General features: G+C 35.9%; 1 protein-coding gene across 1 annotated transcript; it reads right to left on the minus strand.

Moving 5' to 3' along the window:
• Nucleotides 1-24,962: 24,962 nt before the first annotated feature.
• LOC134806878 (uncharacterized) lies at nt 24,963-57,956 on the minus strand. The gene is made up of 7 exons (XM_063780294.1): nt 57,517-57,956; nt 39,468-39,673; nt 38,788-38,941; nt 29,688-29,805; nt 25,999-26,165; nt 25,485-25,544; nt 24,963-25,081 (listed from the first exon to the last, which is right to left on the minus strand). The coding sequence occupies exons 1-7, from the start codon at nt 57,551-57,553 to the stop codon at nt 25,002-25,004; spliced, it is 822 nt and encodes a 273-aa protein (XP_063636364.1). The 5' UTR covers nt 57,554-57,956; the 3' UTR covers nt 24,963-25,001.
• Nucleotides 57,957-72,089: the final 14,133 nt, after the last annotated feature.

Genomic DNA, 72,089 nt, shown 5'->3' on the forward strand with positions numbered 1-72,089 from the left:
AAACTTTTGAACCATGGGTTAAAAAAAATAGTGAAATATTAATAAATAGGTGCTCTCAATGAAAATTATAGCGAACATGATCGGTCCAGTAGTTTTTGAGTTATTGCAAAAAATCTTCTTTTCTTAGTAAAAAGACGAAGCGCTGCAAAGGTATTAGCGGCAGCCGTACGACCCCAATTTCAAAGACAAACCGCAAATCGATGTACAGGTTAGCCGTTTGGCACACGTATACTAGAAGTTTTGGTTGAGGTTTTAGTTGATTTTTTTTTTTCAATATTACAAAGTGATACACTTCTACTTCAGTACCTATTTTGCGAGACTTATGGAACTGTACTGCAGATACGGTGCACATTAATCATAAAATTATACGTAATATCCATATATCCAACGGGGAATACCTCTTTAACCCTTTTACTGTGCCTTTTCACCAGTTGGTATAGTTTGTTTAGTTTTTCACACAAAATATCAAGTTTGGGGAGCCCAAACTAGAAAGAAGTATTTTAGATACGGTATACCTAACTGATTTTTGTACAATATACCACAAATGATACGTAATATCTTGATATCTAACCCCCAAGAAAGCAATTTTGAAAATAATTTCATTAAGATTTTTTTTTAATTTGTTTTGTGTAATTTTTCAATATTACATATTGATACAGTTCTAATGGACTGTATTGACCTGTGCTATTTGTTTATTATTGGTGTTATCTAAGTGGTACTAACGATCACAGACAAAATGTACAATCCCCGGTGCGATTGTCGGTGCGACACGTGAATGAAGCTGTGAATGAAGGTGTGGATGCAAAATAAGATGCGATACCGACCGATGCTCATGCAAAAAAAATAACCTTCCTTGCACCCCAGCCTGCAAAATTTGTTACAGTGAGTGCTATAACACGAGGTGCGCTATTATTTTGTCAATTTACGGCTGTTATATACATAATTGGATGCATTTATACCTACCTACCGCTTTTTGATTTGCAGGAAAAAGTATATAGAGTCGGACCAAGAAAAGTCTGCAGCGGATTCGATAGCCCACGCAGTGTAAGTGTTATTTATACGTCATAATTTCATAGAAGTTTGACGTTTAAAATAACACGTGCACTGCGTGGGCTATCAAATCCCCTGCAGACTTTTCTTGGTCTGACTCTAGAAGACGGAGAGGAAGAAATATAAAGACAGAAGAAAAATATATTTTATATTATGTAAAAAGCTAAATTAATAGTAAATATTAGATACAAACCAAAGGAATATACATCTTTCATTCAACTTTTAGCCGCTTTTTTTAGTCAGTATCTACCACAAAAACTAAACAAACTATACCAGCTGATGAAAAGGCGCAGTAAAAGGGTTAAAGAGGTATTCCCGGTTGGATATATGGATATTACGTATCATTTTATGATTAATATGCACCGTATCTGCAGTACAGTTCCATAAGTCTCGCAAAATAGGTACTGAATGGTGTATCACTTTGTAATATTGAAAAAAAAATCTAAATGAAATTATTTTCAATATTGCTTTCTTGGGGTTAGATATGAGGATATCACGTATCATTTGTGGTATATTGTACAAAAAAAAAATCAGCCATATAGTATCTGGACGAGCTCAAACTTGGTATGTTTGGATTTTTTTTTGTTTTAATTGAAAAAAAATGGCTGAAATGTAATGATGTGGTATATATTTAGAATCGCCTCAAAAAGCCCTTTCATATACTACCACACACGATAGGTTTCTGAAAAAAAAAATTTACCATACGAAAACAAAAATGTTTCGGCAAGGGAATTTTTTTAGGATCTGCGGGTCAAAAATTTTGTTTTGACCTCTAGTATGCGTGTGCCAAACGGCTAACCTGTACATCAATTTGCGGTTTTTTAAAGTCAACAGGCTACACTAAATGCTTGTAATCTAGGTAGGTACCTACAGTCGCCTGCCAGGCAAGATAAGCGTCCATAGTGCGACGTGCGTGCATCACCTAGTGCAGCGGTCGGCAACCTTTTTTTGCGTAGTTTTAGTAGCGTAGTTAACGATGAGTAAGTTGACGCGGGCCGCACTTTGTTAATATTTTTGACTTTATCAGACATTGTCGTTTCTCAATATTACATAGCCAGAGAGGCTGGCAGGCCGCAAGTGACAGTTTCACGAGCCGCATGCGGCCCGCGGGCCGCAGGTTGCCGACCGCCGACCTAGTGGGAGATATCTGAATGATGGCGCTAAACAAGACTTGGTAAATGGCGCTTTTGGCAATCTGCATCGTTCGCCGCACGCGACTGTAATTGTTTCATAATTGCTGACTTTCCCATCAAGACTGCGGGAGGAAAAGTCCGCGATAATGCTTAGCCTGTCAAAATTTTCTGCAATCAAACATAGTAGTAACGAAAACCCTTTACCGAAGAAAATAGGGTTATCTTTTTATAAAATCATTTCAATTATTTAGATAATAGGTACTATTATAGAATATTATAGGTATAACTTAGAAAGATAAGTTTTCAACTTATTGTTTCTCTTCTCATTGTCTCTTATAGGTACTCTATCTATAATATAGGTACTTACCTACTTAATAATTTTGGGTATCATGACTCTGAAAATCTAAATCAAAGCTTCTACTGGCTATTAAATTAGTCTGTACGGCAAAGTTAGCAATAACTTCTTAACTTCGAAGCTATTTCTCTGTCACGCCGCCGACCAAGTTTCACTTTGTTCAAAATTTTATGTATTTCGCTGTGTTTCACGGGTGTTTTGTTTTGTCTTCGCAAGACAGCAAGAGCTTTAATTATCCCTCTGGGTCTGGTTGAATGAGAAACTAATTGTTGGTTAAACTTACTGTTACAAGCTCGTTTTGTTTAGTCTGAATAAACCTTTCAAGATTTAATAAGCATTTGTAAAGCAAATAATATTAAACAAACGTTAACTACTGTTGAAAACTGTAAATTAACATTATAATTTAGGTATCTATTGGTATCTCATGAAACTTTTTCAAATGTTCGTAATATTTTTTTTAATAAATATACAATATATAAATTTATATTATCAGCCTAAATTGCTGAAATTTGAACACAAATGTATATAATGTTTTTTCCCAGCCTTCATTGTGATGTTACATTGAACATTACTAATGTACAATTCTTTAATTTACACCAAATAAAAATAACTAAAATTTGATGTAAGTACACTGTTATCTTAAATTTAATTCTGTATTTTTGTGATATTTGTGATTTCAATTTAATGAAGAAACATTTATTAATTAACTTTTCTCGAATATTAATCTTCGTTCAATGTACATTTTAACCAGCTCGTTTAAAGATAATGGTGTCTATTTAATACCGGAGTTTCTGATGGAATTTAATTATGACAAGTACAGGAGTTGATTTATAGATAATGTAGCATTAATTAACGTCGACTCTAATGTGGCATTAACTGGTAACAGTCAAGTAGATAACAGTTACTTACTGGAATATTGCAATTATTCGGCGAATAATTTTATATTAAAGTAACAATTTAACATTCAGTATAAATATAAGTGTGATCAAACCCCTTTTGTGGAAAAATTTCGTAAAAGGTCCCGCTGTGGTCCCTAGTTCCTGAGTTTAGTAAAATCTGCCAAATAATTACCCACTACGAGTTAATATACGTTAAAAATTATGCCTAACAGTGTTATACTTTTGAGAAGTAGCCAATTATCCATATAACAGCTAAAATGTACCTACTGAAATATAGATAACTACTGATTCGAACTTTAAGATACCTACGTCAAAAATTTGCGAAAGATACGAAATGGATCGGATATGTCAGTGTCAAAAGTGACGTTTCTTCAAATAAAAACGTCACTTTTGAAAAAAATATAGAGCGCCTTTTTAGCGGTCACAGAACTAAAGATCACTAGTATGATCTATCGAAATCTATGCGAGACTAAAGTTTTGTGGCTATTGCCGTGGAACATCAAATTTTGCAGGATAAAGATGTAATCATTCATATTTTTCAAAATAACAGATCCTCGCAGGAATGAAAACAGACACAATATTTTTGAAGGATTAAAAATATAAAACGGCCCTCATGACAATAAACGTTACGCAGAACCGGACATCCTTTGATATTAAAAAAAACGGATCGTTAAAACATTAACACGGTAGATAGCGTGGAAATATAGGGCGTCGCGGGAATAATTCGCGGTAAGTTGGTCCATTAACTTTTATCTCGGAGAGGCAGGGGACTAGGCCGTGAATAAAGGGGTACAGAACGGACAAACGAGAGAATTTTTCAGGACAAATCATAACTGATAACACTTTGGATAACACTTCTTTGGCTAACACAGCAGTCATTAATGTTGGTAATTTGAGTTAAAATAAATACAATACAAAATCGATTAAAAAAAAAATGGGTCATTCTGAGATTCAAGCATTTTGACACGATGCCGTTTACATGTAGGAATTTTAGTATATGGGTGTAATGAAACCAAAGAAAATTTAATGTAATTGCAGCTACTCGCATTCTACTTTTTCGACATAAAAGTTCAACTCGTCCAGAAACTAAAAATGTATAGTGAATCTCAGCGGACCGACCACTCTGTCCAGATTGATGATGATTGCTCTTACGGGGGAGGGCATAAATGGCACCTCTGCTGGGATTTGACCTATAACGCATGATCCGGCATATTGTGCCACTTCCGTCCGTGGGCACCCGTCAATTACGGAGGTTAATGTGATAAATGATTATTGATATTTGCAGTGTTCGCAAGGGGAAGTGTTGCACACGTCAGGGCAGCGGTGTTTACCTGCCGGTACCTATTTGCTGTTATTTTTGTGATATTGTCTGAAATGGAAACCATCTATCTTGTTATCTTCTTGAGATACACGTTTTTTGTTCGAAAAGATTTAAGTATCGGACTCGGACCCGGAGCTTCCGGTGCTTACTTTTCTATGACATGACAGGCGATCACATGATGCTTTCCATAGAAAATGATGCGCCGGAAGCTCCGGGTCGGACACGGCCCGGTCTAACGTGAGTCATCCTTTAGAGATCATCAAATGAAAACTTCAATAGGTATAACTTATGGTTTCATTGCACCCAAAAACAGCATCGATTGTCGTATTCAAATGGTCGTTGTTGTGCATTATTCCCTCTTAATATTGTGATATATTGAAAAACATACAGTAAGTGTTGTGTGTTGTAATTTTTTGTATAATGTATGAGAAGTAAGTGACAATTTATCACAGTGAATGTTTTTAGTAGAATATTCGTTCCTAAAGTTTGTAGTTCGTATAATATAATATGAGGTCTGTTCATTTGGGACCAAGACAAGTGTGTCCCAAGAGGTAGGTAGGTCCCATTGGTCTCTTGGTAGCAAACGACACTAGTTCGATTCCAGCCCTGGGCCCTGGAGGCATTGGTCACGTTTTCTTCGTATATGACATTTATTTTGGTTTGTATTTTTGTGTTTCTACTCCAAATAACACAAAATTAGATGTTTTAATTTTCTTTTAAAATTATGGCATAAGTAACTCTCATTTTTTAACACCATAAAAGGTGCAACCACAATAAGTACCAGAAACGCTACCACAAAAAAAAACGTTTCAATTTCGTCCCACATTAATTTCACCCTACTCACACATCTAACCAAGCGTTAAGTTTCACGTTAAGGCAATTGTAATTAACGCTAGATGAATGAACGGGCCGAGTGTATCATTTATTAAGCCCGCCTGATTTGTGGGCGACTGTACCTACGTTTCATCAATTACAAAAAGATTAAGTGTAAGAGTGCCATTTGATTGTTTTCTGAATATAAATAGAGTTAGACCAAGATAAGTCTGCAACGATTTTGATAGCACACGCAGTGCAAGTGTTATTTATAGGTTATAATTTCATAGAAGTTTGACGTTTAAAATAACACTTGCACTGCGTGTGCTATCAACATCGTTGCAGAGTTATCTTGGTCTCTAACTCTAGTTGATTTTATACATACCTAAGTGTTAGTCATATACCAAAGCATAATATTAAAATGGTCTATTCCGTTTATCACCATAGAAACAGCATTACGATTCCATACACAACAATTTTGCGATACATAAGCTTGCAATTAAGCAGCAGCAATATCCAAATTATAAATATTCAGAAAAATAATTTAAATCATTCTGCAAAGTCAGAGATCAACAACCGATAATTAGTTCCAAAAGCCTATCATTAAATTACAATTCAGCGAACATTTTAACAACGACGCAGAGCATTCAACTTCAGGGCGGCCATTTTTCTACGCCGACGGACTTCCATTCAGTCGTGCTAAGCATATCTGTAGTAACTACATTTGATAAACCATTCAGTTTCATACCTTATTGTAGTATAATAAGGTGAACAATCGAATGAACTTGCCAATGTTACTTGCAGATTAAATTACAGTCTTTAGAAATAAAGGGCCGATTACTGTGGTTAATGACGAAAGAGTACCGGGAGTAGCGGCACACGATTGTTATTTAGACAAGGTGTTATAGTGCCGTTGGTACAATGTGAGCGTTTTGAATCTAGGTCGCACTTATTATCCTTTTAAACTTCCATTGTGTGTTAAAAGGATTTATGTTGCCAACCTAGTTTAGGTAATGTTACTGAATATTCGTCTCAATGTTTCTGTTTGTGTTTATTGTTTGTTTTAGACGATGTAGGTAACAAATCTTCACATCAAACATGATTCTACGTTTGTGTTTTGAAGCATTTACTGGCAGCGTTTAACAAGTATCGATAGATTGGCGATGTGCCAATGTCCTTCTTGTTATATTGTATCATGCAAGAGTCTAGAAAGAAAAAAAAAGGGTTTAATAAATAAATATTTTTGGACCTTAGAAGTGTCGGCCCAAGTGGCCAAATATTATATCTTATCTATTTGATGCTGCTATGCCTTCAGGAGGAAATATAAATACTACTCCACCACGCATTATTAATAACCTTGTTACTGACATATAGTAACGTAAAGTAGGTAGTAGAAATTAAATAAAATAGAACTAAAAAAAAACCATACTAAATTGTTGCCATGTTTAAGCATTTTACGTCAAAAATGTGACAGTTACGTAGGAAGAGGCTTCCTCGATAATTTTCTACAATTTCTCGTCGGACTATAAGTAGGTATCATTTAACGTCCAATTTTTTTAAAGAAGTAAGTAATACTAGTACCAACCTAATAGGTTGTAGGTATCAAGTATTAAGTTATTAATACCTAATGTATAAATAATACCTTTAATTTCTTTTATGAAAACTGAATTCGTGATAAAAAGTAATTTTCCTCTATGAATACTTATTAACTGTCAGTCACTGAATATTAAAAGTAAACAATACAATTTCATAACGGGTGCACCTTCTGGAAAAGAAATGTAACTTGGAATTTATTAAATTTACTTTCTTCACACTACACATAACTCAACAGTAGGTCGCCCAAGGATATTTTTGTTAAATTGCAAACCTAAGTACTTACCTACCTAAAAGTGTTTATTTTTAAACAAAGCTTCAGATACCTCTTACACTTTTAGGTAGGTAGGTACATATAATTGATTTATACTTATTACATTACCTACCTTGTATAATAAGGGAGTAATGGACAAAATTGTTAATGAGAATCAGTAGAAACAAGTCGTTGAGTCGGTGGTGATATGGTGCCGAGTTGGTATGTGAGCAATGAGCATTACCCTCCCAGATTCGCCCTTCTGTGCCTTACTTTACCGTTAATCCAAGCTACGTGACCGCCCCGAGGTCGCGGGTTTCGAACCCATTAACCTTGTCCTACCATGATTTAGGGGGCGAAATACGAATTTCCCTATATTTCTGCCCCTTCACCTTTTTGTGTGGAACAGATTTTTCATGAATTAAGTATACTGTCTGACACCCGTAGTGAAGAGAGGCGGTTTTTAAATGTTCGAGAGCATTTGGCAACTAATCATGCTAATAAAGATGGCAGGCAATGATTTAAGAGAATTCTCGTGTTACCGTAGTTCTTCGTGACATGGTCAAGCACCCGTAATTATAGAATTTAATTTAATCTTCTCATATTAGCTTAGTTTTCATACTTTTAAAACAGGTAGAAAAAAATCAGGAAAATTCCATATTGTCTTGGGTACTGTCCGTCGATTCTTAATGCATCTCTATATTAACGGTTAGCTGGTTATTCGTAAAATAGTTATTCACGCAAATGATTAAATATATTTGTAAACAAGTACCTAGTAGTAAAGGCCACGCAATACTTCAACAACATGCAACTAATATTATCTAACCCGTAGTGCTGAAATTGTACATTGTTCAGGTTGTTCGAGTGTAGCAGTCGCAGTTCTAACCTAATCTTACCAGCTTACTGGAAGCCTTTAGTTCAAGTTTATCTAAGTAAATTAATAAAGAAATACATTAGGTATTAGAAACAGGTTTCCAAACGCGTGTGTTTTAAATTTTACTTAAATTGTGGGAACATTACTGTATGTACTTGTATAAAATACTTACCCCCTTATTCATAAAACTTTAGGGGCCTGATTTAGTTAAATTATGTTTCATCCCTTTCTTAAAAATACATAAGTCAAAATGACAGATAAGGACAAACGATTTTTAGCTAATTGAGGTTTGTAGCGCGGTTATGAATAAGGGAGTTAATCTTCACGAGTTCTAAATTCTACGTGCTTAATTTCTCAATGTTATAATAATATGTACTAAATATAACTGATGATAATTTTATGTTTAGTATATTAAGAAAGTTTACATTAAAATAGATATGCAATATCGTATACGTTGCCAGGAAACGCAATTGTGAGGTGGCACTGGCAGGCATTCAACTTGCATCTGTTTGTGGCGATATAGACTTCAGTCGCGACTCGCGAGTTGCAGGTTTTGCAGCGGAAACACTCAATTTTCTATTCACAACTGTACCGCTCAGTCTCTGAAATATGTTACCTTTCCTTTTTTTAGGGTTCCGTACCTCAAAAGGAAAAAAACGGAACCCTTATAGGATCACTCGTGCGTCTTTGAAAAACATACACAAAATTTAAAAAAATACACAAAATAGTTCTTTACCTATAGACTGATGACAGGAAAACCTATTAAAAATGTGCAGACAAGCGTGGGTCGGACTTAATTCCTACTAAGTTTTTGATCCGACCCCTACAGGTTTTATAAAGATATTTCACTTAATACGTTTCACTTCAAAAATACATTGTTAAAAATTGTCTAATGTATCCCTTGGAACGCGAGTCCGACTCAGACTTGGCCGGTTTTCCAAACTCACAAATGATCTGTTTTTTTTTTAGTTTTTTTATTTTGAATATTTTATCTAGAACATAAATCGGATCTCATTCCATCCGTCGTGATCTTTAAAAGCTTATGATTAGCAGTTGATGTAAATATCCAAATATACGCCCAGATGGATATCACACTAAGCAACACTTTTCACAAAGCAACCGACAGGGAGAAGTGGAGAGCTACCATAAGGAAAATTAGTATGCGGAGTCACGATCCTCAACAGTGAGGGACCGACTTAGAAGAAGAGAGAGCAGTGGATGTGATATATATGATGATGATGATGACAATCAATAATGGACGACTGCAAGAGATCCATCGAATTTATTCGAAAGTGCCACTGTGGCTACTTTGCTTTGCTTTTTTGCTTTGCTTTGTAATTTGCATACCTACCGCAAACAGTTGGGTGGTCGCTTGTTAACTCATTCGACAAGATGTTTTACTAACATACCTAAGCCTAACAGTTAATATGTAGTAAGATACTTTTAATAGGCCGCAGTTTCATTTTTGGTTTGGAAGGGATGGAGGTTGCTTTCACCCTTTCACTAAAACTGTAAGTTCTCACTGTAATCTAAGCACTGTAATATTTAATTATTGGTATGGTAGCCAGGCGGAACCAGTGATTCTAGAGAATGCGAATGGAAAGCGGTTAAATAAGGAATAGGATTTAAGTTCGTGTGTTGTCACCGCCAGCCGGCAAAGGCAGAAGTTTTGTTTGTGTCATCTACTGAGAAATATTATAAATTGAGACTCAGTTATTGCTCTAGCTTAGCCCAAGTGAGACGCTTTGTTTATTTATAATTAACAACTAATATTGGCCCAACACATACACATAACAATATAGTAATAATAACTAGCGTACGGACAGGTGGTGGCATTATGGATAGGGAGGACAATTGAGTCGTCTAGGTACCTACTTAGGTACCTATATATTATGATTAAGTAAATAACGATTGTCTCTCTTATAATAAATGTACTTACCGTACTTGTGTACTTAGAATAGAAGCTTGACCTTTTGAATTAAAACATAAATTAGGCAAATACATTTGAGCGGTAGTGTAAGTACACACTATACATATAAATCATCCCTAACTACAAATATAGCTCATCAGTATCGACTAGACTACTATAAACTGCTGCTAATTTATAATCATGACCATGACCCCTAGCCGTCCAGAGGCCTACAAAAAGGCCTCCCATTCTATTATATTTTGAATCTTAATTTTGACATACAATTAATTCTCTTGGAAAGTTTTTACATGTGGGCAGTTAGAGGGTAAAGCCGGAACCCCACTGCTCCGCACGCAACGCACGCATACGCTAGGCACTTGTCCCACCAAGAGCGAGTAAGCGATTAACTATCGGCGATTTTCTCGCCCAAGAAACGAACAAAAGATTAGGATCCTGTGTTAGTAAAAGAAACACATATATTAATAGTTCATCGCTGGCTGTTCACACTGCCGGCGAGAACACTCGCTCTACTAGTTTGTCGCCGCGATAAGATAAAACTAGCTCAGCGGTACTCGCTCGGCGATGCTCGCTTCGTAGTTAGAACTCAAGCTGCGAGACCAATCAGTCTGCGTGTTCGGCTACGCTGCACCGCCCGAGCGAGTGACGCGAGTAATAGCCCGTCGCACTCGAACACTCGCCTATAGCCGAGCGACAAAACTATTGGAGCTAACACTCGCTTCTCGCCGCTCGCCCACTCGTTTCTAGTTTATCGTTCTACTCGCTTATCGCTCATCGTCGGCGGTGGGACAAGTGCCTAACACGTCACCCACGTGAGCCCATTGGTCTAGCTGCGTGTTAATTTGTTGACCGGCTATCTCATTCAACTCTTGTACAGTCAGCAGCAGAAGTTGCTAAGCAGGCGAGGAGTTCAAAATTACCTTGACATGCTTATTTCGCTTAACAATAAAGTCGCGTCAAGATGATTTTGAACACATGGCCCGCTTAGAAACTTCTACTGCGGACTAAATAATAATAATAAAAAAATAAAAAGCCTCTTTATTTCCTTAAAATCAGTTAATACAATCTTGGTAACGTTTTGGTACATACGATTATTTCTTAATTTATTTAATCTTTTTTCAGTTTTTTTTTCTTAATATTTAAACTTAATTTTATATTTGTGTATTAAACTAAAACTTGATAGGAACCCCATATTGGGTAAAGGCCTCCTCCAATTTGTTTCATTCGTGTCTGTCTTTACATACTGTTTGTGTCTCTTTTTTTTTAATTGGAGGGTTATGGTCGCTGTCGCGACGGTGACCAGCCGGCTTAGGGAACTTTAATGTTTATTTTTTTTTATGGTTTATTCGTTTTGGAGTGCCTTTTGGAGGGGCGCTGCTCATTGCTATCGGGCGGAGTTTGTTACTTATTTAAACTGACTAAATATTTATAGTTTATTTATTTTTACACTCCTATTTGTTCAACTTTCACTTTTTTTTTGAAGGAATGTTTTTTTTAACAATAAGTAGTTCTTACTACGAGTATAATATCTCAGTTCTCTTAGCAATAAATGTCACGCTTATTTCTTTTCTTTTATCCCGCTCCAGATTTAGTGGCAGAAAACCCGTATTTCCTGGACTGCCCGGGGCATCACTTCACCCGCTTTAAAAGCTTGTTCTCCATTCGACACGTTTCCTTCCTTTTTATCGGTTCAGAAACAGCTTACTGTTGTAAATCTTAGTTTTCTTATACTTGACGAGTTTGCTGAAGATTGCTTACCAGATTTAGTTCAGGAAAGCTAAGTGATATTTATAAAAAAAAATCTCTGTTGTCGGTCATTTAATGCAATTTCAACGCTTCTAAAACATAGAGCTGGGATATCTTTAGTAGACATCTTTTTCTACAAGTAGGTATGATTTATATTGGAATCGAGCGCGTCGGTATGTTTGACGTAGTGACAATATGGGTCGATATATTGTGTTATTCGTCCTTTCCAGCATAAGTGAATCTTATATATTGTTCACCTAGAATCGCTGTAAATAATAAATCCATCAATAAATATTCAGAACTCATAATAATACAGTAAAAAAAAATTGCGGTTTATTCGATTTTTGACAAAGTTGCGTTCGGCGCTCGAAGTCACAAACTTGGATTATTCATTGGGCCAACATCATAAACAAGTCTGCAAAAAATCAGAACTACCGGATTTGACGCAAAAGAGCCAGGTTACAAAATTCGACAAAGTTACTGGATTAATAAGGCGTGCATGACAAACAAAATATCTCATGGAAAGCAGACATAAGAATATAATAATAAACGTCAGTAGGTAAATAAAAATGCATATTGTTACAGATATTTTTTTTTTTTAAAACAAATACATACAATTATGATAACCGGCAAACATTTTAATCATGTAAAATAGTGTTCAGAAGAACAACAACGCATGGTCTCAAGTGAGTGGGTTGACGAATCATTGTATACATTTTCTTGAACAGTTTTTTCAGCTGGCTGTGACTGTGTGTATTTTCGAGGGATCTTAAAAAATAAAATTGGTTGATACATAGGTATGTGCATATAACTTTGGACACATGTTTGAATTTAGAAATACGGCGAAAATCAATATTTAAGTCAAAAGATAGAAATGTACGCGATAAACATGGCCCTTGTTGCAACTTCGCGTAGAGCCACGGGTACAGCTTGTATGTAATAAAAATGTTAAGCCCCGTTCGTTTCAATCTGTATTCGGTATCGAGGCTCGAGGCAGATTTACATGCATATAGAGCCGGCTTTGACTTTATTTGCTTTATTCCAATATCCCATCGCGTGCAGTTGGCCGTGCATGTGTGCCCTTTGAGTCTTTGTCACTGCAGTCAACGGTCAGATTTTAATCTTCTGATATGATTAAAGTGATACGTACATAGGACTTCGAAAAAAATTGCAGGAATTTTAAATGCAAAATAAAATATAAGTTTATTAAAGGAAAAACTACTGCATGAAGCCGGTTTCGTATTAATTCCCCTGTAGGAATTAGAAGCGCAGGCCAATTCGAACGTCCACTGACATCAGAATATAATGTAATTTAGTTATCATCCAGTACTTGTCATTACATGTATTGGCGCAAGCGAGACGCACGATAACCAAATGCCATCATTTACATATCATTTTGGCGTCAGTGTACGTTAGAATTGGCCTAGTAGTAGTAGTAAACTGTAGGTAATGAACCTTAGTTTAGTTACAGGTTTTCAAACTGCGACGCGCCGGGAGTCTCAGGGGCGCCGCCTTTCTTTCAGGGGCGTAGAAAAGTCATGTTAAAGGCCTGTGCACACCGGCTGCGTGTGCGTGACGTGCACGTGCGCGTGCGGCGTTGTAGTATACAGATCCTTATGAGAAACGGCACACCGCATGCGTGACGTGTGCGTGCTCGGCTCCAACATTTTAGCGCACGCGCACGTGCACGTCACGCACACACAAGCCGATGTGCACATGCCTTAAATGTAAAGGCAGTCGCGCTACAAACTACCCACCATATTATTATGAGTGCTACGTATTTATTGTATAAATTTGTTACATAACATTTTAGTTTATAGTCATATTGAAACAATTTCCATAATACAAAGAGCCATATTTAGTAAAATCCCTGCCACTCAAGCAATTTGTTTATTTACTCGTACAGTAACTGGCATCCGTTTGAAAATATTTACCTAGTAGGATTGTTTTCGTACGAGTAGAAATAAAAACAAAAGAGGTAAACAATGAATATAAACGTAAGTAATCAATTGTTTTAAAAACCGGCTTCAGTGAGATATTTGTATGTTTGTTATTATTATTTGTTTGTTTTAACCTTTGAAAAGACTAAAAGAAAAAGGCAAACTATACTAATTTATTTATCTATTACTAAACGAGAAAACGAGAGGAGTCCTTTGCCCAGCAGTGGGAGACTAAATAAGGCTAATAAAAAAAACTTATTGGAAGTACTATAACTCGCATAACTATGGAAGGATCACCGTTCTATACAATTTTAATTTATTTTTCTGTCGTAGCTGCAAAATAAATACACCTCCTGGGCAAATGACACCTTTTGTGTCTATGTTATGTTATGAGACACAGCACGCTTATAGACAGACGGATAGAGTAATATAGTCACTTTTCTGTTTATCATATGGATAACTCCTTCCATCACACGTCCTTGCGCAAAAATTGTAAATATACCTACTTAGAAGAAATCCCAACAAAATATGTTCGAGTTTTTCGTACAAGCTCCATAATGGCAGCTCCAAACGACAGCAGTTATTTGAATAATGAATTTGATTCTTACGAGAGTATCTTCTTGACCACTGGTCAATGTTGTTTGTGCAAAATTATTTTGTAGCACAAATGTGTGCACAGTGTTTCTTTATTTCAGCGCGTAACATTGAATACTTATTCAAAAATAATAACTGAATAATAACATCTTATATGTGGCGCTCCATGCCTAAAGGGTCCATGTGCTCCGTGTCACAATATTATCTACTCATTCACGTCACATTTTCTACTTAATTCGCTGCATAAAACCCAAAAAGTAGAACAAAATAAAGAATCAGATAACAAAACAAACCCAGAGTATACCTAATGGATACCTAAAATATTTCTTCCCACAAAATTTGGCAAAACGCAGACGGGTCCAAGAGAATGCATTAGCCTTATTCGGACGGTGCATTAGAGAAGCCCGCAAAATAGAACACAATTCTATTATAAGAGTTTTTGACGGGGAAAATGTACGGTTCTTTGTGTTTTCTTAGAATATAATGCTTGCGGCATATAATGTAACTTTATATTTATCTGCTTTGCCTTTTGTTTGCAAGGATATAAAAGGAGAGTTCTGTTTGGTTGTATGGTACATAAGTAGCTAATAATACGAGGCTTTAGCAAATAAATATTTCTCTATTTTATCCCTGTATATAATAAAAGGAGATAACCTTTTTTTACTAAGACTATACACTTTGAACAGAGCTCGAGGTAGTTAGATGAACTGAACACCTACGACGAGTCTACATGTATCATAATTCATAATGCCGACGTAAACACGCTATACTAGTACGAAAATCGTTTTAGTTTCGTACCTACTTGTAATGCCGGCTGTACACACTCGTCGAGACACCCCAAGACAGGCCGAGAACGAGTGTCTAGGTACTGCTCCCTTCTCGTCTCGATCTTACTCGTCTCGTCTCGCGCTTCTCCGATTGGATTGGAGCGGTGCCGAGACTCTTAGCGAGAGGCTCTCAACGAGTGTGTACAGCCGACATAATGTGCGCTACACCATTTATGTGAGTATGTTTTCTTTTCATTTCGCTTTTACTTAGTTTTCGCTGTTCAGCCGATAGCGACCGACCGAGCCGATACCGAGTCGAGGTGAATAATATAAGATCCCTCAAATTCTCAGAAATCGTATCATTAAAACTCAAAATTGCCAAAAATAAAAAATATTAGAATCAAAATTATTTTTCATTCAATTTGAATGCCGGTTTAAAATAATAAATTGCCTGAAATATTAAAATATAGTCGCTACTGTCCACACTCTATGACATTCCCTTCTGGTAGCAGTATGCTTCTTTACTTTACTTACTATAATTGTACAAATACATGTGGATATAGCCTTGCCAAAAGTTATGGGTGTTGGCAAAGTGTGGACAGAAAAACACATCAATAACTGGTAACTAATAACCTTACACAGGTGACATCGCTGCTGACCGTACAGAAATATTTTATCCCCGTATTTTTGCAGGGATGTGGCGAAAAGTTCCCAAAAAGCACATTCATGTTTATTGATTGAGGTTGTTTTGTTATATTTATTGTATAGATACGCTGAACGCAAACATGTTTCATATTTGTCGTTGCGTTTTAGTCACTGTCCGTGATGTTGATTTTGTTCACCCGGCGTTATTCACGTGTATAAAATATAATGTTATAGATAAACCTAGTACTTTTTACTAAAACAGAGCTAACTCTGCATAAAGAGGTGTCTACAGACAGGTACAACCTGCAATAATATGTTACTCTTCGAAGGCCGCAAAAATATGTGACACGCTCTTATGGCTCTACAAATAAGATCGTGTCAGATATTTTTGCGGTCTTCGTTGTGTAACATATTATTGCAGGTGACTGTACAGGAACAGTCAGCATCAATAGTAGAGTAGCGGAGGGAACAACGAGCCAATAAGATATGATTAAAAAATCTTTATTCCACTGCATTAAATCTAATCTAGACGTATTATAGTTATTCTTACTTACTTACTTGGTTGTTGGTTGGCGCGGTGACCCAAAATGAGTCTTGGCCTCCAACACAAGAGCACGCCACTTTGATCGGTCCAGAGCGGTATCCCGCCAGCTTTCACCGACGCCGAGCTCACGGAGATCTGCCTCCACTCTATCTGCCCAACGGTATTTAGGAATTATTATATCTATATTATGACTATAATAATAATTTTTAATATCACACCTATATAGCGGGTGAAACCACAGCGCTTTTTACAAAAAATACCTTTAAAATCATTTTCAACATCAGGCTATAAATTTTGCAAATGTCAATATGAAAATAAATAGCCACGAGGGACAATTATTCCGAAACTCATGAATGCTTAACAAATATGTAGTATTATAAATATATTATACATTTTCTACAATGACGGTCAGGCCAATTCGAACGTTCACCCGACATCAAACCGATATACAGTGTGCTACCGGCCTGCGGGCTTTTATTAAAACTGGTAATAATATGATCCATTAGCTGTTGTTTGCGTGTATTAGCAAATCATAATTATGTAAATTAACTGCTCAATTAAATTTCCAAAATTCGCACACGCAATGTAGTGGGTGTACTGCGTAATTGTCGTTACTCATATCGCTAACGCATGTGGTACAAGGCATGTCGTGGTACGAGGGTAAAAAACTGAGACAACTATCGTAAAACTATTGGCGTCCTTATCATTGGGTTCATGTATGGAGGTTTTAAATTAATTAAAGAGATTTTTGTCAACTTTTGACAGTTTCAAAAGTCGTCAACACGTAGGGTTGTCAAAACAAACCAAAAAATATCAGAAAAACTGGTATTAGCTTTTCTTTAAAATGGGTTACAATGCTCGAAAGTTCTTGATACACGTGGAACTGCAGCTCAAGGCTTAAGGCTTTGTAGGAAACACTTCTCAAATTGACGACATCCACACAATGCTCGATTGATAACAGCGGCTTTTCAGCGAGTTCGTGAGAATAGGCCAATCGCCCCTGGTCAGCCTGAAAGGGCCATGCACGGGATCATACCAGTGCAAGTTGAGGAAAGGATTCTCGAGCACTTCAGACAGGTACCAAACCAACGTCAAATACTCGTATTATGTGGGGTTAATTATTTTATTAAAATGTAGGGTTTGTATTTAAGTTTAATTTAGTTGGTAGTAAAGTCTTTATGAATGAGACCAGAGTGGCTTTAATTTGGTGTAGTTATCTTAAGTGCATCTTGAAATAAACTTCGTAATAACCAAAGTATGAAGAGTTGTCATTAGCACTTATAATACTTGTCAATTTACTGTGCTGTACATTGCGAGCAATTAAAATTTTGTTAGAAAGTTAACGAAGTCCTGGTAACACACTGTATGAATAATATTGAAATCATATCAATTGATATGATTAGCTAATTAGCTATCATTCGCGCTCTAATACATGTACGGACAAGTCAGAGCGAAAGGAATGCGCCAATGACAGCCAACTCCAATTATTCCAAAATTTTCGTTAAATGGTTTTCTTTAACAATATCACCGCCCACGACTCTGTTCTCGTACTTATAACTCATTAAAGTCACTCTCATTTAAGTTTTTTTTTTATTTTAACTTTAACTTCATTGATGACTTCATTATTATCATAATAATTATTACTGGGTAGTTATCATAATCCATTTTTTTGGTATAATTTTTTTTTTTTGCCATTGGACAAACCCTGAAATCCCACGTAGGGTTACTTCTATGAAATGCCCTAACGGCAATATTTTTTTAATTAGAACAAAATATAAAAAAAAAATTATCAAACAAAAGTTATTTCCAATAATCCACAACAAAAAGAAACACTGTATTAATCATCGGCAGTGCTTTTGACAATTTGTTTGAAAATGTGCAGCAATGATGACATTTGTCAAAAGTCAGAATCTTATTAATGTCATAAATAAAAAAGATAATCAAAACGGTCGAAGAAGGTTTCATACTATTTATTACCTCAGGAGCTACTAACACATACAGGTTGCTCCAAAGTAAAAAAATCGTAATTTGTTAATTTCTTCGTAACCGCCACACCGATTGTTATGATACTTTGTATACTGGTTTTAAATATCCTAATGCATATGTACATTTCGGCTTTGTCCAATGGCTAGGGACACCCTGTATATTATTTAATTTCATAGATTAGATCGAATTTCAATAAAACCAATCATTCATTTTGCTTTATTAAAATATATTAATGCTGTCCACTTGTTAGTGCGTCCTAACTCGACGTGTTGTATTTTGAAACATTAAACAGAACTATCCACTAAAATAATTTCAATCTAATAGACAATGTAAAGAGAAAGGGCAAAAGCTTTTTGATCTGAACACACGAAACACATTAAAAGTGGACGAAAGGGGCCGATTAATACGTATCAATTAACAACGATTCAGTTGAGCCATTAGTGGTTCTCCCTCACTATGATCTATTTAATTTCTTATTTAGTTACCCTACGTAAGTTTCACAGTCAGCAATGTCAAAAATGTCATTTCAACAAGACATTAAATTTGACTTATCCTGCAGCAGTGCAGTCTGCAGCATTAAGGTAACATTCCATTTCTGACCGCAGCTGCACTACTGCTCCGACACTACTGCAGCAGGCCGAACTCGTCAACTTGTCAATTTGCACGGTAAGTAGTGCAGCTGGCGTTGGAAATGGACTGTCACCTTTACTGTTGTAGCATTGCAGTGCAGAATCAATGTTAATGCCTGGATTTTTGATACTTGCATGTTTTAAAATTTGAAGAACATATTATACAACACAACACTATCTTAATTTCGTATTTACTCTACAAACACTTCTCCCACGATTTAAATCTTTTGTTAATGACGTCATTGTCCATTTTCACTTACTTAGCAACACTGCTCAGCAAGAATACTAAAAACTTGGTTCGATATTAAAAAAAATATCAAACTTTATTATTAACTTTCTTACTTTATGCCTAATTATTCTTTTACTCTTCTTTCCGGGACTTTCTACCAACTCCTTTTCAAGTATTGTACTTAACTTTTGCCAACCACTAGATCGCAAACAACTTTGTTGCATTAAATTAAATTCTATCATAAGCGCGAGTTATCATCCGTGTCCTTCTAAGTTAGGCAGTTAGTTACCAGTGACAGAGCCGTATATCTCAATTTGTTCTGATTTAGAGGACGGCAGAACACTGAAATGCACGCTGTGAATCATACGTGTGTTTCGCTCCAGATTAACTACTCATACCTCGTAACTTCGGCTTAGGTAAATTTTAGATAAATTAAAGATATATATTTGAAATCTGTGATTACTATTTCAAACAATAGCTAGCGTATAGATAAAATTCTTTCAACTGAGCTTGTTCACTTACCTGTACTAACAATGGCATTGTTCTATTACAATCCTATTATCTGCTTTTGTTCTCGTAGGCGCCAACCAATTTACTTACAAAATAAGTTAGAAGTACATTGCATGTATATTGAATTCTAAACCTTATTTCTTGTTGAATGGGGGTTAAAATGGTCTAAAAAGATAATATCATATTCAATCTTTTGGAAAGTCACATGCATCTTAGCCACGACAGGTGTCGATGGTTGTTAAATGCAAAAAAAGTCGGGTTAGCCATTATTTAGTTAGTGTATTTTGTAGTCTATTGTTTAAAGAAATAGAGTCGTTAATCTATACTAACATTTCAAGGCGGTTATAATCTGCTTTTACTACGAGGGGATTATCCTAATTTGTGGTTTACCACTCAATGGTATTGTATTCTTGAGACTCTTTGAGTAAACTAGCTCAGATCGCTTGATTCACACTATAACAACAACGACATTCAGCGATAAATAGCGTGAGTGTTATTCTACTTGTCTTGGATTCTCACACGTCGTGTAGACCTACATAAATTAGGAAAACCAATTTAGTATTAAAATACAAGTCTGCTAACAGACTGGTCATTAATTTTGCCTTTTAATTTCCCCTTGTCAATAAGGGTTGTTTTGTAACTTGGAAAGAAACTTGTGGAAATAACGCATTCCAGGCGCCAGCTGCTAGCGAAGGGTTAAATTAATTAATAGTATCTCGATTACAGAAATACTTTGTTATCCTAATATAGGTACCCAATTTTTAGGAAGTAAGAAGGTAAATATAAGTTACGGAACACTTTAATTTACTATGTGAGCCTCAATCAATGGAAGCACAAAATACATAGTGTAGATTCTTAGCTAATGCATAAGTTTCGAATACGAGGAAAGTAAAACACGTGCACTTAAAAACACGGCTAAGTACAGGTATAAACTTCAATAGTATTTCTTGAGGGTACTATCAATTATTTAACAATTATTGACGTATAAATATCGTTATTTATGGAATGGGGAGTTAATTTTATCAAAATGAAAATTATGCAACTTATCCAGTTAAAACCAAAATTTTAATTGCTTATCGTTAAAAAAATAAGTAGGTACCTACTTAGAAACGTTTCATTTCCTGCACACTTTTTAGAACAACAACAACCTACTTTCAGAGTATGAGAAATGAAAGGTATTAGGTACCTAATCGCAAAGAAAATGTGGTAAATATTTATTTTTCCATTTTTGCGTAACTTATCTCGATTCGCTCCAAAAACCCGAGGGTAGTTGTAAAAGATATGCCGTTTCCCAATAACTAAGTCTGGGACATCGAAGGCACATTATAACAGCTTAGGACGACGGCCGCAAATAAATTTCCCACGAGACGCGTATTTTACTTCGGCGGGACAACCGGGACGCTAGATGATCCGAATTATTTTAAAAAGACTCTCTTTTCAGTTTCATGTGGCCGTGCCTATATTTCCCAATGGTAAACAGTAATAATCTCATGCAGGTCGGTAATATTTCAAATAGTTAAAATTCGAATGTTACGGTCTGCTGCCGGCTACCGCTACCCGTTTTTAGAGCCTTGTCTGTTTTTATATAAATACTTAGTGAAATGTTTTTTATCTGACTAAAATAATTATAATGAGGTAAGTTGCGATTGTGTGTGTGTGTACTAACATACACACACACACATAACATAACATGATATTATCATGTTCAATAAAGTTAATGAAAGTGAATGGTGGTTTAAAAATTAAAATCGCTACGTGACGAATAGCTTTTATACCGAGCTGCGGTGAGTCTACTTATGTATTTTTTATTAATAGCTCATTTCCAACCGCCAGAGGGCTTCTTCCTATTATAAAAATTTAAATCTAGAACGTTTCCTCATTGCCGTTGGAAATGTCTGCAATGTCGGATGCATTAATTTGTTTTAAATGAATGTATAAGAAGAAACACCCTGGAGTTCTTTCCTGAAGGAAATGCACTTCCAGTCCCTGGTTGGATTTATATTCTAATCTCTATTTTTGCTTTAAGAGCGTTTATGCTTGAGATGTGCTGCTTTTTATAAGAATTAAGTACTTTTGGATAAAAAACTTTGTAGGTAAGTATGAGTTAAGGTTATGCGTCTTTTCGGTGGTGGACATCACAAAATAAACGGAGATAAAATTTCTTACTTGATCCTTATAGGCATGTTAAAACCTTCTAATTTAAAAAAGTTATAATATCTAAATAATTAATTTTTAATAGCCACAAAAAACGCTAGTTTAACTATCACGTTTTGATCCTTTTTTTTGTGGAAATTGTATTTTTAAGAGAAATTACAATGTAGACAAAAATGAAATTCGCCCCATTGAAAGTTCGTACGGAATAATCGATGCGCGAGTTAATTGAGCTTATTTATTATTGTTACCAAACAACATTTTTTAATAAAACTAGATTGAAAAACAATATGAACAAAAAATTTTTTTCACCTAGCATCGTTGGCTGAATGTGACCGAAACCTATTTCTAATAGTTCCTATAAATATAACTGTATAAAGTTTGGACCGCGACAAATTGTTAACTTACCTACTAAAAATTATGCCACCTTCTTAAACCAGCAAAGTCAACTAGGTATTAACTACTTGGATGCGGTCAGCTCACATTGACTTCGCATTATAACATAATTATTATACACAATACAGATACTGTATGTGTCTTATTGGTACCGTTTTACTATAAGCGATATATTCAAAAATGCCCCCAAATAAAAATGTTCCGACCAGAACGCACGCCCGCATGAAAGCTTTTGTCCACATAGACGGCCATTTTTTAAACTAACGTCCTGTGTTCTATCCAATCTTTTAAGGGTGGTATTCCACCTGTCCAATGTCAGTGCGTCTCACTCTCTCGTTAAAGCAAAATGTGAGACGCAATACACATTGGACAAAGAAATTGGATAAGTGGAACCACCCTGAGCGGCGACGGTAGATTGGTTGGTGTACCTGGGATAAGCTTTGGTACGTTTTGTTTCATTTTTAGGGTTCCGTACCCAAAGGGTAAAACGGGACCCTATTACTAAGACTTCGCTGTCCGTCCGTCCGTCCGTCCGTCCGTCCGTCCGTCCGTCCGTCCGTCCGTCCGTCCGTCCGTCCGTCCGTCCGTCCGTCCGTCCGTCCGTCTGTCACCAGGCTGTATCTCACGAACCGTGATAGCTAGACAGTTGAAATTTTCACAGATGATGTATTTCTGTTGCCGCTATAACAACAAATACTAAAAACAGAATAAAATAAAGATTTAAATGGGGCTCCCATACAACAAACGTGATTTTTGACCAAAGTTAAGCAACGTCGGGAGTGGTCAGTATTTGGATGGGTGACCGTTTTTTTTTTTTTGTTTTTTTTTTGTTTTTTTTTTTGCATTATGGTACGGAACCCTTCGTGCGCGAGTCCGACTCGCACTTGCCCGGTTTTTTAACAAGTTAAGAGTGGCTTGGTATGGTGTGGATATAGATTATAGGTGTGCGGTATGGTATGGGAATTGATAATCTAACATGTATCATTTCCATTTCATTACTTTTTAGACCATATAAGAAAGACGAAATGCTGGGTAAAATAATTTGAAAGCTGTTATTTAGTTTGAATTGAAAAAAATATATATTAGGTACCTGTAGTTACTACAATATAGTACTTTAATCAAATAAGAAATATCCACCAACTGCATACTTGAATACAGTCCGTTTTGTTAATTTATTACAAATCCTGGCTTAATTTACTGCTTTTAAAGGAATGGATGCGAAATGAAACGAATTCTTAAAGAAATAGTTTTATTCACGATTCCGACTAGAGCGAAGTACTTAATTAAATTTCATTCGGAATGTTCTGAAATAGTTCGTAATACTGAAGTTACATTTATTTTTATAAGTAAGTAGCTTATTTTATTGCGTTCATAAATACCGTAAAATTGGGCGACGATAAATTGCCAGATTGACAGGTTCGGAATGATAAAGGATCTTTAGTTATCTGTTCGTAGTCGCTTCGTTTACAAAGCGGAAAAATGCTGGGATTAACTACGAAAACGTTGGGAGTGAATGCGTTAATTTATCTTGATATAATAATTATTAATTAGCTTGATTCATTCGGGAATAAGTCAAACCAAAAGAGTGGTCATGAAAGAGCCAGGTTTTAAAATAGCCGATTGCATTATATCAATAGTTCGTGAACGAACTATAATTTTTGTGTTCTTACTACACTAATTTCCCGTGTCCCACAAACATTTCACTCATATGAACACGCTCCAAAACTACCGAAATAATGCAAACCTCTCTTTCAAAACCTAGCTCCTTCGTGCCACTTTCCCCCTTCATGTATGCAGAGACATATCTAATTTTAGAGGGCTATTAAAGAAGGATAATCTCATAAGGTGCAGGGAGGCAATTTCGACTGCGGTAAATTTCAAATAATCGAAATATCTCCCATGTTTTACATTATTAATTACTGTGCCCATTTATGTCCAGATAGCGAAAAACATCTAACACCACCAACATCTTCTTCGCTTTCTGGACATATAATATGGCACTCTAGTTAATTAATAATGTAAAACATGGAAGATATTTCGATTAGTTGAAATTCCCCGCAGTCAAAATTGCCCCCCTGCACCTTACGCTACTATTTATATCTACTGCAAATTCAAATGTTTTAAGTAATTTATGACATTAATATTATTATCGACGGTTCGAATCGCAACGTATCAGAAATCCATGGTAAAAATAATATAATGAAACGTATATTTTCTAAATTTACATCTCTTTATTCGTAAACTCTTCATTTTCTTCGATTGCTCTTCGTGGTGTTATTTTTTAGACGGAAATGTCAATGATATGAAACTTATTACTAACTGTGATTGAAAATATTTGAAAACTGTTTTATGTACAGTATGAGTAGAAATAACATAAGTAATTTAAAAGGGTTGCAAAGTGACTCTGATATCTTTGGATAAATTATTTCTGTCTTGCCTCCTATCAAACAAGAATCTTTGGCATATTTACAAAATATTCTTATGAAATTATCTTGTCTAAATAGATTTAACTACAAATATATACAACCTTTATAAGAATTTTAAATATCGTCATCATCATTAATCTTGCTTAAGCTTGCTTCTTATCTACAGCTAATATGTTACAGACTTATTTTCTAATAGGCTTTATTATTTGTAGCAAATACATCATGAATTTGGTATTGTTATAAAATGCACATATATTAGTGAGACCATGACGACAGTCCATTGTGGAGCAACATTAATGCCTGAAACAATAAAAGAATAAGTTTTAGCAGTCATCAAGAAAAGTGTAGAACCTATTTGCTTCGCATTAGGACTGAAGTTACTAAGATTGTAGTGACAAGAAAGGCAAGTGCTCGTCTCTATAATGCTTTTTCATCTCGATTCGAAGACTCTTCTACCCCCTCCCTGTCCCCTCACCCTTTCACTCTCCATCTTTATATTTCACCACGCTAAATTCTTAAAAATATGCCAATATGAATGGTCACTAACACAGTCCACTACGTTTACGAGTCTACATAGTAGTTCGTGTAAGAAATTAATACAATATGCACTTATAAATACTACAATAACTGAGGTATTGATGTTGAATATGTTTTATAGATTTATCGAGAATTTTCGAGAATTTATCGAGAATACTAAACTTACCACTATCTGGTGCAGACGTGTGCATTGAATTTGGTGATTCAGGAGGCGTAACAGGTGGATCTATAAAAACAATAGAAGGAATAATTATATGTGATTGCTACATAATGAAAGGCATTAAAATAAGAGTGTGGATTAAAAATATCAATCATTAATATCTAATTATGTACAGCTGCATACACTGCTTTATCTACACACATTATTATACGAGTAAGCGATCTGTGATGTGTCCAGCAACTGCATGTTACGACCGCCGCCGGTATTTGATCTCGACTAGTACTAAAGATGAGGTCTAATCAAATTCTTTTGTTTTAAAATTTTAATTTTATTATTTAATCGATATCGACGTTACGGCTATTATTAGGTACGCAATACTAATTTTATTTTTAATTAATTTTAGCGGAGTTTGAAAATTTATAGCCCAAGCCTTCTCGCGCATGAGAGGAGGCCTGTGCCCAGCAGTGGGACGTATATAGGCTGAATTATATATAATATGTATATTGAAAATTTACGTCACCTCTATAAAATATATCCCTTTTCCTGCTAAAGTAGTTGGCGAGCGGCACTTGCATATCGCAGAGAATCTCCACAGTCGGGGGCAAAGCGTCGACCCTAACCAGGGCGCTGGTGAGTGCAGTATACCGGCCTTCCAGCAGCTTGATGGTGGTCTTCGCGTTCAAAGGCCTGCGAAGTTACATGTCTAATAAATAAGTGTTCAATATCAACTAATACAAGGATGACTGAAACTACGATGCAATGTTTTTGTCGAAGTTTATATTTATTGGTTTAAATAACTGTAAAGTCTACGTAGATTTTTTTTAATTACATTATTTTTCATATGATTGTGTTGAAAATACATAGGTAAACTAGAAGCATGAAACTAGTCATAATGTTAATTTACTTATGTTTTATGCAGAATGTAATTTCTGTAACACTAACTCATTCAGTACCTTTCCAAAGTAGTAGAATGGTATTTTTTGGAAAGCAATGACAATGAAAGAGTATAAGAACACTTTTAGAGGCTGACAGTCACCTTCGAATTTCTCCTGAATGTCATTCCAAATCAATAAAATTAGCCGAACGCTGCCTAGGTATGTAATATGCCAATACCTAAATACCCGATCGCATAAGATGGACACTAGCAAGAAAATTTAATCCTCTTGTAACATTATAATAGCCCAAAGATATTAAATTTGTATCCCTTTTGGTCCCTTTGGCCGGGTTCGGGAAAATGCCAATGGTAGGAAATCTGGCGCGCCCGGCATCCGCGGTACGCAGGTTCGACTAACTTTCGTTGGGAATCCGAATTATTTAGCCTAAACTGAGTTTGGAATTTATGGACACTTAGTTTGACTGAAACCGCTGTACCGTAAAAAGTGCCTATATCTTATATTGTCCGTGAGATTGTGTTGTTTAATGTGATAAAATCATATATCAGACGAGGCGAGGTCATAGTACTTTATCGATTTCCATGAATCACTTACGAGGCTATCGAGTCAGTCACGAGAATGAATTTAGGATATAATCCCAATCGGATTTTTTTATAAACTAAACCGGCAAAAAATATTTTTAGGAAATAATTGACTCTGGCGATCAAGTCGTGTCACAAATAAGTTTCTGCCAAAAAAGTCATTCTTAAAAACATATTTAAGTAATTGTATTAAGTACGTAAAGTTTATAAAGGTAGGTTACAATCGACTTGTAAAATTTTATTACATTGTTACAAACCTGACATTCGTTGATATATTTTTTTATTTGTGTATTTGAATAAATAAAACGTTAGAATCACGTTTGTGACACATTAAAACTCTGGCCAGTGAGTCGTGTCACTACTTTTTTTATTCTTGTATGTTTTTATGTATGTTTTCATCTTAGCTAGAAATCATATTATATTAGATCCTATATTCGCTTTTTGTCATTGCTATAAACGGCTCGAATCCATTCCCTTATGTTTCCACTATAAGGAACGTCCAAGTGAGTGTTCTACGTTATTCGACAGCGATTTGGAAGTTTGTTGCCCTCGCGTACTGTTTGAATCGATTATGCGAATCGGATTCCCTGTTGTTGAATCATGTACAGTAATTTAATAATACCAACACTTATATAGTAACCATAAAGACAAACGCGAGAATGGGATGCGATGCGACACAGAAACAAAGATACACTTGGAGAGTCGACCGTTGTAACAAATCGAATTGATCTGTTTCTTACATTGTTTAGATCGACTACATTTTACAACGACGTTAATCGGCAAGTAATGTTTACGTGAATTAAAACCAATATCCTTTTACCTCGTTACAGCTTAAATAAATGGTCATACATAGATATAAATATTAAAATTGAAACTACGTCCTTTTTCATTGTCGAGGACTAATTAGGTTTTGTATTTTTATATTTTTATGTGTTCTTTTATAATATCACCATCCACTTATATTCATCTTCTCAATATCCATTTACAATTTACTTACATATATTTATTAGTGCATACAAACTTAATACCTAGAAACAAAATTTACTTACATAACTTCTAAATGTTACGTAATAAGTTTAGTAACCTTTTGTTAAATGGAGCACGAGAGAAGTTAAATTCCAACGGGTTTCTACGAACTATTATAATTAATGTACCTAGTAAAGATGGAAATCTCGGTGCTCGCATAATTAAATTGAGATCTTCTGTGACATTCGATGTTCACATTGCAAGGCAATGCATGTTGAGGTTACTAAGGCACTGTTAAGCATACAGCGAGTTTTGAAAATAATCGCTTCGAAAGTCCAAAACAAAGTCCTCTCCCCTCCAACTTTTGCACCGGACGTGCACATAAACAAAATTAAAAAAAAATCCTTTAAATGAAAATTATTTTGACCATGGTCAGTTGAGACATTAACGACATTTTTTCAAAAAACCGTACACAGTTTTCTTAAGAAACTCATTATCGTGGCAGTATATCTAATATGATTCAATGACGTAATAAGAATCATTATAACGACGTAAGTATCGTGAAGATACGATACGCCCTTTTACTTGGTACGGATTTTTAGTAGTAGTAGTAGTAGTAAAATACTTTATTGTACAAAAAGAAACATAAAACATGAATATTAGTAGTATTTTAGTATTGTTGATTTGTTTTTGTCATATGAAACTATGGAACCCTTTATTAAGAGTGGTCCATCATGAATTTTTCAGCAATAATCATAATCATCGAATAGGAATACTCATCACATATTAACATGTGTGATAGAAGGAGTCCAGTCCAGACAAACCATTCTATGAAAAAAGTACCAAAATCAGATTATTTATTTTATCAACCAAATAATATATACAGGAAAGACAGCTTTTGTTTTGAAAACAGTGCATGACCCGCACACCAAATTACCACAGCCTTACTTCTGACGGGACTGGTGGTGGGTAAAGCTACACAACGTAAGACGAGTACTACACGATTCACGTGTGCTGTCATATAAATTCCTCAAAATTAACATTGCAAACCAACTAGCAGTAAATGTACAATGCCTCAAGGATCTATTTTAGATTTAATCTTGTAAAAGTTTAGTTTAGTATTTGTATTGTAGTATATGTACCTCTGTATAGGTATTGAATTATATAAATAAGTGGTTTTCTACTACCACTAAGTACATATTCATATATTTGTTACAATATGAAACATTGGTTTTAAACTATTGTATGTTTTGGTAATCAGATAATTTATAACCAGGAGGCCGATTGTGTTTCAACAATTGATATGGTTTTAATCTCATTTCTATTTCAGACCCTGGATCTCTCACACACACCAATAAGTGCAAATAAAATACCCGATGAGATAACTCCTGATTATATTTCGTAAGAACAAAACATCGTTAACCGCTAGCACGGATCACAGTGCATCTCAAGCGCATCAGTGCTCATCGGTCATCACTAATCATGACACGACTCCCCCCGACTCATTGTTAATTTTGCCCGCGAATCAGCGTGACCGATGGTCAATTAGTTTGTAGTGTTTGTACTCCTATCATAGCAAGACTGAAACCTTGACATTTTAATTTAGAAGCGGCCTCCGAATGACGCTGCACACCCTGCAATGCCCACAATTACTTATTCTGTGCCAAAAGTATTATGTAGTAATACGGTAATACCTACAACTGAAGGCTTGCTTATTCTTATTGCAGTAACTGATTATGAATTTGGTCGTGGCTAAAGATCGTACTTACCGATTACCTGCTAAGATTAGGAGCTCCGGCTTTGGAAACACTCCTTCAGCTGAACAAATGATATTGAGGTACCCGTCGTCCAGCCTGTCTTGTATCATGTCGAAGCGTGTTTCTGGCACTAAAACAAAATAATAGTAGGTTTATTATATGAGATATGAGTATTAGTCTGTTCGAGAAACGGAAAACGGTGAAAAATAGAGATAATACTCCTACAAATACGTGCGATACCTCATTAGATTCATAATGATGTCTAGAAAAATGTATTCGAAGCGTGTATTAGCACACAAAAAATATCAAAAGTTATGAACAAAAATAGGGGGAAACTTTTATTTCCCCAATATCTCAAAAAGTATTCATATATAAGAAACGAAAATTAATATTATTAAAGAGGAGGATATTTCCAATAACACATTCCATACTTGCAGAGCTGTATCTCCATTATTTATACTTTTTATTAAACGATGAACACAGCCCTCCGCGCCTCATTTTCGGGAAACGCGCGCGGCGTGAAAAAGCGATTACGTAACATTAAATATGATTTTAAAGGTATTAAATATTCATTAAAAATATAAAAAAAATTATGGTGTATTTAAAACATGTCAACAAATGTACTACTTATAGAAATTTATCTTAAAGTTATTTTTTCAACAAGTTAGGCAATTGTTAATTATCAAAATTTTCTCGAACTTCCTTCTTTATAAGATGACGTTATAAAAGTTCTAAAACAATTAATAGTTTGCTTATAATGTTGTTTTAAGTTTTACAATTTTACCTTGATTTTTCGTTTTTTGTCAAATTTCGATGTTATTCTAAAACTTATTTTAAGCAAAGTATTAACTTTATTAAAACTTTATAATGTGATCTTATTAAGCATTTATATGAGAAGGGCTCTAGAAAGCGACAAAATTTTACGATAGTTATTTATAATTTTTTTTGGTTTATGCGTCGTTGGACTAAAAGTAAATATGGCGATGTATAAAAATGTCTACTTGCATAAGTTCGTGCGTATATAATTTCGACGAAGTATAAAAATGTGCATCTGTACATTAGACCAAATATAAATATGTTGCGGCACTAGACTAAAAGTAAATATGACGATGTATAAAAATGTCCACTTTTGGAGGAGAAACAATGAATAAAATATTTTTATTTTAAGTGTAAGCAGAGCAATTTGGTTTAGTAGTTTTGTTAAAGATAATTAATAAACATATTTTCAAATGTTCTCAGTTTTTTTTTATAATTTATAGATAAATGTTTGTCTGTTTAGAATTCAGCTTGTTTGTTGATCGCTTATCTATTAGCTTGTTCATATTTATTGAATATTATTCGTTTTAATTTAAGAACTAGATGTTACGAGGGGATGAATTTGTTCCGTATATGTATTATTATAATCCTGGACCTATGTAAAGAAAGTAGTCATTTTTATATTCCGACTTGATAAGACTTAGACATTTGTATACTTTGAAAGTAGTCATTTTTATATTCCGACTTGATAAGACTTAGACATTTGTATACTTTGAAAGTAGTCATTTTTATATTCCGACTTGATAAGACTTAAACATTTTGAAGTATTGGCTTTCTAATACTCGGACCAATTTTTATTTTATATGTAGACATTTTTATACATCGCCATATTTACTTTTAGTCCAACGACGCATAAACCATTTTTTTTCGTTTTCAATAAAGAAGGAAGTTTGAGAAAATTTTGTTAATTAACAATTGCCTAACTTGTTGAAAAAATTATTTTAAGATAAATTTCTACAACTAGTACTTTTGTTGACATGTAAATACACTATAATTTTTATAAATTTTTCAATAAGTATTTAATACTTTTAAACCTATATTTAATGTTACGTAACCGCTTTTTCACGCCGCGCGCGTTTCCCGAAAATGAGGCACGGAGGGCTGTGTTCAGCGTTTAATAAAAAGTATAAATAATGGAGATACAGCTCTGCAAGTATAGGATGTTTTATTGGAAATATCCTCCTCTTTAATAATATTAATTTTTGTTTCTTAAATATGAATACTTTTCGAGATATTGGGGAAATATATAATATCTACTTTTCCCCCCCTTTTTTTGTTCATAACTTTTGATATTTTTTGTGTGCTAATACACGCTTCGAATACATTTTTCTAGACATCATTACGGATCTAATGAGGTATCACACGTATTTTTAGGAGTATTATCTATATTTTTAACCATTTTCCGTTTCTCGAACAGACTATATATTATAAATAAAAATATAGAAATATATTGTGAGTTTTCAATATTTTTAACGGTTTGATTTTAAGACTACCTCGCTTTACCATAGGAAAAATAAAATTAGTGTAGGTATAGGGCTATCTCTACATAATTATCATAAAATGGACAGACTAAACTCTCACGCATGAAATTAACATATTAATACCAGCATTATTAGTTTATTTTTGATTTGAATTTAGATTGCATGCCCTTTGATATGGATGTCATTAACTCGCAGTATTCCGACCGAGGCTTCCTTTAGGTACCTACATCCAACGGTCTATGATCACGCAAACTGTATTGGATAACATGATGGGTGTGTGAAGAATTAAGTATCTAGAAGAGCGTAATATTTTATCGCATTCCTGCAGACGCATCCGAGTAATTACCTACCTATAGCATAGCTATTTTCTAGATTGTGGGCGTACAGGCGGCCTAGACAAGGGGACGATCTAGGGAGTGCTCCCGTTACTGGTTTTCAATACAAACATAGTACCGGAACCGGGAATACCCGGTTCCTCCATATTAGTGAGACAGTGACAGTTGCGTCTCGTTCGCTACGTAGCGTTACCCTTGGCATGTTGCATGCATGTGCCAGTCACGCCAGTAGGTACATCACAGCGGACGTCACTCCTGGCGGCTTAGCACGGTCGCGTTTTTATCCCTTGTCACCATGCCTGTCACGTTCTAACAAGTATGTAAGTGCGAAAGGGACGCGCATAGTGATAGTCGATAAAAATGGAACCGTGCTGAGCCCGCTGATCTCGCCAGCTCGGTGTTGGAGCGTCCTATCTGACAGGAGCTACGCCTCATTCTTAACGCCGCATAAGGCCTAATTGACACCACGCGGTAATTTATCATCATTTATTTATTTATTAACTAACTTACATTAACAGGTATACCAAACATGTAAATTATAGTTATAGGTTACTATACTAAAGTATACTATACTGTTTGAACTTAATTAAATTTAACAAGACAAAAATTAGTACCTATATCAAAGATACGGGGTATAAACTCGTTGCTCGTATTTATTTGCTTTCCTGTTTATTACTTCGGATCCAATAATTTTAAGTAATAATTGAAAAGAAATACTAAACTGATTTTAGTCACTTACTATGACAGGTGAAAATACGGGAGTTGATCCGTAAAATTAGTATAAAACATTCACTGCTAACGTTTTCGGTGCGCTACGCTCGCTCATAGTCAATCCCAGTGTCTTCCCGCTTTGTAGAGGAAAGCGATTACGAACACAGAAAATTGAAACTCATCCACGAATCGCCCTTTCCCAGCCTCTGCAATAATGTACTATTTTTTTATGGGTTTTCTGTACCCTAACCCTGCCACCTAACTGAACAATGTACCATACCCTTTTTCTGTATACGTGTTCACAATCTGCTAACAATTAAGAAGTTTTTAGGATTCCGTACCCAATGGGTAAAAACGTGACCCTATTACTAATAAGACTCCACTGTCCGTCCGTCTATCCGTCTGTCTGTCACCAGGCTGTATCTCATGAACCGTGATAGCTAGACAGTTGAAATTTTCAAAGGTGATTTGTATGTAGGTATTTCTGTTGCCGCTACAACAACAAAATAATACTAAAAACAGAATATAAATATTTAAGTGGGGCTCCCATACAACAAACGTGATTCTTTTGCCATTTTTTGCGTAATGGTATGGAACCCTTCGTGCACGAGTCCGACTCGCACTTGGTCGGATTTTAACTATGCTTTTCAAAAAAAGAGCGGTTTGTATGATGCATATAAGTACAAGGTGTAACAAAAATCATAAAACGGATCCCCACTATTTTTGTTAGGTACATCTTGTATGGGAGTTTCCATTCGCTTTACCTCATTGTCGATGGTTTTAAATATTGATGGATTTTATCGTCATGCAATTTGTATTCCATTAGTTTAGCCTGATGCTTTAGTTTTACTTCGCCGTTTTATGATCATAGCCTAGATTAATTTGGACTTGCTTACTTAGCGTTCCAAAAAGTTTCTAATATTTAGTGTGCTCAGTTATTTTTAGTGTCCGACCGAAGATTCGGTTTCGGTTTCGGCTAGTTTCGGCCGTAGTTTCGGTTTCGGCTAAAAAACGGCCGAACCTTTCGGCCGGGCCGAAATTTACGAAATGGTAATTCGTACTATGAGACTATGAAACTAAACTATGTGACAAAGACCATAAGTTGGGGAACGAGTAGGACAATAATATTAATATATTGATTTATATATACAGAAATTAATTGGTTTATTAGAAAACACAATTCCCCTAATGAGGGCGCCACAGGACGGTCGAGCATTTTATGACATTTTTTCTACGATTTTAACAAGTTATAAAAGTTTCGGTTTCGGCCGAAACTCGAGTCACAGCCGAACCTTCGATTTCGGTTTCAGCAAAAAAACATGTTTCGGTCGGACACTGTTTGAAGTTTGTTCCATTTTCTATTAATGGGGCATTAGTGGAGCATTAAAGCCAAAATTGGTACATTGATTTAGTTTGTCGCCTGAATGGTGGTTTGGTATATTATTAGGGCGATGCCCAGCCTTGTGAATAAATTTCCCGCTTTTAAATCGAATAATAACACGTAGGTATCAGGTCAGGCAATTACATTTTTAAACAATGCTTATGCCCAAAATGACGTTTTGGTTGAAGAAATGTAACTTGACATTGACAGATCGCTGTGACATTTTGCATTATTCGAATACGGCCGTGTGTCTTTATTAATGCACTTTTTTTTGGAGCTCGACAATAGGCTTACATACTTTGCACCACAGAAAAAAATTAAGAGGTTAGTATAAAAAAAGTATGAGTACCGTCAACAATGGTGAATAGGGATGACAGGGGTGAACAGTGAACCGGGCCTTCGCCCGTTTTCAGTAGTACTAGCGGTTGAACAAAATCAGCTACAAATGGTGTTAAAGGTATGAAAATCGGCACGATTAATCTTTAGGCCATTTGAATCAATTTGACCCTTATCACCAAAAAAAAAAAACCGGGCAAGTGCGAGTCGGACTCGCGCACGAAGGGTTCCGTACCATAATGCAAAACAAAACGAAAAAAAAAAAGCAAAAAAAAAACGGTCACCCATCCAAGTACTGACCACTCCCGACGTTGCTTAACTTTGGTCAAAAATCACGTTTGTTGTATGGGAGCCCCATTTAAATCTTTATTTTATTCTGTTTTTAGTATTTGTTGTTATAGCGGCAACAGAAATACATCATCTGTGAAAATTTCAACTGTCTAGCTATCATGGTTCGTGAGATACAGCCTGGTGACAGACAGACGGACGGACGGACGGACGGACGGACGGACGGACAGCGAAGTCTTAGTAATAGGGTCCCGTTTTACCCTTTGGGTACGGAACCCTAAAAAACGGAAAGGAGTTATGACGTCATCTTTTTTTGTATGGAAAAAAACAAATTTTTGTTCAGAAACCTATCGTGTGTGGTATTAAATGAAAGGGCATTTTGAGCCGGTTCTAAACATATATCACATTATTATATTTCCGTCACTTGCATTCAATTAAAATAAAAATAATCTTCAAAACATACCAAGTTTGGGCTCCTCCAGATACGAAACCGTTGAATTATTTTTTGTAAAATATACCTCAACTAATACCCAATATCCTCATATCTAACCCCAAGAAATTAATTTCGAAAATATTTAGTTTAAGTATTTTTAGGGTTCCGTACCCAAAGGGTAAAACGGGACCCTATTACTAAGAGTTCGCTGTCCGTCCGTCCGTCCGTCCGTCCGTCCGTCCGTCCGTCCGTCCGTCCGTCCGTCTGTCACCAGGCTGTATCTCACGAACCGTGATAGCTAGACAGTTGAAATTTTCACAGATGATGTATTTCTGTTGCCCCTATAACAACAAATACTAAAAACAGAATAAAATAAAGATTTAAATGGGGCTCCCATACAACAAACGTGATTTTTGACCAAAGTTAAGCAACGTCGGGAGTGGTCAGTATTTGGATGGGTGACCGTTTTTTTTTTGCTTTTTTTTCGTTTTTTTTTTTTTCATTATGGTACGGAACCCTTCGTGCGCGAGTCCGACTCGCACTTACCCGGTTTTTTTATTTTTTTTTATTATTACAAATTGTGGTCTATCAATCTATTAATGAAACGGCCTCCTAGCCTAGTCGATAGTGACCCTGCCTATGAAGCAGGAGGTCCCAGGTTCGAATCCTGGTAAGGGCATTTATTTGTGTGTTCATCATCATCATCACACAAATAAATGCCCATATATACAAGCCCTGGTAAGACTTTACAAAAAATAATTCAACGGTTTCGTATCTGGAGGAGCCCCCTTGGTATGTTTTGAAAATTATTTTTATTTTAATTGAATGCAAGTGACGGAAATATAATAATGTGATATATTTTTAGAACCGGCTCAAAATGCCCTTTCATTTAATACCACACACAATAGGTTTCTGAACAATTTTTTTTTCCATACATAAAAAAGATGACGTCATAACTCCTTTCCGTTTGTTTATTTTTTGGTGCTACGGGTCAAATTGATTCAAATGGCCTAAAGATTAATCGTGCCGATTTTCATACCTTTAACCCTAGAGTGCTCGCACTATGAGCATTTTGCCGCCCTTGGCGAAAAAACTGTGATTACTTGAAAACGGTTAGTTTTTCAAGGCCATGCGTCTTAGTAGCTGCCCCCCCGTTCTTTACCTCTCTATTTTCCAAATTTGGAGAAATTTCGTGCGTGGTTGACTGCAGGAAGCCAATGTTGCTGCCTCTGTGTCGCGTTTGGCAGCAAATTGCTCACCGCGCGACTACTCACGTAAGTAAAATTTAGGGTCCGTTTTTTTCTAAAGTCAGAATATTAATAGTATTTATTAAGTTTAATATTGTTTTGATATTAACAAAGTAAAAATAAGAGATAATGTTATTTAATTTATTCGCATTTATATTTTTTTCTTGAAATTACTAAGCACATGTTATTGTGACGAAACTTTTTGAGAGAAATTCCTCTAGCTATGTTCATACCATATATGATTAAATTATTTAACGTAAATACTTTTTTCATAGAAGCAATTGGGGAACCAAATCTTCAGTTTTGTGTCATCTGAACTCCAAAATACACCTTCAGTTGGAGAAGATAATGTTATGTGCACTATGCCCGTCCAAGGAAAATAGAAGGTCCAAACAGAGTACAATATATGTGCAAAGTTACTGTGCAACGTACATTGTATACCAATGTACCAGGACTGTTTTGCTAAAATGTATACAGAAGATAATCAAAACGTATAATTTTATTAAAAATATCAATACTTCTTTTTTTTTTTATTTACGCTAAGGCAAAGGCCTTATTAAAACTCGAAAATTTTTACCTAAGATTTCCAGACATTTTTTTTTATGTACTATTAAGTATTAAATTATAAGAAAAGTTACATTTTCTAACAGTATTTGATTTATTTTATCCCATAAAAATGATTAGGTACAAGGTGATTTAGTTATAATATTAAACAAAAAATCATGTTAATTATGGGCGGCAAAATGCTCCCTACGCGAGCACTCGCGTTACACGGAGAGGCCCGACTACTCTAGGGTTAACACCATTTGCAGCTGATTCCCGATTTAGGCTGTACCGCTATCGCTACAGAAGGTGCAACTCTGTAGCAATCTTGTTTCGAATGGAATCTTAATATTTTGGAGGCGTTTTAAGTATAGGCGACTGTAAAAGTATGGATCGCGAATACCCTTAATCACAGAAACATATTCCATATTCCCAGTGACTTGACAACAAGCAAAATAATAATGTAGCATAAGAGAGCAGGACCGCATCCCCCTGCAAGCAGGTACTTATGTGGTAAACGTAACACAGAATAGTGCACTCGCATAAATGGATAAAGTTACCCGGCGTAATTTCCGGACCGTCTCAGCTCACAAAGCTACAACGATATGGTTTAAGCTATAACAGCTGCACACGAACATAGCCCTTATTAGTAATGAACTAGGAGCGTCAGTAGATTACTTAGTGATTGATGTGAATTTAGATATTTTGTTTCAAACAGGATGCTGATTTTAGTGCCCTCGCCTTGTTGATTTTGAAATTCGTAACAACTAGGAGATCAAACATATGGAGAAGAATAAGGTTATATAAACATTACTAAAAAGTACCTAAACGAAACCAGCGATACTTATGCGTGAGTGATTTTCTCAAAAATGCTAAACTAAAAAGATATCTATTCCAGTATTATAATTGAATAAATACAAGCAAGCTTTCTTTCGTTATTAACTTTTCATTCCCCTAGAAACATAACTAAATGCTAAAATCATTTAATGCTTTGTTTAGGCCCTTTTAAACTTGTATTTGGAGCTTTTATTGACAATCAAAGACAAAATATGTCAATGTAAAGGTAATTGAACGTGCTTTCAATTATTTCAATATTAATTAGACAGTGCAATTACGCTAAGAGTCACTTAAGTCCTTTTTATTGGAAGGTAAAGGTATTGTTTTCGATGGCGAAGTATGAGAATTGCAAGGGGGGAATTCAAGGGGTTGGTGGGGGTAGCGGGAGCGTGACCTATTTTCAGCTTGCCAACAGAGTTTCTTGTACCCTAGGAACAACACTAAAAGGATTATAAGTCAAACTGCGGCCTATTATGTATATATTACTTTATCAGTAACAATCCCACTGACAAAGCCAGCCTGCCAAAATACCCTGCCTGTCTGCCTGTATGCCTGTTACATACTTAAACAAGTAATTACAAGCTACAAGGCAATGCTGTTACATACTTGTTTAAGTATGTAACAGGCATTACCTACTAATACTTTTTTAACGAGTCATACTTGCTCCGTAATTTAAAGTAAATCTATTACATTGGAATCCATACCAAATATGGTCATCGGTCTGGTCCTCTCGTCTTCAGCCAAGAATGTGGAGACGACACATGTGTAGTTCCCCGTGAGATCTGTGGTGGGAGACAGGATTCGCAGCGCTCTGTGCTGCGTGTACGCATTGTGGGATACCCTGTAGTTGAGGTCGAGCTGGAACACAATACAGTTGTTGATTAGTTTAATTAAATTTGTACTATTCAACAAAACCCTTAACCAGATAGAGAGAATTATTTTTACCTACGAGTGCTCTATTTTTGCATAGGTAGGCGGTTTGCTAGCATGCAATTGACAGCAATGCTGCAAGCTGCATTGCAGCAACAAAGGTAATTTTATCAATTAACATTAATTTTGCATTTTTTGTAGCCATTAGCCTGCAGCTACCCCATATAAACGTGATCAACGTTCCTCCAGTTCAATGCGTCTTTGCCCAGCGACGGGCCCTGCGGTGAGCAATCTCAGGGATATTGGAATGGTATCTTCTTTGCCACCCAGAGTGTAGGCATCTTCTAATGCAAAATACATTCTGCTAGATCTTGTGCTATCCTTTGCCATTTTCTACCGGCTATTTTGACCAGATCTTGAGTCCACACATTGGCTACCAATCCACATTTCGGCGACCAGAACGAAGTAATGTATTAGGCCGTTCATCTATATATAAATATTATCTAAACCTTACTTTATCTTTTAATATCCCCAGTGCTTGCGGCTTCTGCGGCGGTATCCATTGGTACACCGGCTGCTCCCGGTAATTGAAGAACCACTTCACTACCAGTCCCGTCACGTTAGTGGTCACGTAGTCGCAGTCCAGCGTGATGGAATCCTTGGTGCCGTACTGTATCACTTCTGGTACACGCATGTGCGTTATGCGTACGGAGTTGACACCTGGGAAAGAAATATTTATTCAGTTTATTAATATACTTTATAAATAATACTGACTTAAAATAAAATAAACTAATATATTTTATTTCTCGTAAAGGAAACTCATTTAATTGTATGAGTGAATTGCAAAAAATGATTACATAGTTAAGCACGTGAAATTAGTCTAAAGTTAATTGATTCCATTGTATTACCACAGTTAAGCCATTTCTATTTCTAAGTTAGATGCATGAAAGTGTGTTAGCGTATGCTAAAGACTTATATGTGTACGAATTAAGTATACAATAAATACAATACAATACAATTTATATAGTTAATTTTCGTAACACAAATGAATCAATTAAGTTAAGTATAATCACAGCTTCTTAACTGCGCTTTTAAAATGAATATAAAACTAAATTTAACTACAATTACGATAACTAAAGCTAAGAAATTAAAAATATCGTAGTTTGTCCAAATTGGTCCACGAATGGGAACGAAATCCTCTCCGCCCATGGTTGCCTGCAGAGCGATCCAGTGGGCCCTGCTATATTTAGTCTCTGGCTATTAATTCACGGCCCGATTCGAACTTTAAGATACGTCAGTTAATAGATCTAGAAACCGCCCATGTTATTCACAATCTTACGTCCAAGTTGAACGTCCCACGTGTGGTACCTGGATGATGGCACCATCGGCGGAGACTCACAAATGGTCCTGATAGATTGTGTCCTGTGTTTATCCCTAGTTATACAGAGTGATTTTGTACACTAAACTTGTATTTGTAATCAAATTCTAGGATCATTGCAAATAATAATAAAAAATCTATGAACCTTCGCGGTTAACAGCGCCGTCTGCCTGCAAAACATTGAAAATATGTATTTATATTTAATCTTTTTTCGTTAGGATGCTGACATTTGATTTAACAAGCTTAATGATTTTACGTTGGAAGGATTCGATTCGTCTAGATACCTTTGTGATATTAGCGTGGTTTTATTTTTTGTTATTCGTTCCACAAACGCTGTGGCTGCGGGAAATGAATTCCAAGGTTTTCCAAAATCATCATCATCATCTCAGCCATAAGACGTCCACTGCTGAACATAGGCCTCCCCCTTGGACCTCCATACGTGCCGGTTGGAAGCGACCCGCATCCAGCGTCTTCCGGCGACCTTAACAAGATCGTCTGTCCATCTTGTGGGTGGACGTCCTACGCTGCGCTTGCTAGTCCGTGGTCTCCACTCGAGCACTTTTCGACCCCATCGGCCATCTTCTCTGCGTGCAATGTGGCCTGCCCATTGCCACTTCAGCTTGCTAATCCGGTGGGCTATGTCGGTGACTTTAGTTCGTCTACGGATCTCCTCATTTCTGATTCGATCACGTAGAGAAACTCCGAGCATAGCCCTCTCCATAGCTCGTTGAGCGACTTTAAGTTTTGAGATGAGGCCGATAGTGAAAGACCACGTTTCGGAGCCGTAAGTCATCACTGGTAACACACATTGATCCAAAATACTTGGGTATAAAATAAAAACCACAAGCTGTACCTCTAACAATTACGCTGGCCGTCATGTAAACCCTGTTTGTTTACAAACCTTTTGTTTATTTTAGAACGAAACTTTTTTCATAGTCGAATAAAATGCATGTATTTTTATGTTACCCTTTCAAGTCGAAAAGAACAACTTACGCGCGCATTATATAATCATCATCTTACCATTTATCAATTACATACGAAGGCACGATAATTTAGGCTCGACACACTTCCTGGCATGTGGCGTACATTTTTAAACACCTCTGATAGATTAAAGTGAGTCAGACAGCTGTTTAAGTTGTGAATTATTCAGGTTAAAGGAAGAAACGTGTTTTTGGGGTTCCGTGTGTACATTTTAATTTATTGACAAAACGTAACAAAGTTACAATTACGATATTAAAATAATTAAAAGTTACTAAATATATTATTTGAATTCACTAATAATTATAAAATTGAAAAACCATAAAATATTGTGGATTTGTGGACCTAACCATTACTTGTAAGTAACTAAGTAATTGTAATATGCTATAGCATACCTATTATAACATCTTTTCATACCCTACTTTTTTCACTATCCGTCAAAAGTTTACAATCAATCTTCGATTTCCGTACCTACAATTGACTTTCGTGTGATCATTCTGACATTTTTTCCAGAGCTGCCTGTAGTAGATATGATTCGGTTAAGTTGTGTTCTAATGTATGGGGAAGACAAACAAATTATAGCCAGCCTTTTATGAATGTAGTATGATACCTTTTGGTATGGTGCTTTACCCACGCTAGCGTCTCCTTCCCTCCCCCTGCCGCAACCTCCCCTTTTTGCATGAAATATGTCCCGGTATTCGGTTTTTATTAATTTTTGAGAAAAGTACCTATTACAATTAGGAATAAAGTATCAAGGTAAGAAATAATCCTTAATAATTCTAAACAAAAAAGGTTATATGCAACTTTTTGGTAAGACTCACCATATTCATGTATTAACTTGTTGAAGTTCAATATAACATAGTACGTGAAAGTACTGAAAGAAATCTTATACGGAGAATAAGCTTGCAAGGTTATACTCCGTGTAGGATTTCTTTCAGTACTATTACGTACTATGTTATATTGAACTTCAACAAGTTTTTCAACGGTTAAATTTTGTCGAAGTTCATCTAGCCATAACATGAATATGGTGCGTCATATCAAAAAAATTAATATAAGCTTTTTTGTTAAGAATTTAATAGGAATTATTTTTTTCCTTGACACTTTTTTTCTATATTGTATACCTTCCCCAAAAAATGAAAAAAACTGTGAACCGGGACATATTTCATGCAAAAAGGGGGGGTTGCGGCAGGGGGAGGGAAGGGGACGCTAGCGTGCGTAAAGCACCATACCCAAAGGTATCATACTACATTCATAAAAGGCTGGCTATAATTAGTTTTTCAGAAAACACAATTTGACCGAATCAGTAGTAAGCCGCAATTTAAAAACATTTCTGAACAAAAAATCTATAAATTTTTTATCGGCATGACGGGTGGTAATCTGATGGAAGGCCAACTGCGTTGCTGCGTTTGTACTTAGGTACATTTTGTGTGCATTTTGTACATAGTCATAGTCATAGTCATATATTTATTCAAAAAAAAAAACAATACAGGTATTGTGTTTGTAATACATGTCTTAAAACTAAAATTATTAAACACTTAAATAAAATGTAAAGATAATAATATATCCTAAACCTTAAAAAACATTATCATAAATTTCACCCACTGTGTAAAAGCAACTTCTCAATAAAAATCTTTTCAATTCCCTATGAAACAGCGAGTGATCCGTAATGATTTTTAGTTCAGTAGGCAATCTGTTATAAATGCGTGTTGTGACACTTGTCACTCGTCCGTACACAAAAAGAGATCGAGGTTTGCAAGATTTGTCTTTGACGTGTGTCATTTTCTATGTATTTGTGTCGTCATTACAGATTGGATTTTGTATGTAAGTGTGTGAGAAGTGCGACTGTGTGCACCTTTCCCCCTGCGAAAAATGGCAGAAAGATGGCTTGATGAGCAAAGGACATGCATGTGCGCATGATGCCATTATTACTGGCTTAATCTGAGAATATAAGAAGCTGAAGCACTGCTTTGGAACCTATTTATAGGAATCAACTATGTTTTTTTTTTGTAAACTCAACAATTAAAATCTATTTTTAAATCTGAACACTAATTAGTACCTATTTTCTAATTCAACTAAAAACTCGAACCTACTCAATACTTCGAGGTCAAATTTATATTGAGACGGAACCCTTCCAAACCTAAGTAATTAACATGTGTATCGGAGCGTTATAGCGGAACGACGCGTGCGCAACGTCCACGTTCTGCAGACTGCACCTACGATAAAGTGGTGCGATAGTATGGCGTTCAACAAAGCGTCTTGGGGTAAACTAAAATGTAGTACATTCACTACACCTACGTAGCACGTACGTACGCACGTATAGAGCGACATAAAATACATAGTAGAAATTAAATTAAATGGAACTAAAACAATCCATACTAAATTGTTGCCATGTTTAAGCATTTTACGTCAAAAATACGACAGTTACGTAGGAAGCGCCCTCAATAATTTTCTACAATTTCTTGTCGAACTATAGGTATTACTCGAACATCTAAAAGTAGATTTAGATTTCATTAACAAAAATATAATAACCATACAGATATTAGCTAAGCTAGATTCGCTTTTAGTCCAGTTAGGCAATGGGATAATGTAATGGTAAAACAATAAGTAGGTTTTTTGAGCAACGTTGAGTTGGGGTACCATATAATATGGTAAAGTTCAGTCAATAAGAGAAATCTGCCCTGCTTAACAACTGTCAAACAAAGCGAGTGACAGTAATTTCTAAGGCAAAAAAGCAACAGCGAAACAATGAAAAACATAATCATCTGGGTCAGTCAAGTAAATAATATATCTTGAAAATAATACCGGACAAACGGCACCGAAGGTTCCGTACTTTTTAAGTATTTGTTGTTATAGCGGCAACAGAAATACATCATCTGGTAAAATTTCAACTATCTATCTATCACAGTTCATGAGATACAGCCTGGTGACAGACAGACAGACGGACAGTAGAGTCTTAGTAATAGAGACCCGTTTAAACCCTTTGGGTACAATGGGTATGGAACCCTATGAAAGCATATCAAGATTGGCACGCGTCATATGTCATTAACAATACCTTCGGGGTAATTAACCTTAGGTATGAGTACACTTTTCTACCGTCTTTCAAACCAGTTTCATAAGCACGCGACTAAACGTACAATCTAACAAACTTTTCAACGCCTTCTCAAACTTTTTTATCACATTGTCATAAAGTTTATAATCGCCTGCACATATCAAATATAAACTGGTTAGCTTTACGCCCTAGTGCGCCCAAGACGTAGACCCATAGGTGTTTTTACGAGTATAACAGGCAGGAATTGCGCTCTCCTACCCACGTCCACATGTCTCATGGTCATGGGCCGTGGCGGTGGTATATTATTAGTTTCACTGATATGACTTTTCCTAAAGCATAAGGTAATTGCAAAATGTCCAGGTCCCCGGCCGGTTCGCATAATATTGTCACAGATTGGTGCTGTATAAAATGGTGTGTATCAAACTACATAAAAGAAAGAAAATTTACAATCAATCAATATTTTTTTATTCGTTAAACATAGGTGTTACAATTAATTACTTAATATCACTATGTCTTTCCAGCATTAGGTAGATATACAAATTTATTTGCGTTGGCAAATTTAACAGTAAACTGTTCATGCTATGCTGCTGCTATGTTCGTATCATTATTCTTTTATCGCCTTATACACAGTATAATATTACGCTGTATTTTTTTTATTTATTGCCATTTTTTAGTGTCTGCTTTCATTAGCCCAAATCTAAATACCGACTTTAAAACTTGAAAACTTGAGACGATTCAAATTTTTATCTCTAAATGTACAAATTTCAAAGCAATTGACTTTCTGTTCATGCTCAACGAAAGTCAACTTCATCAAATACCGATATATTTAATGTGCAAAAGAAATACCCAGAATTGATAGGAAACCACGAAACAATGTTCGAAGGAATTCCTACGACGATAATATGATATTTCCGGGTGAGAAGGCACCTAATGCGGCCGGTGGATTGCCTTCCATTTGCCTGTATATTTCTGACAAAAATGTACACTTTTCATAAGGTTGGGTTTTAAGACTTCCGTTTTTTGTCCTTTGTTTTTCTTTCGGATATTACGCAAGCGTAATATTAAGTTAGTAATGATCGTGAAGCTCCATTCATGTTATCTGGCTAGTTAAAACAGTTTACTAACGAGTAAACTTTGTAAATGCAAGTTGCTCTCATAACAAGGAAGGCTAAATGGCTGCCCATTGGTGTACCTACGTAGAACCACTTCTATATTTTAGTAGATAGGGGCAAGACTGCTTGTGGGCATAACCTTTTTTTAGAATTGATATAAGATAAGATAAGATAAAAAATATTTTAGCGCACACAAAGAATATATTGGTATGATGATTAAAATGCCGTACGGATGATGTAACTAAATAGCTACCTACTATATTTTTGTCTCCTATTTAGGTACAAGTAAGATTCATACTTATGACAAAAATTATTCCTACAAAAAACTAAGGGATTGAAATCGAAGGTCAATGGCACCTTCTACTTTTAAGCGAGACATGTCAGCATTTGAAATCGACTACCATGCATGGGAAACCTTAGCTGAAGACCGTGATGGATGGCGCAAGCGTGTTGTGGATGGGAGAAGCTATATGCGACCAAGCCTGGTTTAATGCGTTAGACAGCAGAAGGTGTCGCAGAAAGCAAACCGGGACTGGAACCTCAGGTGGCATGAGCTTTTGCTGCCAAAAATATCAGAGGTCGTGCCGCTCACGCATAGGCCTCCACAGTCACCAAACCGATTGTCTAAATATCAATGCATAAATCGTCTGCAATAGACGCAAAGGCCTGTGATGATGAAAACTTTAATAACTTTTCATTTATACATATATCTGTACAGTTTAAAATTTAGGATAATTTATGACTAGACTATGTATATTATCATGCCTATGTCAAAGTAAAGTATTATCATATCACAACGCAATTATCCCTTCCCCTGCAGTAGCGATAGCGCACCGAGCGACTCCTGCGCTGCGCAGCGAAGCGTGAACCGCCCCTTCTGTTGTTATTCAAGCGCAGGTGCGCAGTATTGCCAGTAACGCCATTTTTTGTGTGCGGTCATACATTCCTTCTCCGTACAACTTATTTGAAATTCTTGCAGAGGCAACTTGGATGATTTAACTTCATTACCTACTTACGTCATTCTTAATTTTAATTGCAATCGGATGATCACAAATTATCAGTGAGTCGCGAACTTAGGTAGCAATTAATGAAATCTTTATAAAACTTGCCAATTATGTTTTATAAATTATAAGTGCAAATGCTGCTTAGATTAATATTACTTAATGTTCAAACTTCAATACACTTCCAAAGAGAGTTAGTTACAATACGTAATAGTCTTTTGAATTACAAAACTGTCTCGTGGGAATACTAACTACCGAGTAGTTAGGAACAAGCTATCTAATGCCACGTCATGGTGGCTGCCTCAGATAAGTTTACGCACAATATGTCTTTACTAACTTTTCATGTAAAAATTGAATTTCATTTATAACGAAGTATGAAGTTATATAAAAAGACGTGAACTTGGGTAAAACATGAAAGTTTATCTGAATTTTCATTAAAGCTACTTAACTCATTCTACATACCTACACCTGGAAGTATTCATTTCTCAAAATATTTCCCACACTCCTGTACTACACAACTCTTTCCTTCCTAATGAATACCTAAAAGGAATCTCCGATGTCAAACTTGCAAAGAATAATTCAAAGTTGGGAGCGATCTCGAAAGTGACTCGACGGATGTTAATAAGTAAGTTCAGTTCAGGCGCATGTCACTTTTGCTTCTGAATTTTTAAGGCGAGCGTTAGAGTAAGTTAAAAGTTTTCTACATTAGGGTTACCCTGAACTTCTTGAAGTTTAAGAGCGCGTACTTTTTAGTCTTTGTTTGCACACAGTTTGTTTGTTTTTCTTATAAATTATATCAGTATAAAAGTTTTGTTTTAAACACTTGCCGTGCATGCTTTTAGTTAATGTTTTGGTATGTTGATTTATTACGAAAGTTTACAGTTACAGTTACAGTTTATTTTACTAGTAGGGTTGGATAGGTTAATACAATTTTATAACATTCAAAATTCCTAGTTCTATTGAAATAAACGGCGCGATTCGGGAAATGAATTAGAGATAGAGATTCAATAGATATGAAATAGTAAAGATATCTATGTGACGTCCCACGTGCCACGGTAAAGGTACCTTATGCGGTTGGCGCTTACGCTATTATTAACGCCGCTCCAATATTATTGCGACGCTATGCGACGTAAGCGCCAGCCGCATTTTATTATTGTGTTAGTAAAAATCTTGCGTCATAAGATTTTCGATCATTGTGTATTAGGGGCCGAGCTCACAAAACTTTTCTGTACATTAACATAACACCCAGCGATCTCCTCGAGGAATTTTTCACAACTTTACCCTTAGCTTAAAAAGACTTATACAGGGTGATTCAGGAGACGTGAGCAGGACTAACACTGCGCATATCGTTAATTATAAGCAACTGTTTCGTATCAGTATTAGTGAGGTTAACGTTAATTTTCTAGCCGTGTTGAAAAAAAAGTTATTAATTTTTTTACGACATGCATAGTCACCCTAAAATTAGAATACTAAACTACCGATATTCTGTGTCAAATTGAATGTCATTACTGTCATCACGGTCTGGTTACTTTTGAAAACTCGTATCTCACTCAAGTTTGACAATTTATTTTCTTCGTAATCAAAATGCCATTACGGTTAAAGAGGTTTTATGTTTATTATTAGGTCCTGTAGGGTGACCATGATTGTTGAGAATTAAATTTGCCCTCACCAAAAAGTTAAAAAATAGGAAAAAGTGTAGTTGTTTCTCCTAAATACGACGGTGATCGATCAATTATCAGTTACTGAGTGTGCAGGATTAGTCCTGCTCACGTCTCACGAATCATCCTCTATATATGTAGTAGGAAGTCATGAATCCCATCACTTTTCAGAAGATACACTTTTCACTTTTGCGATAAGAGCAGTGACAATATAGCCAGGCAATAAAAATATCAAATGACGACGGTGAGCCTAATTAAATTAATGCATACATGTCAATTATTTTTACACTTATAATAGGTATATCTATCATCTACCTAGCTGGCATCCGTTGTGAAAAAAATGTATGAGTTAACAATACTGATTTATTCACTAAAATGCTGCTTAATCGTTTTAGTAAATAAATCAGTATCGGCTAACTACATAAACTGAAAAATATGACGTCCTGTGTGGAATAAAAAAATGAAAATTTTAATTTATACACCATAAATAAAGTTTTAGTATATAATAAAAATTTAAGAATAAAATGTAAGTCAGTATAGCTGTATACACGTAGCTTAATTGGTACCTAGTGATCATATATTTGTATTCGATAATTTCGTAAGTTTCAATAAATACTGAACATCAAATTTACTACCTACACGTCCTACACGTATAGATACGTTAGGTACTATTGTTTAAGTCGATCCAAGATATACCGTTGTATCGAAATAACGTTGTAGTTAAGTATATGCATTCGGTATATTAAATTTGTTCATGCGTAAACAGCTCAAGGATCCCGCGTCACGCGACGATATTTCGTTGTTTGTTTGTATAGGTTTGTTCTAAATTAACGGTAAGTAGGTACATTAATTTATGTATGTTTATATTTTTACTTTTAATTATTATTTTAGGGTTAATGATGTAGACAGCTTAACTGAAAATAAATCGACAACATTTATTAATTTCGTGACCATCACAGTTATTTCATGAAACGGCCAAATATTTGTACCTACCTAAACAGTTACTCGACTTGGCTGTAGAAGTTGAGCTAAGGTGACAATAATATTTCTAGGATTCATTTATATTGGCATATTTATATTGAGCAGATTTATTTGCGAGACAAAGATCCGTTTACAATAGATCATGCGAGTTCCCCTCCAGCGTCAGCCAGCGAAGCACAAAATGCGTTCGCTGCTCATTCGACTGTGCTAACTGACTCCATATCGCATGAAACAGTGCGTTTTGTGAGTTTTTTTAACGCTCTATAAAAGTGTTACTACATATCTAGACAATACATATTATAAGAACGCTTTTATAAAGCAAAAGCAGGTAACAAATGGCAGGCAATTGGTCAAATAGTTCAATTAGTTATACATAATTATATTTAACCAGTTGCCTGCAAATAATGATATGTAATAGATATATGTATTATATTGGAGCTTAACGCCGAGTACCACTCGCATGTGGTGTTACGTTTTTTGGGAAAAAGTTTTATCATACTCGTCGTACCATTTTAAGTTTTTGACACTTACGGTCTGGCCACGACATTACGCGACTGGCTGCGGCTAAGGCGACAACCATAGATTGGAGCGAGACACAGAGATCGTACGTTTCGTTCCCACCTATGATTTTCGCCTTAGTCAAAACCAGGCGCAATGTCGTGGCCACGTCGTTACGGCTCGGCCACAACACTACGCGACTGGCGACGGCGGCAGCGGCAACCATAGGTGGGAACGAAAGGTCCGATCGCTGTGTCTCGCTCCAACCTATGGTTATCGCTGCCGCCGTTGCAAGTCGGTGAATGTCATGGCCGAGTCGTTAAAAAGTTTGAGCGATTGTTGAGCTAGTGGATTAACTGTTTTGGCGTGCGGCAGGTCGAGGCATCTGGCGCGACTTGTGGCGCGTTCTGCGGGAGGCATTGATATTAATGTTCAGCTGCATTAATGTTGCCTTTATTGATTTATATGCTTAGATGATTTTGTTTTTGTCGTTTGTTTTCTCATTTACTTAGAGTAATGTTTTGTAAAAGATTGGTGTGTGTGAGCAATAGACTGGCTAGTGTGCCTGCTTCTCTCATAAAAAAATGATAATAATATTCTTGTTCGTTTAATAGGTGCATATAGAAAATTATCAGTATCTACTACATTTATACATACCTAGTAGGTATACCTACCTAATCTCAAAAATTAAATTGCCGAAAGGAGTCCTATATACGTCTTGGCTTTGGCTTCGCTCATGCATCATAAATGTCCAGGACACCATGGTTTCATGTAAGGGAATGCCATACAATTATAAATAAAAAATTATAAACTAAACAGATGAACGAACAATAAACAAACTCACATTCTTTAAAACAAAGAAAACCGTAAATACTTGTACAGTCGACGTCAAAGATATGTTTACAATTTTGCACCTTACTCCATTGTAATAAAAATGTAAACATATCTTTGACGTCGACTGTACATACTTTGTTATACATTTGTACTAAAATGTAGCTTTGAAGAGTAAAAGCGGGATGTGTGCTTTAAAATATTTCACATTTTTATTCACAGTTGTTGAAACTGTTTCAGAATATGGAAGACAAAGTTCATTTTTATTTCCAGCAACTATATACGTGTTTTATTTATTCAGTATTGTGTTTTTACAGTCCAAGTTTTTACAAGTACTTATATTAGATATAAGTTGGTACTTTCAGCACCGTAATCAAAAAACTACGAGTAGCATCTGCTCGCAACTTCGTACGCGTTAATAAGTTGCATACTAATCTAACCTAAGGAAAATCTATACGAGTGGTCAAAAGTACTTTTGTCAAGTATATAATAAAGATTGACTGCTTCATTACTACGGTTTTTTCCCTTCTAAAATCTATCAGTGTGTTCCTCATATTTCTTAAAAATATTCCTTTTAGTGGAAAAATGTAATTGGATTGTGTAAAGAATTTTTTTTAAAGTATATGTATAATAAGCTATACCTAAGTTGGTAAAATTAAAACTTACCTTGAACTATCACCACTTTTCAATCTAATGACTAAAGACCTTGTACGTAGAATTAATTACTCAATTCTTTCCATTGTTCTTACCAATATTCTTTTGTAAAGTACAGATCTGGTACAATGTATAATTACTCTAAAGGGACAAATTAAATGTACTTCAGTGAGAAAATGATTACCTACATAATTGGTTTCAAACTCAACTTTTGTATAGTTTCATGTACCAGCTTACATCATAGAGAGATTTAAATATGGTTGCATAAAGTTGCGGGTATCGTTAATTGTTGCTAGGCATTAAAAACGCCCAACAAATTTTGTTAAATGTGAATTATTGTCTGTCGCATATTGGGCGTAACATAAAAGTTATAATATTTATATTGATATTTGAATTATTGTCTGTCGCATATTGGGCGTAACATAAAAGTTATAATATTTATATTGATATTTGAATTATTGTCTGTCGCATATTGGGCGTAACATAAAACTTATAATATTTATATTGATATTTGAATTATTGTCTGTCGCATATTGGGCGTAACATAAAACTTATAATATTTATATTGATGTAAGTAATCAGTCTACATTATTCTTATGTCGTTCTCTATAGTCTATTTATTTTTCTAAAAAAAGGTAATAGTCGTTACTATTTATATCTACGAATCGAATTGATAAGATGATGGCCTCCTGAAAATAAAACCACCATGAACAGTTTAAATTTTGAATATTCATTCATCTCATCAATGACGCTGTAGGTATACACAATGATCCCAGTATGAAATGCTTGTTATTTATTAATGCTGCTTTTTTTTCCACGACCATTCAAAAAAGCAGTGTATTGTTTTTACCCAATGATTTATTTAACTCAAGATACAATAAAGGCGTTCAAAAATTGAAGCGCTTACCTTGTGACAAATTGTACAAGTTGCCTTTAGTCGTAACTGGGCAAGCGAGAAATGTGCACGTGCTAACGAATTCCCGCTCACCGAAAGAGAAAGAGACAAGCTCATGTTTAACAACGAGATTAATGGAATGCGAAATTTAATCAAAAACAACAGATTTCTTCGTAGGTATAGAATTAAATATGGAAGTATTTTTGTGCTCCTTGTGTATTAGTATAACCTACCTATACTATAGTTAAATCATGAATCTAGTATTAAAACTGTATCTGGCATGAGAGTGGGGAGAAGTGACCGAACAGGATAGTCTTATGTATCTTTCAGTAGGAGTAGCAGCGAAAGAGCTATTATTGTTTGTCCTTGGCACGGTCTCACATTTTATTTGTTCCCCACCGTTTTTTTAGTATGGATTATGGTGGGCAACAAATGAATTCGACCAATCACAGTGTCGCATTTGCGTATGTTATGTCCCTCACGGAGGCACTTCTATACGATCCTACCTTTTATGAGTTAAATAATATAATTGTTCTATGTAGATTGATTTATAGTTTGTGTGATCTTAGTTCCAACATTTGACAGTTGTCTATTGAAGTTTCTAATGATGAGCTGATGAGGTTATGACGTATCGTTTGTGAAATCTAGCGATTATAAAAGAATTGGTCGAATCGATTTTACAGCCGAGAATAAAGTGTAAGTACCTATACAACTTTACGCGAAATAAATATTATACGTACTGCCATACTACCTACCCAGCTTATTACATGTCGTCAAACTGTCATTGTTAGCGACAAGTGTACCTTACTCGTATTGTCAAATGGCAGGACATTATAATAATAACAAAATTATAGTTAATAATAGGGGTTCGGCCTATGACATATCCTGTCATAGTTATCCGTTTAAAGCTTATTACGTAAAGCAATCCGAAGGAGTATTTTTTCAAGTAAACTTAAAACATGGCTCTTTTACATAATAATTCAAGTTAAACGCCTTTTTGTGCAGAAAAGCGCATTTTAATGCGGGATTCCACCAGTGTGCGGCAGAAGCATTTTTGTACTGAATATGCTTGTTCCGCACAGTGCCGCACACTGGTGGGATCCCGCTTTTATGAATCAAAATATAGGTGCCTTAAGGTCGACAGACAATGTTGAGTTTAATGGCTCTGTTTTTCTATAGCTAATAAAAATCAAATAAAACTTCCAGTCCGACAAAGACAGGATTCCCAAGAAAAGAAATTTGTTAGATGAAATAAAAAAAACTGACACAAAATTACCCAAAATTTATGATGTAGGGTGTACCTATATGCTGGAACTGTCATCTTAATTACTATTTATAAACGACATATTGAATGAAAGAAAGAAAGAAAATACATTTATTTAACGCCACAACATATTGTAATAAAGAATAAAGAATTATGGCTCCTCTACACGACGGGCCAACGTCGGCCACTCCACGGGACGCAGCCATGCGGTAGAATGAGATAGCAATATCACTTGCTCCCTCTAACGCATAAATGCGTTTCTTGGAGCGGCCGGCGTTGGCCCATCGTGTAGAGGAGCCATTACACAATGGAATGGATTGGATTCTTTACATATTGGTGATTTAAGTCCTGAGTTTGGATTTTTTTCCTGTTATTCCAATTTCGTACATTTGTTTGATGAACACAACTATTGTAATAATTTACCTAGATATATAGATTAGGTAATATATCGTCGGGTGACAAGCAAAAGTCACTAACTAACATCTTTGAAATTATTGGACAATAAACCGTGTTACAAGTGTAAAAAAGTGCATTGTTACTTAAATTTTTTGATAGTACTTAGTGAATTTTGCTTGTCACCCGACGAATATTTATTGAGATACTTAATTTAATCTTAATCATTAACATTGATAGTCATTGACTATTCACAGCCTCTTAGTTTGTTATTCCATCACCCTTTATTAGTTAGCCAAAACCAAAAGTAAAATGACTGTTCTTCTGAATAGGAATAATATGTAACTACTTTGTCAAGCGTTTTATAATGTTACCCAAAATCGGACTTTCCACACAAACAGAAAATACTGCAACGAAGTTTTATTAAAAAAAACTATTACAACTGGATTCACGAGAAAATGTAAAAATAAAGTTTATATCAAAGAGCATGTCCCGCAACTTAGGGGCATAGCACACTGCGTCGGATTCGCGACGATCGTCGTCGATCGGAGCGACATGCGAGCGGGATGTCGCTATAATACGCGCATAGCGTTGTCTCGCTCAAAGTTCGGAGCGACGTGCGAATCGGATGCAGTGTGCCATGTCCCTTTAAGGAAACCCGATTTAACTTGTAGCCTCTGAGAATTAAAATGAAAAGTTATATCGCTTTGTATGTATGTATGTAGGTATTTCATAAAGTTGTACTTTGGGAACTATCTTTATTGCATAAAATAATGCCATTCAGTTCAAAACCGGATCCCTTTGTTTGACATAATTATTGAAAGTCATAATACTCATAATGTAATGATTGTCAGATTATCATTAGTCATCATTCTGAAACCGTTGTCTTTTCGGGATTTTCGTAGGGGTATCCTGCAGATAGGTTATGTTAGGTCAGGTTTGTTCTATGGCAATGCTGAAAAGTTATGCGTTTCTGAGAAAAACCAAATTACATATGACTAACGAAAATGTGAACAAACAATAATACATTATGACTTAAAACTTTATGGGAAACAATAGAGATCCGTTCAAAACACTTTAGTATGCTGTGTGGTAGCGTTCTGTTTTCAATGGTGATATTGATATAAGACACGATTAAATGGTTTCAACTTCAACATTTACTGAGGCAAAACGAATTAGGTCACTTTTATACTGTACTGTACAATAGGCCACATTGTACCTACTTCCATAATAATTTCTGAACTCGATATATTAATGTTGTATGCAATTTATTTCCTGCTGATTTTTGTATTTAAGTTATTACCGTCATTATAGCCAACTTTGTCCGCTTTTTTTGAAAAAAAAAAAACACGAATTTCTCAAAAAAAATATCACATATATGACTTTTTTTTGCTCAGCACGTCCATAGTGATCAAACGCATCACTTGAATTGAAGAAAAAAATTTAAATCATGTTTTTACCTACTTTTTTGGCGTTTTAAAGGGCGGGCAAAGATATCCGGGGTTTGCGCCAATATTGCCCACGTCAATTTGGTGTTCAAATACAGCTCGTATGATGATGATGTCTAAGGATAATTTAAAGGTTTTGGGCAATCCTACCGTTCCCTGTTAATAACTTGGCGATAAGTGTAAAAACTTTTTAATAAATTTGGTGGGCAATGTTGCCTACCCGTTTTTGGCCATTTCCATACAAGACTCACCTAAGCATTTTACAAAGGCTAGAGTTGTCACTTTAGAGAAAACCTATTACAATAGTTTAATGGTCTAAAATATGAGTTTTGCTGTATTTATCATGCGTTAAAGGAATAAAACATCTAAATAAAGGATAATAAGACCAATCAAATACAGTATATATTTATAAACTTACTTTAGTGTACAAACATAACCTTCTCTTACTTGCGAAGTTGGGTATATTTGTCAAAAGTCTTTGGTGGTGGGCAATGTTGGTATCCGTAGGTCTGTAAATTACCGGATTACATTGCCCATCGCCAAAACTTTTGTGTCTTTAGGCCTTTTTAGATTAAACCTCAATGGACATAAAATCTATGCTTCATGTTTTATAACTGAAACCCGGATATATTTGTCAAAGGGTTCATTTTTCAACAATTTTTACCCGCCGAAATATACCCTATATTTGACAACTCGCTGAAAATTCCCAAGTCAAGTTGTGCACATGTTTGGTATACAATTTAGTCACAAATTTAATCTATTCTCTGCTAAAAATACATAACAAATTTCACTACCATACACAATACATTTTTCTACATTAACGAATTTGTTTAAAATTGTAGTTTTGGGCAAAGTTTCCCCTGGTGGCAGTTATGTTGGTTATTTTTATCTTAATTTTTAATTTTTGAGGTCCTTGTTTTGTATGCTTTTACAAATAGGTTAAACAATTTGCACTTTTACAATATTTACTTTAGTTTGTGATATTAGGTACCTACATGTTTGAAAATGTGTGGGAGGCTTATTCGAAATTTAGAAACTTTGAACATCTTTAACTAATGGACCATCGTATGCGGAATGACCTTTACTTACCTAGCCTAAGAACGACACCGTAATTTGCGTTTTTGGATAGCATTACCTACTCGCACAATCACAATGTTCTCTCATCTTTTCCATAACCATTTTATATTACCACCCTTGGGATTTATAATATTATTAGTAAGAAACTTTACTTCATTGCGAGCACGTAGGTAATACAAATGTTCATATGTACATACCAAACTACAAATTTATATTTTACTTCTGATAAAACAGTGCGACTATTAAACCAACATACGAGCTTCGAAAGATTTTTACCCAGTCATGCCAACCTTAACTGCAAATTTAAGTTGGTAAACGATTCGCTCTATTCTCATAGGAATAGCCGTTGAAATAAAACTATTCCAATAACTTTTCATTTGTAGCCAACAACTGTAAGTTCACACAAGTTTCATTTAATTACACCTTTTGTCCTTACAAGGATTCCCCAGTGGCACACGAAAATACACCCAAGTTTGTTTAGAAATAATTCTCAGAATACATAACGTAAGATTGCTTCAACAAATTATTTGAGTTACTCGCTATTAAAGCGTTAAAAAGAACCAACAAACAATGAAGTAGTAGTAAAACAATACATTTTCTTTATAAATCATTTTTAGGGTACCGTACCCAGAGGGTAAAAACGGGACCCTAATTACTAAAGGGGCCCACTGATTAACAGTCCGCTGGCCGGTATCGGCCTGTCAGTTGTTCGGAACTGTCAAAATTTTGTTCTAACTGACAGGCCGATACCGTCCGGCGGACTGTTAATCAGTGGGCCCCTTAAGACACCACTGTCCAACTGGCTGTCACCAGGGTGTATCTCATGAACCGTGAACAGTTGAAGTTTTTACAGATGATGTATTTGTGTTGCCGGTTTAACAGCAAATACTAAAAAGTACGAAACCCTCTGGGGGCGAGTCCGACTCACTCTTGCCCGATTTTTTTATACCTACTAAGTACTTATAAGAATTCGACGTTAAAGATCAATATTAGGAAAGCAGTGAAAAATCACCTGATTTTTTTATTAAGCTTTATCAAGACAAAAAATAAGCGCACACGCAAACATAATCTGGTTATTGTGCTCCGTTCTAGTTAATCTTTTGGTCCTGTATGAATTATATTACAGGTTATGATAAGGACAATTGATTCAACGGAGATGATGATGGCGTCATCATCAACTTATTTTATTATTTATAGGCATATCATTGATAGGTGCGCGTCTCGCTCGTCCTATTACACACACATATATCGATTTACCAATAATATATTAAGATGAGATTTATAAAGGCTGGATCGGCCTTAAAGTTAAGTAAACACGCATAAAATAAACACGATCGTTTACTTACATTGCATAACGATTGATAACTTCAGCAACCACCACATCCTTCAAAATCAAGTCCAAACTGCGATCCAAATATTATTACAGTCCACTATATATGACAGTTACACTGAAGACATAAAAATAAGTTTTATTTTAATTCTTATTATATTGTTAAAACTTAACACTTTATTATTAAACTTTGAACGCGACCGTTAAATTCAAATTTCGAAATAACACTGTACTGAAAATGTATTACCAAATATACCAAAACTGGTTACGGCAACGTTTATAAATTTCCGAACGTTGTTATTTTACATGCACGTTGAATTAAAGTTTGAAGTAAGTTGGACGTGTGTGGGGGTCGAACCGGGGCCAGGGACTAACCGCCGAGCAACTGGCGTCCGGAGGCCGGTAGCTAGCCAACCATATCGGAAGCGACTCGCCGCATAGTGTACTTATTGGTTAATTTATGAATACTTAGAGAGTATTGAAACTACAAATAAAAAAAGCTTTTTTGTGTTAATAGGTGTTGAGATAAGTATTAATTGCTGACTGTAGGTACTCGTTTTGTTTCGCTTTTCGGTGAAGGAAAACATCGTGAGGAAACCGGACTAATCCCAATAAGGCCTAGTTTCCCCTCTGGGTTGGAAGGTCAGATGGCAGTCACTTTCGTAAAAACTAGTGCCTACGCAAATTCTTGGGATTAGTTGTCAAGCGGACCCCAGGTTCCCATAAGCCGTGGCTAAATGCCGGGATAACGCTAAGAAGAAGAAGAGAGGTACTTGTCTGTACTATTTTACTATTCACAGCTCACTTTTAGGCACCATCTTCAGAACAGTTCTTAGTTCATTAGCGTTGTTAGATTGCTGATTTTGTTAAAAATACCTATTGCCGACAAACACCTGGGATAAATTTATTAATATAAATTAGTTATAGCTTGTGGTAAAATTATTAATAAACACTTAATTTAAGTGTTAATATTGTAGATATACATACCTTGTAGGCAGCTAACAATGTTTAATCACACGAATGCTTTCTCAAATCAATTCAAATTCACACCACAATAATCTAAAAGCAAAATTGTAGCAGTATTACAATATCTATTACCCGGTCGATACCGGAATTCGTATCGCCATCCGGTGTTTTGTCAAATTAGCTCATCGCTTTCCTTCCTCGTATCGTTATAATGCATATTATTTAACTATGATCTTTATTTGAATAACACCAAGGTTTATTTTGAAAATGTATATTTAGTAGCCTATACGAGCTTGGCAGAATAAGCAGCGGGAATAGGTATCCGGATAATTCGCGATACCGTATGCGAGCCGCATCGCAAATTTGCATATACTGTGAGTTGTGGGGACGGGGGAAGCCGTATGGATACACAAACAAAGGGATAAAAAGTAATTTATATATGTTGTTTTACTGCTATCTTGAGATTGCGACACATTATGATTTTTTTCTTGTATGTAGGTAACTGACTATGTTGTCACAGCAAAGCTTTAGAAGTATTCATAATTATGCTCCTTTTTAACAGACTTAAAAAAAAGTGACGTTTTTCAATTCGTTCCTTACATATTTCACATATTTTATCCACACGTAGATACGGTACGATGCCAAATGTGATTAACTTAAATTATCCGAACGCGCATGTGACAACCTTTGCTTGCGCACTACGTCAGAGTCCTTAATGGAGCTCCATTTTTTCTGCAGAGGTACTCCGTCTAGTAAGACCACTAATGGGGCAAAATGGCGAGATAGAGCACTGCTTTTTATTCCGTATATTGTTTTTATTTTTACACAGATATTAAAAATGTGGTTTAATTTAAAAGACAGACATAAACCAACAATATTAATCAAAATAAAATCCTATCCGTATACTATAAATATGCCTTAATAAACACAATTATTTTTATTTTATTAGCGTTTTATTGATTATTAAAGAAATTTATAAAGCTATAATATATAGTTTTAGTTATAAATTGATAGATTTCTATATTGATTCTATATGCCATAATTGTGTTTTTAGTTTTAATAAGATATATTTTATAATAATATGTATGTTTTAAGGTGCTATGGGCTAATAGTTGTCAGAAATAAATATTTTCATTCATTCATTGATCGGTGGCCATATTGCTTAAAAATAAAAACTTGCTTTTGTTATAGAATGTAAACGCAGAGACACGTGCCTTTCTGTGGAACTCTAGAGTGAATAGACGCGTGCGAGCAAGAATGGCTCTCCATTTAATTAATATTTATGGCTGCGGCGTCCGGCACTGATTCCTTTATTAAATAAACAACATACGGGTAGATAATGTCCCCTTTATGCTGCTAAGATTCATAGTAGACAATATTAGTGTTCCAGATAGTTGAAGTATTGCTGGCAACATTTAACAGAGCTATTTCTTGCTCCGTAGTCCTGCAAGGCGTACTACAATTTACTTTTTTGAAGGACAGGTGGGCTTGTTTTAAAGATGAATAAATACCAAAGGCCTAATTAATTATGCCTATCGCAACTAAAAGTAGAACCTAAAACGCTGCTTGAATTTTATGAAAGCGGAATCTATTGATAAGATTGACTTCAGACTATTATTTCCTTTATTTACTTTTCTTCTATGTACAGGTGGTAGCGTCATATAGTAGGTAACATCCAAAGTATTCAAATAGTTCGTTATACCTTATAATTTGTATGGCGTACCGAACTATTTGAAGGTATTTTTACAATATACATATAAAATAAAATACAAAAGGACACACAAAAACAATAAAAAATATTTATAAACATTATTCTAAAAAAACCTTACCTAGAGTGCCGCCAGCAGCGATGCAAGATGGTTAGACACACAGGAACCGCCGGACTATCCACGCCGTATCATCTGACCCTTTACTCCAGCCACCTAGCAAAAATCTCTCTAGGTGTTTGTTGAGACTCTTCGCCTTTTGTTCGCTGAAAAGAATATCGGGACAAAATCGTCAAATCAACATTACTCATGGCGTTTATCTTGCGAGTCAAGACTCTATAGGTACCTACTTACTGGATTTTCCTTTGTCATTCTCGGCTTTATCAAATAATAATTTTGTACAAAAGCTCCGAGATTCCAGGAGCCAGAAACTCATAAAAGTGTAAATAAATAATAAAATGTAGTGAAAACTTTATTGTCTTCTTCGTTAACTAAACAAACATTTAAATTGTTTGCTACCACAAACTTCATTAAGTAGCTTTAATGTGGTTTTATCATCGGCATGCTGCACCTTATCACAGAATAAATAATAGTGCTCTACTTACCACCTTAGTAAATAGTGGTAGTGTAGGTAGCAGAAATAGTACATTACGATACAACTGCGAAAAGTAGGAATTTACGTTTTCGCACGTGTATTATATACTGTTTTACAGTACATATAGCCCGTTAAATTTTTGACATGTATTGTCTTTAATTCCGCCCTAGGGCGGTATAGTAGCACCATTATCTACTGTATAAAATATTTTGTTACTTATTGTGTTCGATATTTGTTTGTCTAGAGTTAATCCTCGTGAACACTGGCCATTCAAAAACTCTAAACCAGCAGGTCACGTTCCAGACCGGTGCGTAGGGGTGTCCCGCGATACCCGGAAACCGGACGTCCGTCGCCGGAACACCGCGTATTAAACGCATTCCAATAGTGTACACGGCTCTTTAGCTTTTGTGCTTTTTAGGGGCAGAATTGACTGATAAACTTATAACTATATCTGAGAAAAAATAATAGGTGCCCTTTAATTACTTACCATAACTTTAAATAATAAGACGCATGACGTTAAACGTTATCTATACAAAAATACAAATACAAATACAAATGTTTATTTCTTAGAATATGGTAGGTACAATGATGGTCAAATTACAATAAGTGCGTCATATTCTGCCTCTATCGGCGTAGAAATATTACAATTAAGTTGCTATACCTACTTGATTATTGCAAAAAAATAATAAATATATAAATATAATGTTTATAAGAAGTTTAGAATAGAATGTTCATGGAAAGGGCTTTCGTTAAAACGAAAGAAACCTTATTTGAGAGTTTTCAAAATTAAAGGTTACACTCTGATGGCAACCTGCAGCAGCATCGCTGTTGTAGCAGGGGGATGAATCTAGAGCGGGCATTCTCGGCTCCGTTCGGCTCAGCATTGCTCCAAGCAATTATTAGGGTTGGCACAACTTGACGTCCCTTTGCGTGCACAACCACAGATAAGATAATTACTTGAATTTTGACAACCCTAATTAGCCGAAAGGGATAGTGTCATACATTAGAAAGGGAGTATAGATGTGCCGCTGTCGTGAACATTTTCCGTTTTGTAACGAAGAAAGTTCTCTAGAACGGCACAACTATGGGCGGGAGCCGGGAATAAATAACCAGGGATTAAGCAGGTAAGTGGACAGCAGAGCAGAGAGTAGTCAGGACATGAAAAGAGAACATAAAATTTGCTAATTAGATTGTATAACATTTAAAAGGTACCTATTTATTATCTTATATCTATGAGTAATATTTATATAATTAGGTAGATAATTTAAATAGTTTCGTTACTTAGATATTGACAGATTACGTAGAGTTTAAACCGTTGAAGATAATGTCTTGTAAATTGAAACATAATTATATTTATTCTTCAGAGTACTGTATAAGTAGATCCGGAGGCCTATTCACATCGTATGATCTCTCAGCTGTTAATATCCGTAACAAATTGATTTAAAAAAACCTGCCAAGTGCGAGTCGGACTCGCGCACGAAGGGTTCCATACCATTACCCAAAAAAACGGAAAAAAAACACGTTTGTTGTATGGGAGCCCCACTAAGATATTTATTTAATTTTGGTTTTAGTATTTGTTGTTATAGCGGCAACAGAAATACATCATCTGTAAAATTTCAACTGTCTAGCTATCACGGTTCATGAGTTACAGCCTGCTGACAGACAGACGGACAGACGGACAGACGGACAGCGGAGTCTTAGTAATATGGTCCGGATTTTACCCTTTGGGTACGGAACCCTAAAAATTAACTCCTCCTGAGTGATGTTGTGAGTTGAGCTCCATTATAAAAAAGTTCCTACTATAAACAATATTTTGAAATTCGATTGGAGCCTAATTAAATTGCATTTAAATTATTTAAGACTCCTACAAAATTATTTGAGACCGCAATCTTTGTTATAAAGACAAAACTTTAACCAGAGTTTAAGTGAAACTGTAAACCCATAAAACATCAATATTCCCACAGCATTGCAGTGCAAAATTGCTGCCAGCTGCATTGCTGTAGGAAATGTAAATGATCGAGGACATTGCTAGGCAAAGTGCACTGAAATGCTGTCGCAATTAGAATGTTACGTGTACCGACATTTGATACATAATCTAGTACGTTTTTTTTGACACCGATTTCTTGTTTCTGTTTGAAAATACATATGTACTAACAAACGTAGCATATGTAGAAAGAACAACAAAAGTGGCGAATCAGGGCGGAACACTCGAAGTCACGCTACTTGACATCAACCACTGCTCTTTGTAGCATCTATGTTGGTTGGGATACACTTCGAGCTATTTAAAAATGCACACACACATACAAATTAAATTTTATTTATTGCAACAAGTGTTTTATTAATCGTTAACGCGATGGTAAAACAAAGATTTCATGTTTTTGCAATTTATCTTTTCTATTTTCTAAACTTAAGACTACACCAGCAACGTCGTGGCCGAGTAAGGCAATGTAAGTTAAGTACAAATAGTAATTAGTCTCGAATATCCTTGATATTCCAGTACAAATGCGAAAAATTTCAGAAAAAGATAAAGCATATTTATCTCTCTCACAGACTCAAAAGCTTAATGTATGTTTGACTGACAAGTCAACATTCCTAGCTTTTGAAATACAATAACATATTTTTCACCACACCAGCTCGGAAAGGCTTACTTTGCACTTCAAAAACGGATAGCAAAGTTGCATTTTATTCACATGTGAGGCAAAGTAATCAAATGCAAATCTTGAGTTGTTTTCTTATGTTTATTGGTAGAATTGACTTTTAAATGATTTATTTATTTAATCGTATGTCTTATACAAAAATAGGCAGTTATATAAATGTCACAGAATAAAAATTACATTACAATTAAAAATTTAATTAAATGTCAATATTCAGTGCCTTCAGCCACGAAATTGCGTCGGGTGTTAGGCGCAGCAGGTCTTCTGGTGGTCCCGAGTATGAGTGCAGAGGGCATCGCTGAATTATATGCTCCATAGTCTGGACTTCTTCGCCACACTCGCACATTGCAGAGTCTTTCCACCCCCATTTATGCAGAAAGTAATTGCAGCGACCGTGACCCGTTCTCAGTCTATTTAAGCGACACCACAATCTCCGGGGAAGGTTGAATCCTAATGGTTTAGAAGTCGGGTCTATGGTTTCCACGTGGGAGCCAGCAGAAGCAGTGGTCCATTCAGTTTTCCAGGCTTCAGTCACATTGAAACCATTTAGAGTTTGAGCAGCAGCATACGCAGGACTTCGGGACTTTAGGCGTTGGGGTGGTGGGTAGAAAAACTTATTGTGGATAGGCAACGCTGGTTTGGAACTGATCTTCTCAGCTTCTCTCCTGAGTGCATGTTTTCTCCTCAAGTGTGGAGGTGCTATGTGGCATAGTATTGGTAGCCAATGGGAAGGAGTGGACTTAACCGTTCCTGATATACACCGCATAGTCTCATTCAGTTTGGTATCCACCTTGCCCACGTGAGCGCTTTCTGACCACACTGGGGCACAGTATTCCGCTGCTGAATAAACCAGTGCGATACCAGTGGTGCGCAGGCAATCGGCAGATGCTCCCCACGAGGTGCCACATAGCCTATGCAGGATATTATTTCGCGTTGATAGTTTCTGGGAGAGCTTCACAAGATGTTCCTTGTACGTGACAGATCTATCCAGAGTAATTCCAAGATATTTTGGGTGCTGGTTGTATTTGAGCTTTTTCCCATTGAAATAGACCGTTGGTTCATAGGTAGCCAATTGATTGCTCAGATGGAAGCACGATACTTCAGTCTAGCTTGCACTGGGTATTAGGCGCCAGTGTTGAAAGTATTTTGTTAGCCTTTCTAGGTCGTTGGTAAGGGTTGTTTCTCCAGACGTGAAAGTTTTGCTCTGGGCTACTAGTGCAATGTCATCAGCTTTTAAATGATGATTTTGGATGATAAAATATTTAATAACATTCATTTGGATTTGATTTGGTTTGATTTTGTTTGATATTTTACAGTTAATATTTGCTTCGGGTTGGTGTGGTGAAAAATTTTGTGTTTCACTCGGGGGCAAATTTTGTTTAACCCTCGTGCTTTGAAACCCGAGCAAGCGAAAGCTTCCAAAATTGAATTCGAAAAATGGAATCTTGAACGTTGCGCCGGCCGGATAGTACGTCACTATCCGGTATCCGGCCGGATAGTAAATTAATGGCCGAATAGGCCGGATACCCGATATTAACTGAATATCCGGTGCATCTCTACTATTTACTTCACAAAATTTGATAAGTTACAAAGTAATTTTAAAGCACTTCTCATAAACTCACTACGACCAAAAACAAAAAGACTAAACAAAGTGTGTTTATAAAACTTTCAACAAAACTTCCAACTGTAGTTAGTTAAACTGTCCGCAAGTGCACAAACATCTCGGTGCAACGGCCGTGTGCAGATTAAAGAAAGCGGAACAAACCCGGTTAAACGGTTTAGGGTTTTACCGCTACAAGGATGTTTGCACAGCAAAGTGCTGCCTTTAGATATGTCTGTCTATTTCAGTTTTGTGTCAATCGCTCCATAGCAAAAGACTGATACTCATGGACAAATTTAGAGTAACAGAGAAAAAAGTTTCATTACTAATTTTGAAATTATGAAATACGTCACGATTGCAAGACCAAAGTGATCACGTAAGTCCTCCGTAAGCAATGTTTGGTACGGAGCACTAAAATAGTTTACCTATTTTTTTATAATAATAACTTATTTAATTCTTATAGTAACATTATATACCTACATACCTTTAAACGAGCAATTAGTGTATATTTATTTATTTATAATTAAACGAATTCATTTATTGTATAATTCGGTGTTATAAAATGAATATCAAACTAAAATTAGCTACAATTAAGATAACTAAAACTAAAAAATTAAAAACACCTATCAAAATTTTGCGCCGCTGGATTGCTTTGGCCAATCTTTGCGCGAGAAAGCTGCCTGCGCGAGGGTCACCTGTGGCCTGCCCTAGGCTATTTATTTATATATTTCGGGGATCTCGGAAACGGCTCTAACGATTTCGATGAAATTCGCTATATTGGGGTTTTTGGGGGCATTCAGGAAAAATCGATCTAGCTAGGTCTTATCTCTGGGAAAACGCGCATTTTTGGGTTTAATATGTTTTCGCGAGCAAAGCTCGGTCTCCCAGATATTACAGTACCTACAGAAGTACAGTAATTATCTCATGGCTCCTCTACACGATGAGCCAACGCTGGCCACTCCAACGGACGCAGCCATGCGGTAGAATGAGATAGCAATATAACTTGCTCCCTCTAACGCATAAATGCGTCTCTTGGAGTGGCCGGCGTTGGCCCATCGTGTAGAGGAGCCATCATAATTCACCATTTCCCAATAACAAAACAACCGATATCATCACGTAACATCGTATGTAATCATGTTATCAACTTCATTTTTAATAAAAGCATCAATAGGGCCAGCAGAAACAATCGATAGGTGAACGTTCGATTGACGACATTCGCCAACTCGATGCATCGAATGCGGGCCTTATCTTTGCCGAAGCAAGTTTGTTTTTTAAATTTTTCAGTTACCAGTTTTTCCTTGGTGGGTAATTTTGTTTGTCTATCGATTTCATGAACGTCGCTGGGTGCATGTTATTGACTACACTCCAGTTCTGTTGGCTAGTGCTGGACTAGCATTCTTTGTATAAGTATTATACTTATACTTACCTACTTGAAATTGTATACTAGAGGAAAGTAACTTACCTACTTATTATAGGTAAGTAACTATTTTTTTATGTTCAAACGTGGTTGGTCTGTGGTACAAACTGACCAGCAGCTGACCTGTAGTCTCTTCCTGGTAGAAAGTGACAACCGGTGTTTATGATAAAGCTCACTAGGTCAGTACTAATTTATCTACTCCAGCTTACCTTACAATATTTAGTTTCCATACAATAACTTAAATAGCGGCACGCAAAAATAACTTAAGTTGAAATTTCATAATACCGGGTGTGGACTGTAACATGAGCAAATAATTTAAACATAGATTGTACTCCTCAAACGGTGACACTTTTGTTCAACAACTTTTAAAAAATATGAAGTATTTAGACTTCCTATTTTTCATACAAAATAAACCTGGGGGCACGGGCGTGCCCCCGACAAGACGAGACAAAGGGCAAAAGGCAGTGCATATATTTTCTCGGCACGTTTCGTCGTATTTTCGAACCCTCGTAGTTTCGGCTTGGATGATGCTAGAGGGCTGAAATTTGTAGTATACCATGGCGTTAGTAAACTTATCAAAAACACCAAGTTTTATTATACTTAAAATTTTATAGATTCTTTAATTTTCACTGTCCGAACCATATGAAATTCGTGTCATAGAAAATACAGACTACTTCCTGAAAACCTAGAAGGCTGAAATTTGGCATGTAAAGATAGGTCTGTATGCTAACACATATGGTGATGAGAAATCTGTAACTTTCACCCTGCAACCCCTTGAAATGGGGGTACCTAAAATTTGCCGTAAACCTGAAAACAATGGTTCCTGAAGTACTAGAATCGTGAAATTTTGTGTGGTAGCAATGATCGGAGTGCTAATAAAGAAACAACAATAAAAAAAAAAAAAAAAAAGTTTTCGAAGTGCAGATTTGAACCAGCTTCACGTAAACCAGCCAAGTAGCGCCCTCTATATTGGCACTGTTTCTTGTCGTAAACTTTTCAAAACCTTACTTCCTACAAAGCGAATTTGAAATAGAGGGGGATTGTCGTAGTGAATTTACTGCCATCTTTCGACAGATGCTTAAAACTTTTAGAACGCCATTTAACTTCGATCCTTATTCTTTCACTGTTATGTATTAAATTTGTTAAATATCAAAAAGTGTCACCAAGATGACGATCGCTCGAAAAGATGGAGCTATACCTTGTACAGCAGAACAGCTGGAGACAAGAAAATATTTTTGCCGAACTGAAACGGATACGCTTAGCTCGCACTTCGCACTCGCTTGGTCAATACAAAATAGTACAAATTTTAATTTAAAAGAATAACCGGCCAAGTGCGAATCGGACTCGCCGCGCTCGAAGGGTTCCTACCATTACGCAAAAAATGGTAAAAAATTACACGAGAACACAAAATTCACAATAATCGGTGGAGTAAGCTGAATTGGAGACCTTCGTTAACGCTTGGGTCATTAAAAACAATCCCGATTATGAGAATATTTTTTTTTTAATTTCTAGAAACATACAATTTGTAATACATACAATAGGGAGTATTACTGCAATGTTCTGCCGCCAGAGTGCAGCACTGGTGCACCTACTAAACCATAGAGTAACTTATACATACTAGGCCTTAAACAGTTTATTACAAGTTTTCACTATACTCCGTGCATTTTAAAATGCGTTATTTGACACTTTATGTTATGACTGACGTTCATAGAGATGTTAACCCAAATCGATTGTCACAGCAAGCGATTACGATTGGATGGCACCTACCTATAGACTGAGGTATCGAATTGTGACATATAATGAATTTTTATTTAAGATTTAAATAAAGCTAGAATTATATGGTTTTCCCGCAAGGTAAATGCATTTAACACCGACCGAGTAGGTCGCACCCATCGTCAAAATCGAAACTAACTGGGGATCTATTTTAAAGTTTATTTATGTTATTTTTGTGTCAAATTTGTTGTCTGTTAGGTGACGATAAATATTTATTTTTATTAAAAGAAAAATGAAAAATTCATATCGATTTACTTAGACGACTACCGATTCATAACGGTGGTGTCCGGCCAACCCCAAAATTAAAAAAAAAGACGTAGAACGTAAACGTTCGCAGTGCAATTGTCTTCCTTTGTGATTTCGATGTGCAAGACATTTTATGTTGTATTGTGCGTGACATGTGTCAAAAAACGCATTTTAAAATGCACGGAGTATATGACATTGATGCATCAAGGCGGTTTGTTTACAGGTGGCCTACCGCGAAACGCGAAAATCTAAATTTCGTTATACAGGCTGATTTCGGGGTCGTGGAGCAAGAGAGCCAGACATCATACAGAATCCAAAGATGAGCCTAATGATGTTGTTAATTATTGTTTATCACCAATAATGATGATTAATTTCCAGATGACAAGTAGGAAAAAACATTTTTGCATACAATTCGGTGACCCTACTCAATGTGACGTCTTGTCGCTTTCCCTACAGCGTATGTCAAAAGTCATAGGGTGACCATAATTACTTAGTATAACATTAATTTTACTTGAAAAATAAGAATAATTCAAGTAATTATCTTTTAATCAAATACTACCATATGATAATGTGGATCATTTACAGAGTCAGAAAAAGTGGTTCTGAATCACGACCCCGAAATCACCCTGTATATGCCTCTCTATCGATCAAATAGGCAAGAGTGATAGAGAGGCAGAAACCGAACTTTCGATTGTCGTGTTTCACGGTAGGCCATGTGATTGAGTTAGTGACGCCCTCTACGCAGAGTTTTCCGTAATATTCCCTATTGTCGTTTCTCATATCGCTATATAAAGCGCGTGGTACGAGGCATGCCGTGGTACGGGGAAGGGGCTAGAAAACTGAGACAACTATCACAAAATTATTGTCGTCCTTATCATTGCTTTCATATACGGAGGTTCTAATACAGTAATTAAAGAGTTTTTTGTAAACGGTGACATGACAATTTCAAAAGTCATCAACACGTCGGGTTGTTAAAGCTAACCAAAAAATTTGCAAAACTGGTATTAGAGATTTTCTTTAAAATGGGTCGACATCCACACAATGCTCGCAATGATAACAGCGGCTTTTCAGCGAGGTCGTGAGAATAGGCCAATCGCCTCTGGTCGGCCTGAAAGGGCCATGCACGGGATCGTGCCAATGCAAGTTGAGGAAAGGATACTCGAGCACTTCAGACAGGTACCAAACCAACGTCAAGTACTCGTATTATGTGGAGTCAATTAATGTATTATTTTATTAAAATGTGGGGTTTGTATTTAAGTTTAATTTAGTTGGTAATAAAGTCGAATTGAAACTGTTGTGAGATATACTTACATTGAATAATTTTACGGTTTGGACTCACTTGTTTTAAGTCACTCGCGCGACATGTTTCGCGATGTGTAGTAGTAGTAGTAGTAGTCAACTGTATAATTTATATAGGCCCTGCATAGAGGGCGCTGGCAATACGTAACTTTTATAAAAACCTGAATGTTAAAATGTTTTAAAATTATTCCCGTTTATATGACCCTGTCCGTAGGGTCTATAAACGAATATGTTATTTCTAACTGGTATAATCACCTCTTACAAAAATGAATGAAATCCCACCAAAAACATTTCATGTAAAGTGTTGCCTAGACCAGGCGCATAAAGCTTTTACACTAAAAAGTTATCAGATCCCGTAGTAGGTACCAAGACTTTTACTCTGTAAGTCCTAACTTTATAAGCTCTAACTATATAAAGCCAACATCTTGTTCAAACAGTACGGCTTGGCCGTTTCGTTGCAATCACATAAACACTCCCTGGGTGGACTTTTTGCACAAAGTAGTAACACGACAGGTCTTACAAATTCTGAAAGTGTTCATAAATATGGCAGCAACGAAACGGCCAAGCCGTACTGTTTGACCAAGATGTTGGCTTTATACAGTTAGAGCTTATAAAGTTAGGATTTACAGAGTAAAAGTCTTGGTACCTACTACGGGATCTGATAACTTTTTAGTGTAAAAGCTTTATGCGCCTAGTCTTGGCAACACTTTACATTAAATGTTTTTGGTGGGATATTATCTTCAATGGACGCCATCGCCATGCCATATCATTTGTGACTGACGTTGCTTGTCATGCCTTAAACATAACAAAATTCGCAATACATGCGTCTTAGAATAAATTTTAAAGTGTATTAAAAATCAAACCACAAGTTATTTTTAAAAGTTGCTGAACAAATGTTGGTCAGTATGAGGAGTACAGCCTACAGTTAAATTTTTTGCTCATATTACAGGCCACACCCGGTATATGTCTTATAGTTACTAAGAAAAATGGCTGTGCCATAAAGACTGAGGATTCCATATTTGCCGTTGTGACCACGGAACCCTAAAACTGATAAACGCATTTCTTTTAAAACGCCTCATTTTCACAATGTGTTCCAATCCAAATAACTCAGTGCATTTACATTGCTCGCAAAACGAGTGCAGGCGCTGCACACGAGAAAATCTATGAGCCTTTGTAACTTGGATATTGTACAAAATCGACTTTTGGAATTGTCTATAGTCTGATCTTTAGGTATTTAAATAAAAGTAAACAAAATCTACCCTGAAATGGCTCCTTAAGTCAGTTGAGGGTAGATGAAAACATTACATGACCATTTGATCAAATAATGTAGGTTAAAGTCAGCCGGCCTAGCCAAGGTTACAATCGCTATCGCTTCGACAACGAAAACCATTATGTCTCTCAATCACTCTTCCATATTAGTGTGACAGTGACAGATGCGTTTCGATCGCTACGGAGCGTAAGCGATTGGCATCTTGGCTACGCGGCCTGGTCGTTCAGTGACAGATCCAGGTGGTTTTGTATTTGTTTAGTTAGCCAATAAATGTTATAACTACCCGAAAATGCATAAATAATTTATTTACTTTTATTTAAATACCTAAAGATAAAGAGTATAGCTGTGATTCAGAATGCTTTCCAACGTGTCTCATAGGTTCAATTTTCAATAGCTAACTAATCATTCAAAACGTCTCATAACATAGCCTGCTTAATATTCCGTCGCACTCTGTTGACTTGCTTACATTTACAGTTCGGAACTTCGGAACCGCAAACTGCATCGAAGATTTGCAGACCTACTTATAGTCCAGTCAACGAAGTAGTCGTTTAAAAAAAAATAAGGCGAGTACCAATATTTTTTAAGATTCATTAGTGTTCACAGGTCTAAAATAATTATCTTCTTTAATTTTTCTTAATATGTACAGTCACCTGCAATAATATATTACACAACGAAGGCCGCAAAAATATCTGACACGATCGTATTTGTAGAGCCATAAGAGTGTGTCAGAGTGTGTGTGTTTAGTAAGTCAAGTAAGGAACATTACAGGACTTACTGTCACTACTGCCCTTAGACAAGCCGAAGACAGGGTGAAATGGAAGCAGCTCGTCGAGGCCTCGGTGAAGGCATTTCAAGACAGGCACGACCTTCAGTAATGATACGAAGAAGAAGAAGAGTGTGTCACATATTTTTGCGGCCTTCGAAGAGTAACATATTACTGCACGTGACTGTACCTACTTCACCTGAAAAGTTTTTACTTTAGTCCTAGGTGAGGGTCTAGGAGAATTTTAGTGTATGGCACTATCCCTTTCGGCTATTTAGGGTTGTCAAAATTCAAGTCATT

Source organism: Cydia splendana, chromosome 3 (genome assembly GCF_910591565.1).
Source record: "Cydia splendana chromosome 3, ilCydSple1.2, whole genome shotgun sequence".
Lineage (NCBI taxonomy): Eukaryota > Metazoa > Arthropoda > Insecta > Lepidoptera > Tortricidae > Cydia > Cydia splendana.

What these genes read in the sequence shown, in the direction of transcription:
- LOC134806878 (XM_063780294.1), bottom strand. Translation starts at nt 57,553, where the DNA reads ATGTGGTGGTTGCTGAAGTTATCAATCGTTATGCAAT. An exon ending in CAGACCGATGACCATATTTG is followed by an intron (nt 29,806 to 38,787) that starts GTATGGATTCCA and finishes ATTTTGTTTTAG; the next exon opens with TGCCAGAAACACGCTTCGAC. An exon ending in CACGTCTGCACCAGATAGTG is followed by an intron (nt 25,082 to 25,484) that starts GTAAGTTTAGTA and finishes TTATTGTTTCAG; the next exon opens with GCATTAATGTTGCTCCACAA.